The 62,088-nt window shown below is 44.2% G+C and overlaps 1 protein-coding gene and 2 pseudogenes across 2 annotated transcripts; 2 read left to right on the forward strand and 1 right to left on the reverse strand.

Annotated features, from left to right (window-relative positions):
• Positions 1-4,761: 4,761 nt before the first annotated feature.
• On the reverse strand, positions 4,762-8,245 carry LOC136471362 (calcium-dependent mitochondrial ATP-magnesium/phosphate carrier protein 2-like; annotated as a pseudogene).
• A 21,374-nt stretch (positions 8,246-29,619) lies between these two features.
• LOC136475987 (SWR1-complex protein 4) lies at positions 29,620-38,387 on the forward strand. 2 transcript variants are annotated; one of them, XM_066473643.1, is made up of 17 exons: positions 29,620-29,744; positions 29,836-30,012; positions 30,081-30,176; positions 30,761-30,826; positions 30,926-30,985; positions 31,082-31,138; positions 32,242-32,371; positions 33,136-33,203; positions 33,298-33,390; positions 33,475-33,522; positions 35,410-35,553; positions 36,516-36,626; positions 36,703-36,798; positions 37,031-37,102; positions 37,527-37,581; positions 37,681-37,715; positions 37,953-38,387. In XM_066473643.1, exons 2-17 carry the CDS (start codon positions 29,899-29,901, stop codon positions 38,028-38,030), a joined length of 1,323 nt encoding a protein of 440 aa, XP_066329740.1. In that variant the 5' UTR covers positions 29,620-29,744; positions 29,836-29,898; the 3' UTR covers positions 38,031-38,387. The 2 variants fall into 2 exon arrangements, with proteins under 2 accessions (XP_066329740.1, XP_066329741.1); XM_066473644.1 differs by having other exon boundaries at positions 29,632-29,763.
• Positions 38,388-41,936: 3,549 nt separating this feature from the next.
• Positions 41,937-43,026, forward strand: LOC136468707 (inactive leucine-rich repeat receptor-like serine/threonine-protein kinase At5g24100; annotated as a pseudogene).
• The last annotated feature ends 19,062 nt before the right edge of the window (positions 43,027-62,088 follow it).

Genomic DNA, 62,088 nt, shown 5'->3' on the forward strand with positions numbered 1-62,088 from the left:
AGTACTTTAAAATTATCTCTGTTGCCTTCAAATGACTCTCTCTTAGCAAGGCTTGAAATCTTACACACATACATACACTAAACATCACATCCGGCCTTGATGTGGTCACGTAGAGTAGGCTTCCAATCATAGACCGATATATCTTTTGATCCACCATGTTGCCACTAGCATCACTATCCAAGCTTTCATTTATCCCCATTGATGTACTAATAGTTTTAGCATCATCCATTCCAAACTTCTTGAGCATGTCTTTGATGTACTTGCCTTGACTCATAAATATGCCATTCTTCATTTGCTTTATTTGAAGACCAAAGAAGTAACTAAGCTCTCCAATCATAGACATCTCAAACTCACTTGCCATCATCTTTCCAAACTTCTCACAAAGATCTTGATTGATTGATCCAAATATGATATCATCAACATAGATTTGTAATACAAACAAGTCATTGCCTAGCTTCTTGGTGAAGAGAGTGGTATCAACCTTTCCCATCTTAAATCCCTTAGAGAGTAGGAAATTCCTCAATCTCTCATGCCATGCCCTTGGTGCTTGTTTTAATCCATACAAAGTCTTTCTCAACTTGTAGATATGGTTGAGTTTCTTCTCATCTTTCAAAACCGAAAGGTTGCGCAACATACACAAGCTCATTGATGTACCCATTGAGAAATGTATTTTTCACATTCATTTGGTACAACTTGATGTTGTGGGCACAAGCATTGGCCTAATTGCTTCCAACCTTGCAATCAGGGCATATATTTCTTCAAAGTCAAGACCTTCAACTTGAGTGTAACCTTGAGCTACTAATGTTGCTTTGTTCCTTACACTATCCCATCTTGATCTTACTTGTTCTGAAAGACCCATTTGGTTCCAATCATATTATGGTCCTTAGGCCTCTCAACTAACTCCTATACTTGATTTCTTATGAAGTTGTTTAGCTTTTCATGCATAGCATTTACCCAATCAACATTCTTCAAAGCTTTATCTATCTTCTTTGGTTCAAGGGATGACATAAATAATAAGTGTTCATAAAATGATGTCAATCTTGATCTTGTTTGTACACCTCTTGAGATATCATCAATAATAGAATTTAATGGATGATCTCTTACAACATTGGTTCGTTGGAGGACTTGAACTTGATTGCTTGCACTTGGTTGGTCATTTGGTTGAGATGATGTACTAGCCACTTGTTGATCTTGCACTTGAGATGATGAACTAGCCTGATTTTGATCATGAGAATCACTAGCTTGCATATTTGAGTTAGAGAGCACTTGATTCTTGTCATCTTCAACTTTAATCACTTCTCTAGACCTTATGTCATCAACATCCATCTTCTTCATTGCACTGGCCAATTGTGTGCCTCTTACATCATCTAGATTCTCATCTTTCTCTTGGGAACCATTGATTTCATTAAATTTCACATCATAAATCTCCTCAAGAGTACCACTAGCCAAATTCCAAGCTCTATAAACCTTGCTAGTAGTGGAGTAACCAAGCAAGAAATATTCATCGTATTTCTTCTCAAACTTGCTCAATCTAATGTCTTTCTTCAATATGTAGCATTTGCAACAAAAAATCTGAAAGTATGCAATCAACCTATTCGCTTGTTGGTTTCAACTAGGGCTTATCAGTTAGCCAACAGTATTTTCCTCTCACAACAAACCAACCAGCGAACAGACCGAATATTAGGCTTTCTTTCATTCAAGAGCTCATATGGTTTCTTCTCCATTATGAGATGACAATAGTGGCGGTTACTATAGTAGCAAGCCATGTTGATTGCTTCGGCCTAAAACGTATGACTCACATTGTACTCACTCAACATTGATCTTGTCATGTCAATCAAGGTTCTATTCTTCCTCTCAACTAGGCCATTTGATTGTGTAGTGTAGTTGGCCGAAATTTGATGCATAACTCCAAACTCATCACACAAATCATCAACTTTTGTGTTTTTGAATTCACTTATATTGTTCACTTCTCACTTTCTTGATGGTTGTTTCAAACTCATTGTGAATTCTCTGGATGAATGTCTTGAAGGTTGCAAACACATCACCCATGTATATCTAGTGAAATCATCCACAATCACAAATTCATACTTGTTGCCACCAATACTTGTATATGTAGTTGGCCTAAACAAATTCATATGCAATAACTCAAATGCTTTAGACGTGTTCATCGCACTCTTCTTAGAATGTGCGTTACCAATTTGTTTTCCAGCTTGACATGTACTACATAGCTTATCATTCTCAAATATGATATCTTTCAAGTACCTAACTAGATCATGCTCAATTAATTTGTTCAATTGTTTCATTCCAATATGACCAAGTCTTTTATGACATAACCCACCCATATTAGACTTTATGAGAAACATATTGACAATTGAGGTTCACTGTCTCTAAAACGAACCAAGATTCTCATATCTAAATCGTCGCCGGAGTCTAAGGCGTGCCGCCCGTCCTGCAGGGGAGACCAACAAAGGCACGTGTGCACTGTGTACAAATGACGGTGCATGTACCGGGCCCTTCTTGTTAGGGTGGGTGCCACTGCCAAAGCACCATCGTGGGCAAGGCATGCCCACATCGGTCTGCTCCCTTTCAGGCGTTCTGGTTTCAGCTCCTTCCTAGAAGACTAGAACATTACATGGAAAAAAAAAAAGGCATCCACGAAGTTTGTCAGTTGCCTCCTGCTTTCCTCGCACTATCTCTGGATCTCTCCAGTTCGGTCTTTTGAACTAACGAAACTTCGTGTGAACCCTAAAGCAGAGCATAGCAGAACAGACCGGAACCTATCTGAACACTTTTGCTTTACATAAACGGCGCAATTACACATATTAACAAACCTCGTGGATCTCCTGTGTACTAGTACTGTAGATCACAGACTACGTTCCCTGACTCCCTGAGCATACGAGAATTTCATAGTCGTACACGCTCTCACAATTTCAGGACCAATCTGGAATCTGCCGTATGCTCGGCTGTGCTGCGCTGCGGCTGCAAAAATGTCGTCTCACAATTTACTGTAGCAAAAGGCCAAAAAAGCTGCAGCTGTAGTTGCAGCGATTTCCAGGCATACACGACCCTTTTTTTTTTTTCCTCTCATCAGGTCTGTCCAGCAATGCACCATCACTCCAGTCGCGCTCCACGAAATCTGTAGCTGGGGATTGCGTTGGCTTACGAAGCAGGCATCAGTCTGTCTCTTGGGCTTTTGTTTAAATCCAGCTGGTAAAGTTTTGAAATGTTATATTGGATGTTATATGGGATGTACAAATTTATTAAACCTAATTAATTCCATCATTAGCATTGTGTTACTGTATTATTTTATTGTCAAATTATGGACTGATTATGCTTAAAAGATACGTCTCGTAAATTAGTCGTAAATTATGCAATTAGTTATTTTTTTAATCTATATTTAATACTCCATGCATGTGTCAACACATTCGATGTGACGGGGATATAAAAATTTATGGTTGAAACTAAACAAGGGCTTAATACATCTCTCGAACAAGTTAGGTACCATATTTGTGAGCTGCGCACTTATGCAATACAGGTCGATCATGACGACACTTGGTATATATGGTACACAAATACATACGTATATATATGGTAGCAGGCGGGCAGCACACTTTTATGCAGGGCAAGAGCGAGCTCAATATAAAGACAAAATCTCAGAAGCACAAGCAGTTAGAGTATGTCGAACAACACACAACTGTAACGGTTGCAAGTTGTGTCAACGAAATCGTCTCAAACACCTTACTAGGTGCAGGGTGCAGGAGATGCCCTGTACACTGAAATATGGAAATCAGGGTCAAAACAGAAAGATAAAACCAACTTGAATCCATATTATGCTGCAATGTCTTGGGTGGTACATACCCAATTATCCCTTGTATGTTTTTATGTTAATGTTCTGTCATTTATAGCATATAATGAGTTACATTTTTCCAATACATTAAAATAAACAATTTTAAACTAGAAAACATATCCCTAGCATCTTATTCCACCTTGAAATCCATGATGAGAGAAGGGAAAATTCAGTGCACATAGAAAAAAAATGGAATCATGAAAGACAAATATTGAAATGGTTGAATCAGTACGATACATACGTGTATGTCAATTTTCAACTGAAAAAAAAATCTAGGAATCAGGTGCCTCTCACAGCCAAAGAAAGGGAGCAAGGAAAAAAAATGGTTACACATGAATACGATGGCAGTTCCTTCTGAAAGAAAAGTGAATTCAAGCTGAAGAGTTTGGTGATTTTATGAAATCGGCTTCCTGCTACATTCCTAGCAAGAACTAGCCTTACCTAGCCAAATAATGAACAGGCAGCCTATTTGACATTATCTCCATCATAATACACGGTGCTAATCAAGTAATGCTGACATGAACATTAATTACCAAGGCACAAGAAACAGGCAAGTTTCAGAACAAACACCTAGCAGATAGCGCAAACCATATGGCACTGAGGTCAGTTAATTAGATCAAATTAAGCTGCTAGGAGAATCTCAAACTTTCACTGTTTAATATGCTTCAAAACACGAACAGTTTCTAGCAGTCCCAATGAAGATACCATATTACCATGCAACTTGCCAAGAACTTATCTTTGACGAAATATTCTTGGTTCGTTATGAGATCTGTCAATCAGAAGAATTCAACAACTTCCCTGATGGATTAACTAGTCACAGCTAAGGTATGATGCAATCTAGTTGTAGTGCATCCTTCCATCTATATGATTGGATCATAATCATCATAGCTTAAATCAACATTGAATAAATTCCAAAAATCCTAGTGCGATCCCCTAATCCGAACTCCTGCGGTTGATAAGGAGTTCTTAAGTGCAAACTGAAAACACAGAATATTGCCAAAATCTGCAAAAGAAGTATATATAGAAATAGCAGTAGTAGAGGCTTACAAAGAAGGCCAACTACCTGCATTCCAATATGGGCCCTTGATGGTTTGACAGGTATCACATTTTTATTTCTGCCAATAAGAATGAGAATGCCCTGCATTAACTGTATCCTGAGGCCAAAATACTATCTCACACTCCAGGGTCATTAAGTTAGCACCTACTCAACGAGGAAGATCATGCCTCAACACTATCTATACAGTCAGCCGCTGATATGCAGAATCTACAAAGTCACTTAATCTAGGGAGAGACTTTTCTTCATTGTCTCATAAACAAGATAGGTAATACTTGCAGCTGGCACCACTTCAAGAAGATTTGGTACAAGCCCTTTGTAAAATCCAGAAACTCCCTCATGCCGCAGAGTTCTCCGAAAACAATCAGTCATCCCTCTATATGGATCCTCTGAATTGGCTGGCTGAGCTTGCATTCTGCAAATAACATTAATGAAAAGGAGCATATGGGCATGTGTGAGGGACAGACCTTCATGGTTGTACAAGCCTACATTGCTATCAATGAAATCTACCGCTTACCTTGTTCTGATGACTTGTAAAGGATATACACATGTCGCTCCTAGCGCTCCAGAGACTGTTCCACAGCCCAACTGTACTAAAGGGCCAGGATCTACATCAGAAAATCATAACTTAGTAACACCAGATGAGAAGGGTGGAAGTACAAACAGATCCTGGTAGAAGTGTACCATTGTCCTTGAGGACATATGTCTTGGACATTTCTTTCAGTGTTTCATAAACAGTAAGATCAATACCAGCATACGGGACCATGCCAAGCAATGATGGAACAAGGCCTCTGTAGAACGCTCGGGGACCTTCATGTATCCATATATCCCTTGATAGTGCGCCAAGGCTAGGAATTCTGCCTCCCTCATAAGTCTGCAGACGAGTCTTCACTAAATCAATGGGATAAATCGCTGTCTGTGCGATAGCACCAGCCAAACCCCCAGCCATGAGACGCCCAGAAGTACCAATGTCACTCTTATTTTCTCCTTTACTTTTCATTATGTATTCTTTAAGCATTTCATAGGTGTAGAATCTTATAGCACTTTCTGGAGCAACTTTTACCACATTCAGTCCATTCCCTCTAAAAAATCCCAGTAGACCACCTTCTCTCCATATACCCTTAACCGCATCTAGAACTGTAGTACAGTTCGTTTGCACTTGCATATTTACTTTGAGGCGATCAAGAGGTGCAGTTGCAGTACGAGATGCTGCACCAGCAATGCCTCCTGCAATCAGATATTTGCTTGCACTTACATGTTTACTTATTCCTTCCGGTATAGCGGCCTGCTCACCAATATCTACAAGGCAGACTCTTTCCCAGTGATGATATATGTTTTCAATGGTTGCTTCATGAGGATAAAGCAAAAGAAAATCTCTCCATTCCTCAAAAGTAATAATACCATCGTTGTCCTTATCCACATGCTCAACAAATCTTGCAAGCTCTTCATCATCAATTTCTATACCTGCAAACAGTAAACTGGTATACTTGTAAGACATATCACAAAGACTAGATTTATCAGCCAGCTCTTCGGAACATAGCTATTTACAATTACTACCAGTTTCGACAAATACACCGCACTGCGTTATTCAAAGCTAAAAAAAACTTCACATACAAGGAACTACTTCCTATTTTCAGAATGGTGACTTAGACAGTTATTAAGATATCGAAACTGATTAAAATTTTGAAATGGTGAAGCACATTGCAATGCTAAAATGGAAGCATCGCATGTTATGATGGGCATTCCAAGTACTAGTCCATAAACTGCTGGCATTGGCTTAGGGCTGTCCTGGAACTGATTTGAATGGCACACAGCACATGAACATTCAGATACCTTCCAATCAACCATATTGTATGCCCTCAACCTCCCCCTCAAGGTTTCAGACTTTCAGCTACATTTACCAGGTCACTCAACGGGACTAATCTTCTCACAGCTGTCAGCAACAACTAGTCGTAGAATTTCCACATGGGGACTGCCTAAACTTATCCAAGCCATAAACCTCCCTGGTGAAAAAAAAAATCTGAGCTTCATAACCACCACCATCAATACTTACTCCAACTCTCTAACTCAACTCATGAAGTATTCATTGCCTTGTAGTTTCAATTTCCAAGGGAAACAATATAGCTCAAGTAGTAACAAATAGAACTGAACTCAATTTATCATAGTTGTCATCTACAATTCTCATGTCAAAAAAAGGACTTTCTCAAAGCTGACATTAGGAAACGTGGTAAAGAATTTCAATGTCAGGAAACCCCAAACTTTGCCACTCTGATACTTACAGCCAGAGTTGAGGATTGTCACGAATGGATGACTTATTTTACCACAAAAAGAAACTATCCCATGCAGTATGTCTCCATCAATACTTTGTGTTGCATCCTAATCACCAAATTTGGGAAAAAAAAAGGATACCCAAATTATGAAAGGGCCTCTATCTTAGTTCCCTATTTTAAGGAGCACATGTCCCTACGGCATCACTAGAAGTCTAGAACCATCACAAGGAACACTTAAATTTGTAGCTCAGGAAAACACTATTTTATTCACAGAGTCTCACACTCTCTCACTCAACCTCATTCGAGTATTCGACACCATCACAGAATCGAGCTATGGTGGTGGAATAGAGGAATCACTAAAAGGAAGGAATAAGGTACTCCAAAAAAAAATTTGAAGGAATAAGGCGAGGAGCGTTGGCATTGCAGTTACCAGCCTTGACGAGCGCGTGCCAGAGCTCCTCGGGCAGGATACATCCGTTGTGCTCGACGTCGATGGCCTGGAAGATGCGGTAGAGCTCGAGCTCCTTGTCGTCCATGTACCTCCGGAAGTCGTCGTAGCCGACGCGGCCGTCGCGGTCGCGGTCGCAGGCCCGGAGCAGCGCGCGCGCGTAGTCCTCGGCGCCCGCGCCGCCGGTCATCCCCTCGGGGACGTGCAGCGCGACGAGGCCGGCCACGATCTGCGCATGGTCGAGGTGGCCCCGCCCCGCCGCGTCGAAGAAGCCGAAGACGCCGCGGATCCGCGCCTCCCGCTCCGCCTCCGTCTCCCGCAGCGCCAGCAGCACGTGCTCCATCGTCGCCGCCGCGTGCGCTGGGCCGCCGCACCCTATCGCTCCCCTCGCCTGCCGCCGCCGCGGGCTGAGCCGTCGTGGCGGCCGGAGACGCCGCCGCGGTGGTCGTCGCGGCTGCCGCTGGGCGGGGCTCCACCGCCTGGACCGCCGCGCCGGACATGGCTCCGGCGGCGGCGACGGCGGGGAAAGGGGGCAGGCGCAAGGGCAAAGCAAGCGAAGCGAGCAAGGAGGTGGCGAGGCGCTGTGCTGTGCTGCGGTGACGGACTGACGGCGGTGTTGAATTGAAACTTGAGAAGGGGTGGTTTGCAGCCGTTTGCGTCTGTCTGGTCTCCCGAGGGAAAGCGAATATGCCTCGCAACCCTGACAATTCGGACCAGACATCGAACCAGCTAATTAGTAGTGACCAGCAAATTTGCTGTGCATTGCAACGGAAGAAAAACCTAACATATGTCAATAAAAAATAATGACAAAAATAATACATATCTATTTATGATTTATCAATTTTTTTATAAATTTCAAGTCCATAATTTATTTTATAATGACCAACATCTATAATATAAGTTAATGTTTGCAATAATATAATAATGTTATATTAAGCCTGTGTCAATTTAAAATACCACCTTTACAACTTTTTTGTCCCGGTCGCAAACCATAAAAGTAACAATATTTAAACTTAAATATAGAACAACTTTAATTTTAATACTATCTAGTGTTGCTATAGTTAAATATTGAGAGCTCTGTGGCTTTTTTGAGAACTCATAAAATATGTAATTCTAATATCTAATTAAAGTCGATAAGAAGTTAGTTGTTGATGACTCAAGGATTTGTTTGTTCACCGATGATTATGACGAGAGACCCCTCTCAATTTTTTACATAGCAGACTTCGTCGGGAATTATAGAGATAGATTTATTTAGACTGGATTAGTGAACAAACTGCTTAAGATTTTAATTGACGGTTCGATTAGTTCGACATGTGCCTGATTTTAATGAGAATAAATTTTGTTTGTAATCAAAATTATATCAATAAATTGATGGTGGAAATCATTATTTCTTAGATCCATGGATCAAAGATCCATAATACCGTATTTATATTTGTATTTTATGTTTACAAAAAGGAAATTAAGAAACTACCGATCAAAAGAAGAGGGTAGAAAAAAAAATCTCTACACCTAAAACGATTCCAGAGGAATTGTGACCCGGCAGACCCATGCAAGCCTAGAGGACCTATGTGAGGAGGACGCGCCTGAGGTTCGGATCGATCGGAGACATGACGCTTGATTGTCAAACCTCAGAGTCCGATAGGAAGTTCGAGGAAGTACGTGAGTTCGAAGGCGGAGGATCGATCGGCGACGACCCGCCGATCCCGATCGAGATGCTGCGGGCGCAGCTGGGCGAGTCGCGAGAGAATTGCCCGCGCACTGACGCGGATGGCTAAGACGACGGTGGTGGACGACAAGGTGCTGGTCGACTGCCTGAAGGACGTCTCGCGCGCCGGCGCGCTTCTACAGGCCGACGTCCCAGCGGGGTCCGGGCCCGGCACGTCCACGTGCATGCTGCGCCGCATCGGCCTCCTTGGCTTCAAGATCGCGCCAATGCTCGACCTCCGCGTCGCTCCGACGAGCACCGACTGCGCCATCGAGATGCTGTCGTTCAAGGTGTACGCGGCCGCCTCCTCATCTAATGTATGTTCCGATCCTCGTTTGTTTTGATCCGAAGCTTCACTTGTTTAGACGCCTGTTCAACAGTTCTTCTTCGCAGGTGTATCTAATCTGGTAGTGCTTAATTACTTTCCACATTTTTTTTTCTTGTGTCGTCCACTTCCCACTTTTTCTGTCATCTTGGGTCTCTAAGGTCTTGTTTAGTTCTAGGGCGTAAAGTTTTGGGGTGTTACATGGAGATGTCGTATGGGGTGTTCGGAATATTAATAAAAAAATAAATTACATAATCCGTCAGTAAACCGTGAGACGGATTTATTAAGCCTAATTAATTCGTCATTAGCACATGTGTTATTGTAGCACTTTACTGTCAAATTATGAACTAATTAGGCTTTAAACGATTCGTCTTGCAAAGTAGTCGTAATCTGTGTAATTAGTTATTTTTTAGTCTATATTTAATACTCCATGTATATGTCCAAACATTCGATGAGATAGAATATAAATTTTTAGGGAAGGAACTAAACAAGCCTGATCAGAGGCACATTTTTTTTACCGGAGAAACTCATACTTTGCTGCCATGGAGGGATGGGGACTCCCGAAGTGAACTTCCACATTTAGGTCCATGTTTAGTTTCCAAAAATTTTCACCCTAAAGTATCACATCGAATTTTACGGCACATGCATAGAGTACTAAATATAGACGAAAAAAAATAATTGCACAGTTCTCGGCAAAATCACGAGACGAATCTTTTAAACCTAATTAGTCCATGAAAAGCCTTAAGTGCTACAGTAACCCACATGTGCTAATGACCAATTAATTAGTATCATTAGATTCGTCTCACAGTTTTCTGATGGGTTCTGTAATTTATTTTTTTTATTAATATAAGAAAACTCATCCCAATATTTTTCCAACACATCGATGTGACTTTCAAAAATTTTCATTTCACGAACTAAACACACACTTACTGAACGCCTCAGACCGCATAATATACACGGTACACGAGCAACATCAGGCCGATGAGACCGAGAGGCGGCGGACGCACTGGCAAGGCCAAAGCTGGTGAGTACGTTCACCAACAGGTACGCCGACAACGAAGAGGATAAGATGATGAGCCACAAGATGAAAGATTGCAGCCGGCCACAGGTACCGCGAACAAAAACGTGATTAGATCTAGGACCGAGCAAAAAAAAAAAAAAACTCCGCCGACGCAAGGGACCTGGAGTTCCTGCTGCAGGAACAGCAATGTGTCTATCAAGGACGCCTACTCATATTTTTATGGATGTTTGGCTAGGGAGAGTCACAGGACGGCAGGAGGTTCTGTTCGCTTGGGATCGGGATCGAGAGAAATACACGCAGCGAGGAGGTGGAGTTTGACTCCGACAAGAGATAGTTTGACTCCGGCGGAAAATAACTTTTCAGTTTTGATAGAGCAAATCAAGTGTTTTGGAATTTGCGGGCATCAATATGGTGAACGGTATTATGTTAGGGAAAATTGGTTTCATAGCATTGAAAGATCGTCGTATCCGAAAAATACCATCAAAACTTTGCTGCTCCATAAAATACCATCCAAAGAATGGGACGTCACCTCGATATAGCATTCCGTCACGTTTGGTGCAAACGTCGCCGCCTCCGTCAAGCTCCTCTCCTTCTCTCCTTCCTAAGCTAGGGTGCAGCCGCTGCCTCTTCTCAGGTGGGACCTGCTCCAACGGCTGCCGCTCCAAAGGGATAGAGCAGACCGGTGACGACGGCAACGGCAACGGCAACGGCAAGGCTCTGCGGAGGGTGTCGTCGAGGATGCAGCACCTCGTTGACTTCGCTGAGAGGAAGTCAGCGCACAACCTCATCCTCCGCGACATGCTCATGCTCGAGAACCAAGTCCCGCTCTTCCTCCTCCGCAGGATCCCCGAGCCCCAGTGCGCGTACCCCGGCGAGGCCGGCGAGCTGCTCCCGCGGATGGTCACCGGGCTCATGAAGGAGCTCTGCCCCGTTCAAGATGGTGGACACGTTCCCCGCGATTGAAGTCAGCAAGAACGCACACCTGCTCGAGGTGCTCTACTATCTGCTTGTGCCCAAGCCATGACGGCGCGGAGGAGGCCGTCGCCCACGGCAGTAGCCATGAAGACGGCTACGACAACAAGGAGCAGCCGGTGGACAGCGCTGGCGATGAAGAGCAAAAACATGCCGCCGGCTACGAGTATGTGAAGCAGCTGCTGCTCGACCGTGTCCAGCATGGCGTCGAGGCTCAACAGCGGCCCTGATGCGCTACGTGACGAGGCCGATCGCGTTCGCTGTCAAGGCACCGTGGAAGATGCTCACCGTCGTGCCGGGGGTCTCGGCGATGAAGCAGCCCGTCGAGGCCTTCTTCATGTCCAGCATCGACGCGAGCACGCACGCCCCACGACCCAAACGGTGCGGAGTCTTAGGGGGCTCGGAGCTCAAGACCGGCGCCTGTGCTTGCCTCGCATGCTGCCGCCGAGCACTCCAGCGCCGCCGCGCTCGCCCTGGCTCGCCAAAGATGCCTCCGTCCGGAGCTGCGCCGCACCAGCCCGTGATTCCACCCACAGCAGTCAGACTGCTGAAGCTCACCGCCACGGGCACCTAGGGCCTACCCGCCGCCACTCTGTTGCCTGGAGCTCCCCGCACCGGAGCCGAGTGCGGCCAGCACGGAGGACCACTCGGCTCTCTTCCTCTAGAGCGGCAGCAGTTGGAGCGGGTCCCACCTGGAGGAGAGGCAGCGGGCCACACTCACCTCAGGAAGAACGGGAGGAGCTTGACGGAGGCGACGGCGTTTGCTCTGAACGTGACGGAATGCTATATCCAGGTAACGTCGCATTCTTTCAATGGTATTTTGCTAGAGCGATAAAATTTTGATGGTATTTTCCGGATACGGTGATCTTTCGATGCTATGAAACCAATTTTCCCATTATGTTATGGGAAGTAAAAAAGCTCAGTTGGAAGAGACGCTTTGTTATATAAAAAGTAAAATAAGATTTTGTCTAATTTATTTTTTATTTAAATTAGGATTTCCATTCCTATTTAGGCTCAGGAGAGATCTATTTGTCTTAACTATCTATAATCATATAAGTCTAGACAAAAGAAACTCTTGAATACCGGTAGTTAGGGGTGGTGGACGAAAAAAAATGAATGGACGAAAAAAGATGTCTGAAAATTTTGTCTCTTTATTAGTAGGTATAGATTTTTATATTTATTATCAAGATATCATGATATATACTGTAACTGACAAAACATTACTGGAAAGAGTAATATAAAACCGGCCCTGAAGATGGCCTTAATAAGCTAAGCACAACTCATCTCTTTTGCTTTGTTTCGTGGCTCCATCGGAGACACCGATGGTTAACACGTGCGTGTGCTTTTGCAAGTGGCCGTTGTAACTACCTCCAAGCAACACAAAATCAGCGTGTGCTTTTGCAAGTGGCCGTTGTAACTACCTCCAAGCAACACAAAATCCAGTGTAACTACCTCCAAGCAACACAAAATCCAGTGGAAGCTCACTTTGCTCCAAGTGTTTGCTCCGGTCAGCAAACTGGACGGTGCAAGGGTCAAAACACCAAGAAGAATTTGTGGGTCGTGGCTTGACAAGTCGCTTCGCTCCCGCCGTCCCACGGCGTCTAGAACGTGGTAAGTGGCGCCCGGGACCATCGGTGGCAAATTGGTGATTGCGGCGGTATGGCCTCCGGTATCCACAACATAAGATATGGACCGCAGCATCAGATGCGGTCCAGCCCACAAGATCAAGGCGTGCACGGCGCTGCTCGGCGTGCACCGCAAGCTATTGTATAATACCAAATATGATAATTTTCTTGTAACACTGCCTCTCTAGAGTATATAAGGAGAGGCAGGGGTCCCCTAGTAAACAGATCGATACATCTCATACTCAATACAATACATCAAAGACACAGGACGTAGGGTATTACGTCGATCAGACGGTCCGAACCTGTCTAAATCGTTGTCTCTGCGCCTTGTGTCATCATCCGGTTCCTGATCACGCGCACATCCACCGATCAATACCCCTCGGTGGACTGCCATCTTTTATCGACAGTTGGCGCACCAGGTATGGGTGTGCGCTTGATCCATGACGAGCCAGATGGACCTCAAATCAACAGCGCGTTCTCATCATCAATCTCGTGGAGATCTATGTCGGTCCACGATGACGATTCATCGCTGGCTACATCAGCCCCCGCGACTAGCAGATCCGATCTCAGAACCACCTCCTGAGGTCGCCTTCACCAACAATTCACCGCCTGCCAGGTGCTTGCTGTCAACGCCGACCAGATAACGCCATACACCGTCGACCAGACATTCTGTTTAAAGCTAAGTCACGCTTTAATATTTTTCTAAATATTCTCCGAATCGTCGTATATCGTCCATGATGTTTCTCCGAACTGTTTTCTCCATATTTGCTCTCCAAACGATTTTCGAACCTCCGAACAGTGGCGTTGATGCTCGGACGCCTTCAGAGACGGTCCCTATCTCCGGCTCCTCCCTACACGTGCTACGGGCTCCGCAGCTCTACGTTATGGGTGGTCGACAGTGGCTCCTTGATTCACGCTTGTTCCTCCTACACGTGCACGGGCTCCAGCGCTCGACGTTATAGACTATGGGCTAGCTAGGGCTGGAGACTCAGCTACATACTAACTGGTCGGGCGGTTTATATTAAATATAATTACATCTTCATACCAACTGATCGCCGAGCTACATATGCTATTTCATCGCCATTGCTGATTTTTCTCCGGGGTTCATATATTTTTACATTATGTACTACCTGCTCTACATATTTGTATTGCAGGATCATCGTCCAGGTGATCGGATCACCTGGTGCTCGAACTTTACCACCGATCAACTGGTCGGACCGCTAGGATCATCGACTTCGTCGCCGACCAGTTGATCGGACTGTTCGCCGGTCACTTCTGCTCAATGCTCACTTCACTGCCGATCAGTTGACTAGATTATTCGTCGCTCGTGCTTCGTCGCCAGATACTTCGGTTACTCCTCGACGCTCGGATTCTTCGTGCTCGAGGACTAAGTGGGCACACTTCACCGCACAGACGTCGCCAGCTACGCCGGATATCGCCAGCTACGCTGGGGACTCCTCGGTGCTCGGACATCGCCAGCTACGCCGGGGACTCCTCGGTGTTCGGACATCGCTAGCTATGCTAGGACTCCTCGATGCTCGGACCTCGCCAGCTTCGTTGGGAACTCCTCGATGCTCAAACCTCGCCAGCGACGTCTGGGGACTCCTCTCTTCTAGGTGCTCGGACATGCACCAGCTATGCGGGGGACTTCTTGGTGCTCGAACCTCGTCAGCTTCACCGGGAACTCCTCGGTGCTCGGACCTCGCCAGCGACGCCGGAGACTCCTCGCTCCTCGGTGCTCGGACATCGCCAGCTACGTCCGGGGACTCCACGGCTGCTCGGACATCGCTAGCTACATCGAGGACTCATCGGTGCTCGGTCATCACCAGCGACGCTGGGGACTCCTCGGTGCTCGGACATCGCCAAGCTACGCTAGGGACTCCTCTGTGCTCGGTCATCGCCAACTGACGTGGGGGACTCCTCGGTGCTCGAACATCACCAGCGACGCCGAGGACTCCTCGCTTTTTGGTGCTCGGACATCGCCAGTGACATCGGGGACTCCTCACTCCTCGGTGCTCAGGTCATCGCCAGCGACATCGGGGACTCCTCGCTCTTCGGCGCTCGGACATCGCCAGCGACGTCGGGGACTCCTCGGTGCTCCTTTGGTGGTTGGATCTTGCTACGTCTTATCGGTGTGCTATCAAGCTACTCCATGCTGTTCGGATCAGGGTGCTGATCTTGGGCAGCACGTCTAGGGTCTTGATGCGCATATGTCGGATGACGTCAGTAGAGCTTTTAGACTTCTTTTTCTTTGATCCTGCTACAAGATTCATTCTTCATCTTCCAGTAGGCTCAGGGACTAAGTGGACACACTTCACCTTGCGGTGAATATGCGCTTTTCTCATCTCGTGGCTACGCCCGGGGACTGACTGCCTACTGAAAGGTCCTAATATGGCTAGAGGGGGGGTGAATAGCCTATTTAAAAATCTATAAATCAACTAGAGCAATTTGATTAGTATGACAAATAGCGAAAAGTAAACTTGCTCTAGCTCTACAAGAGTTGCAAGCCACCTATCCAATAATTCTAGTTGCAATGATTCCTAGGCACACAACTTGCAAAGTTACTACTCATTAAGAGCTCTTAATCTTGCTACTCTAAAGAGCTCTACTAGATAAACTTAAAATAACAAAGCAAGCTCTCAATTCTAATTACACTAAAGAGCTTGCCACAACTAATTTGCAAGAATATAAATGAGTGAGTAGGGTGATTATATCGCCGTGTAGAGGAGTGAACCAATCACAAGGTGAATATTAAATCAATCACTAGGAGAATACTAAATGGCAAGAGACAATCGATTTTTCTCCCGAGGTTCACGTGCTTACCAACACGCTACGTCCCCATTGTGTCGACCAACATTTGGTGGTTCGGCGGCTAAGAGGTGTTGCACAAACCTCATCCACACGATTGGACACCACAAAAACCTACCCATAAGTGAGGTAACTCAATGACACGAGCAATCCACTAGAGTTACCTTTCAGTGCTCCACCAGGGGAAGGTACAAATCCCCTCACAATCACAGGAGGTGGCCATGAACAATCACCAACTCATGCCAATCCTCCACCGCTGCACCAAGCCAGTCTAGGTGGTGCAACCACCAAGAGCAACAAGCGAAATCCACAGCAAAACACTAAATACCAAGTGCCTCTAGATGCAATCACTCAAGCAATGCACTTAGATCCTCTCCCAATCTCACAAAGATGATGAATCAACGATGAAGATGTGTGGGAGGGTTTTGGCTAAGCTCACAAGATTGTTATGTCAATGCAAATGGCTAAGAGGGTGAGCTTAAGCCGGCCATGGGGCTTAAATAGAAGCCCCCATAAAATAGAGTCATTGGGCTCCTCACTGCACTGAACATAGGGCCGATCGGATGCTCCGGTCATATTGACCGGACGCTGGACCTCAGCGTCCGGTCGTGCGATGTGCACCACATGTCATCGGCTTCAAACGCCGATCACCTGATTTCAACGGTCAAGTGATGACCGGACGCGTCAGTTAGAAAGTGACCGGACGCTGGACCTCAGCGTCCGATCGTTTCTAATAAGGTTCCAAACATGAATTTTGCCGACCGAACTCATCCGGTCATGCTTAACCGGACCCTGCCAGCATCCGGTCAGACAACGTCTCCTCTATGCGCCTCACGTCAGCGTACGTTAGCACTGACCGGACATACCCTACCAGCGTCCGGTCGTAGAGCGACTCAATGTCCGGTCGTTTGACCAACGCTAGCATCTTTGCTGATACATCTGACCAGACATGCCGGTCCAACTATGGCTAGCGTCTGGTCACTCCTAGTGACCTCTGTCTTTTCTGTCTAGGGCGCCGGTGGAGTTTCCTGCCCTTGCTCCCAAACTTCACCACCCTTGATCAAATGTGCCAACCACCAAGTGTATCACCTTGTGCACATGTGTTAGCATATTTTCACAAATATTTTCAAGGGTGTTAGCACTCTACTAGATCCTAAATGCATATGCAATGAGTTAGAGCATCTAGTGGCACTTTGATAACCGCATTCCGATACGAGTTTCACCCCTCTTAATAGTATGGCTATCAATCCTAAATATGATCACACTCTCTAAGTATCTTGATCACCAAAACAAAATAGCTCCTCTAGTTTATACCTTTGCCTTGAGCTTTTTGTTTTTCTCTTTCTTCTTTTCCAAGTTTAAGTATTTGATCATCACCATGCCTATCACCATCTTCTTGATCTTTGCCATTACTTCATTACTTAGAGTGGTGCTACCTGTCTCATAATCACTTTGATAAACTAGGTTAACACTTAGGGTTTCATCAATTAACTAAAACCAAACTAGAGCTTTCACCTACTCGGTTGGTCTTCTACTTTCTGACCCTGAACACCATGTGACCACGTCACCTACTATTAGGCTCATGGACTAGCTATGGAGGTATGGCCCCTGGTATCCATAAGACAAGACATGGGCCGCACCATCTAAAAGCTCTAGTTTGGTTTTGGTGAATTGATGAAACCCTAAGTGCTAACCTAGTTTATCGAGTGATCATGAGATAGGTAGCACACTCCAAGTGATGAAGCAAGTGAAGATCATAGCATGATGATGATGATACCATGATGATGATCAAGTGCTTGGACTTAGAAAGAAGAAAGAGAAAAACAAAAAGCTCAAGGCAAAGGTATAAACCATAGGAGCCATTTTGTTTTGGTGATCAAGACACTTAGAGAGTGTGATCACATTTAGGATTGATAGCCGTACTATTAAGAGGGGTGAAACTCATATAAAAATGCAGTTATCAATGTGCCACTAGATGCTCTAACTCATTGCATATGCATTTAGGATCTAGTGGAGTGCTAACACCCTTGAAAATGTTTATGAAAATATGCTAACACATGTGCACAAGGTGATACACTTGGTGGTTGGCACATTTAAGCAAGGGTGGAGAAGTTAGATGTGAAATGGAGTTGGTCGCAATGATGCTGGCGTCGGTCAACTGACCAGACGCTAGGTCGCTCTGCGATGGGACGCTGCTGGGCTACATTCGATCGTGTTGTCGGTCGGCACAGTGATTAGGGTTAAGCACCGGATGCTGGGCTGTGTTCGGTCAAGCATGACCGGACATGTCTGGTCGGCAAAAAACATGTTTTGGACCCTTACTGTAAATGACCGGACACTGAGGGTCCAGCGTCCGGTCAGCTCTGTCGGAGCGTCCAATCAACATGTCGACCGTTAAGATCAAACATTCACAGTTGAACGCAGAAGACACGTGGCCGCCATCGGGTGACCGGACGCTGAGGAGCAGCGTCTGGTCAGTTGGACCGGAGCGTCCGATCAACCTATGTTATGCCCAGTGAAGGGGTATAACGGCTCTATTTCGTAGGGGCTTCTATATAAGCCCCATGGCCGGCTGTAGCTCACAACTTTTGGCCATTTCATTGACATAGCAACCTTGTGAGCTTAGCCAAAGTCCTTCCACTCATCTCCATCATTGATTCATCATCATAGTGAGATTGAGAGTGAATCCAAGTGCATTGCTTGAGTGTTTGCATCTAGAGACACTTGGTGTTCGTGTTTTGCTATGGATTTCGCTTGTTACTCTTGGTGGTTGCCGTCACCTAGATGGCTTGGAGCAGCAAGGATCATTGAGCGGAGGGTGGTGATTTGCTCCGGCTCCGATCATGGTGATTGTGAGGGGTTCTTGACCTTTCCCTGGTGGAGCGCCAAAAGGTACTCTAGTTGATTGCTCATGGCTTGTGTGATCCTCATCTTGTGTTGGTTGTGCGATACCCTATTGAGGGTTTGGCGTGTGAAACCAATTAGCGCGTGAACCTCCAAGTGAGTGAATCACCACAACGAGGAGTAGCTTACCGGCAAGCAAGTGAACCTCGGTAAAATTCATTGTGTTTATCATTGATTCCGAGGTGATTGGTCTTTATTGTTATTCATCCTTGTGATTGATTGGTTTCTTTATCTATATGGCGATATAACCTTCTTGATCACTCTCTTTACTTTACCGCAAACTAGTTGACAAGCTCTTTAGTGTAGCTAGTTGTGAGAGCTTGCTTGCTTGGTTGGTGTGGCTCTTTAGTTAGCCTTTGAGAGTACACTAACATAGGGTAGTGTCATAGCTATTATGTGAATAGACACTATCTAAACTAGAATTGTGGTAGGTGGCTTGCATTTTGAGTAGGCTAGCGCAACACTTGCTTCGCCTCATAATTGTCTAACCATTTTGTTAAGTGTTGTTGTAGAAATTTTATTAGGCTATTCACCCCCCCTCTAGCCATTAGGACCTTTCAAGTGGTATCAGAGCCGAGGTCACCGTAATTTGAGGCTTAACAATCCTTCGGTGTAAAAATGGCTCAAATCAACAACATCCAAGAAGCCACCCCAATTTGATGGTACAAATTATCCTTATTAGAAGTCAAAGATGACCACACACATCAAGTCAATCAATAGAAAGGTGTGGAAGGTGGTAGAAACCAAAATTGAGATTGGATGATCCGGAGAATCCCACCACGGCCGAAGAAGTGCTTCTCCAAAACAATGACATAGCTCTAAGTGCTATTCATGATGCAATTGATGAGAGAACATTTGAGCACATCAAGAATATTGAGATGGCTCATGAGGCATGGAAGAAGTTGGAAGAATCATTTGAGGGCACTCAAGCCATGAAAGGTGCAAAGGCTTATATTCTCAAGGAGAAGTTCACAAGCTTCAAGATGAAGGAGGATGAGAGTGTGTCGGAAATGTTTCATAGGCTTCAAGTGCTTATCAATGATCTCAAAGCACTTGGAGAAGAGGTGAAGGACAAGGACTTCTCTCACAAGTTCTTGAGATGCTTACCTTCAAGATTTGACACATTGGTCATAATTCTAGTGAGGAGTGGTTTGGACACCATGACACCAAACCAAGTGTTGAGAGACATCATGACCGATGATACATATAGAAATGAAGATGAGAAGGAAGAAAAGAAGGAGAAGAAAGATGAGAAGAAGAAGAGTGTGGCATTCAAGGCCACATTATCCAAGAGCAAAGCTAAACAAGAAATATCAAGTGAAGAAGATGAATCATAGGATGATGATGATGATGAGAAGATGGCTCTATTTGTCAAGAGATTTGGCAAGTTCATGGTGAAGAAGGGCTACCGTGTAAGAAGAAAGAAATCTTCATTCAAGAACAAAGAAGAGTCAAGAAGGTGCTTCAAGTGTGGAAGCAAAGATTCATCTTGTTGCTCAATGCCCATACAATAGCGACAATGATGATGACAACAAGAAGAACAAGAAGAAGGACAAGAAGGAAAAGAAAGAGAAGAAGGACAAGATGGCATTCAAGAAGAAGAAGGGTGGTTCATATGTAGTCACTTGGGATAGTGATGCTTCCTCAAGTGATGATGATGATGATAGTGATGATAACAAGACCATCAAGAAGAAGGTTCTTGCAAGCATTGCTATCAATGAGAAGCCTTCTCTCTTTGAATCTTCATCATGCTTCATGGCTAAGGCCACTAAGGTATAATCTTGTGATGATGAAAGCGATGAAGAATATGATGATGATGAACATAAAATAAAAATGATAGTGATAGTGATAATGATGAACCTACTAAGAATGAATTATTTGACATGCTAAAGATGCTAAAGAACACTTTGACATTAAGAGAAGGGAATGCAAGAGCTTGAATAAGGAGGTAAAAGCCCTTAAGCAAGCCCTTTATGAGCTCAAAGCAACTCATGAGAAGCTAGAGGAAGCCCATGAGAAGCTTGGCAAGGCTCACAAAAAGATTGAAAAAGATCATTCCACTTTGCTTAATGAACAAGATAAAAAGAAGCATATTAAAACTTGTGATGTAGGTGTAACTTGTGATTTAATTGATACATCACTATCTATGCCTATCATTGTTGCTACTACTAACCCTTCTTGTAGCACTTCCACTTCTACCTCATCTAGTAGTGATGGTCTCATTTGTGATGCCTCACTAGTGGCTGAGAATGAGAACCTCAAGAAGGAGGTCACTAAGTTCACTCACACATTAGCTAAGGCTTATGATGGTGAGGACCGCTTGCTTATGTGCTTGGGTAGCTAAAGAGCTTCTCTCCATAAAGAGGGATTGAGCTATACCCCCAAGAAAGGCAAGACAGCCTTTACTCCTCACAAGACTAGTTTTGTGAAGAACAATGGTCGATTTTGCAATAGTTGCAAGCAAGTTGGTCATATAGAGTAAAAATGCAAAAACAAAAGCAAAAATGCTAATGTATCCTCCATTAAGCTTGATTCATGCTATATGCTTACTAAGGGTACAAATGGTGTGAAGGCTAAGTTCATTGGTAAACCATGGATGGGCTCAAAGAAGAAAGCCATTTGGGTACCAAAGAGCTTAGTGACTAACCTTCAAGGACCTAAGCAAGTTTGGGTACCTAAAAGGAATTGATCTTCTTTTGTAGGTAATTACAAAGCTGAAGGAAGGCATTGGGTTCTTGATAGTGGGATGCACTCAACACATGACCAGTGATGCAAGAATGTTCAACTTAATCAACACCAATGGCAATGATGGTTATGATAGTATCACATTTGGTGACAATGGCAAAGGCAAGGTCAAAGGGCTTGGTAAGATTGCAATATCCAATGACATGAGCATATCCAATGTATTGCTAGTAGAGAGCTTGAACTTCAATTTGCTATCCATGGCTCAATTATGTGATCTTGGATTCAAATGTATATTTGGGGTAGATGATGTAGAAATCATAAGTGTAGATGACTCTAATTTGATCTTCAAAGGTTTTAGATATGAGAATCTATACTTGGTTGATTTCAATACTAGTGAAGCTAAATTATCTACATGCTTATTCACTAAGTCTAGCATGGGTTGGTTATGGCATAGAAGGCTTGGTCATGTTAGAATGAAATAATTGAATAGATTGGTTAAGCAGTGACTTAGTTAAATGCTTGAAAGATGTTGTGTTTGAAAAGGATAAGCTTTGTAGCTCTTGTCAAGCCGACAAACAAGTTAGAAAACACCCATCCTAAGAAAAGCATGATGAGCACTAGTAAAGCATTTGAGTTATTGCATATAGATTTGTTTGGGCCAACACAATACACTAGTATCGGTGGAAATAAATATGGCTTTATGATAGTGGATGACTACACTAGATACACATGGATATTCTTTCTAGTGGACAAAAGTGATGTGTTTGCAACATTCAAATCATTTGTCAAAGGCATTCACAATGAGTTTGAAACAACCATCAAGAGAGTTAGAAGTGATAATGGTAGTGAGTTCAAGAACACTAGAATTGATGAGTTATGTGATGAATTTGGAATTAGACATCAATTCTCGGCCAAATACACTCCACAATCAAATGGCCTTGTTGAGAGGAAGAATAGAACACTTATTGATATGGCAAGGTCTATGCTTAGTGAGTACAATGTGAGTCAATCTTTTTGGGCCGAAGCTATCAACACGGCTTGCTATTGTAGCAACCAGCCTCTATTGTCATCGATTGAAAGAGAAGACACCATATGAACTCTTGAATGGTAGAAAGCCCAACATTGCATATTTTCGGGTCTTTGGTTGCAAATGCTATATCTTGAAGAAAGGCACTAGATTAGGGCAAGTTTGATAAGAAATATGATGAAGGATTCCTACTTGGTTATTCCACTACAAGCAAAGCATATAGAGTTTAGAATTTGGATAGTGGTACTCTTGAGGAAGTTCATGATGTTGAATTTGATGAAACCAAGGGTTCACAAGTAGAGAATGAGAACTTGGAAGATGTTAGAGGCATTCAACTTTCAAATACCATGAAGAACATGGATATTGGTGAATTGAGGCCTAGGCAAATGAATAATGATGATGAAGATGATCAAGTGCAAGTGCTCTCTAACTCAAATGTGCAAGATGATACAAATCAAGTTAGTGCAAGTGGCTCTCATGACAATGAACAAGATCAAGTGGCTAGTACATCATCTCAACCAAATGATCAATCAAGTGCAAGCAATCAAGTTCCAATCCTCCAACCAACCAATATTGCAAGAAATCATCCATTGGACACTATCATTGGTGATATTTCAAGAGGTGTACAAACTAAGATCAAGATTGGCATCATTTTGTGAGCATTTCTCATTTGTGTCATCCATTGAACTAAAGAAGATAGATGAAGCTTTGAAGGATGTTGATTAGGTGAATGCTATGCATGAAGAATTGAATAACTTCACAAGAAATCAAGTATGAGAATTAGTAGAGAGACCAAAGGAATACAATGTGATTGGAACCAAATGGGTCTTTAGAAACAAGCAAGATCAAGATGGGATAGTTGTAAGGAACAAAGCAAGATTAGTGGCACAAGGCTATACTCAAGTTGAAGGTCTTGACTTTGGAGAAATATATGCCCCGGTTGCTAGATTAGAAGCAATTAGAATCTTGCTAGCCTATGCTTATGCCCACAATATCAAGCTCTATCAAATGGATGTTAAGAGTGCATTTCTCAATGGCTACATCAATGAAGAAGTATATGTAGAGCAACCTCCCGGTTTTGAAGATGATAAGAAGCCCAACCATGTATACAAGTTGAAGAAGGCATTGTATGGCTTGAAAGCAAGCACCTAGAGCATGGTATGAGAGATTGAGGAACTTCCTACTCTCTAAAGGGTTCACAATGGGCAAGATTGACACCACTCTTTTCATCAAGAAGATTGAAAAAGATCTATTTGTATTACAAATCTATGTAGATGACATCATATTTAGGATCAACCAATCAAGACTTTTGTGATCAGTTTGGAAAGATGATGGCTAATGAGTTTGAGATGTCCATGATTGGAGAGTTAAGTTACTTCCTTGGTCTTCAAATCAAGCAATTGAAGAATGGTACATTTAGTAAGTCAAGACAAGTACATCAAGGACATGATCAAGAAGTTTGGCATATGTGATAGCAAAGTTATTAGCACACCAATGAGGAACCAATGGCTAACTTGGATAGTGATGCAAGTGGAAATATGGTGGATCAAAAATTGTATCGGTCTATGATTGGAAAGCCTACTCTATGTGACCGCATCAAGGCCGGATGTCATGTTTAGTGTATGCATGTGTATAAGATTTCAAGCCTCACCAAGAGAAAGTCATTTGAAGGCTACAAAGAGAATATTGAGGTACTTGAAGCATACACCAAATGTTGGTTTGTGGTATCCCAAAGGAGCAAAGTTTGAGCTAGTTGGTTACTTCGACTCGGATTATGCGGGATGCAAGGTTGAAAGGAAGAGCACCTCAGGGCACATGTCAATTAGTTGGGAAGATCACTTGTTTCATGGTCATCAAAGAAGCAAAATAGTATTGCATTATCATCTGCCGAAGCCGAATACATATCCACCGGTAGTTGTTGTGCACTAAATACTTTGGATGAAGGCCACTTTGAGTGATTTTGGAATCAAGTTCAAGAGAGTGCCATTGCTATGTGATAATGAGAGTGCAATCAAGTTAACCAACTAATCCGGTTCAACAGTGCAAGAACAAAGCACATTGATGTCAGCCATCATTTTATAGGAGATCACCAACAAAAAGAGGGACATTTACATTGAGAGTATAGGCACCGAAGATCAACTTACCAATATATTCACCAAGCCATTGGATGAGAAAATGTTTTGCAAGCTAAGGAATGAGTTGAACATATTGGATTTCTCAAATATGTGTTGATGCACCCCTCCACTTATATGACATGCATCTCCTTCGAGCAATTCAAGGTAAAAGTTGATTGACATGACAATACATCTTTGCTAAGGACATGATTAGTGCATCTAGTCATATTTTCAATTTTATTAGGACCTTTCAAGTGGTTCTATTTTATTAGGCTCATTCATGAAAATCAAATGATTTTGATGTCTATATGATATCACTATTGCTTCTATGCTTGACTTGATCTAGTGGTAGCATATGACATGTTTATGGGCTTGTAAACCTAGTGTTTAATCTAGAAAATGAGCTCTAAGTGTTTAACTCAACATGGTACAAGATAACCCTTATTTAGAGGTGTGAAGAAGCTTATCCTTGGATCAAACCGAGTTAAATATCTTTGATAAATGATCTAGATTGGACCAAATTTAGGAAAATAATCCTCACCCCATTGATTGACATTGATAATCTCGATCCTACAAGTAATACTATCTATATTTAGAACCTTTATGGTCATTGATGACAATGAGGGAGAGAAAACAAAGATAGTAGTAAAAATAGTGAAAAGGGGGGAGAAATATCATAAAGGGAGAGAAACATAAAGATATACTTGATATATGACATAGGGGGAGAAAAGTGAAAAAGGAAAGGGATAAATTAAAATTTTGAGCACACAAGTAGGGGGAGCAAGCTCATGAACTTGTATGGTGCATTTGAATGTGCATTTTATATGTTTGCTTGCATGGTACAAGTTTTAAAATTCAATATCTATGCTTGTATGGTGTATGCTAGTTGTCGGTTTGAATGATGAAATGAAAACTAGCATGCATAGGATATCTAGTGATTTCATTTCCAAATATTTCCAAGTGGTATTGAGCTAACCATAGTGCTAAGGATAGGTATAATGGTGCACTCCTGATTGGTATCATGCTTCAAAGGTCCATCTTTTATACCTTAGCATCATATGGTAGACATTGACTCCTATATTTCCTATCTAAGCATATGTGCAAGCTACAATCCAAACTCTTAGCACGTATGTAGGGGGAGCAATTGCTACCATTTGAGGTCTATGAAACTTAGTCCATATTCTTTTACACATGGTAAATATGCTTGGGCAAGCAACATGAATTCAATTGAATTTTATTTCATATCTTTGTATAAGGGTTGTCATCAATTACCAAAAAGTGGGAGATTGAAAGCTCTAGTTTGGTTTTGGTGAATTGATGAAACCCTAAGTGCTATCCTAGTTTATCAAGTGATCATGAGATAGGTAGCACACTCCTAAGTGATGAAGCAAGTGAAGATCATAGCATGATGATGATGATACCATGATGATGATCAAGTGCTTGGACTTGGAAAGAAGAAAGAGAAAAACAAAAAGCTCAAGGCAAAGGTATAAACCATAGAAGCCATTTTGTTTTGGTGATCAAGACACTTAGAGAGTGTGATCACATTTAGGATTGATAGCCGTACTATTCAGAGGGGTGAAACTCAAATCGGAATGCAGTTATCAATGTGCCACTAGATGCTCTAACTCATTGCATATGCATTTAGGATCTAGTGGAGTGCTAACACCCTTGAAAATATTTGTGAAAATATGCTAACACATGTGCACAAGGTGATATACTTGGTGGTTGGCACATTTGAGCAAGGGTGGAGAATTTAGATGTGAAATGAAGTTGGTTGCAATGATGCTGGCGTCGGTCAACTGACCGGACGCTGGGTCGCTCTGCAATCGGACACTGCTAGGCTACGTTCGGTCGTGTTGTCGGTCGGCACAGTGATTAGGGTTAAGCACCGGACGCTGGGCTGTGTCTGGTCAAGCAAGACCGGACTGCGCCCGGTCGGCAAAAACATATTTTGGACCCTTACTGTAAACGACCGAACGCTGAGGGTCTAGCGTCCTGGTCAGCTCTGTTGGAGCGTCCGATCAACATGTCAACCGTTGAGATCAAACGTTCATAGTTGAACGCAGAAGACACGTGGTCCGCCATCGGGCGACCGAATGCTGAGGAGCAGCGTCCGGTCAGTTGGATCGGAGCAGTCCGATCAACCTGTGTTATGCCCAGTGAAGGGGTATAACGGCTCTATTTCGTGGGGGCTTCTATATAAGCCTCATGGCCAGCTGTAGCTCACAACTTTTGGCCATTTCATTGACATAGAAACCTTGTGAGCTAGCCAAAGTTCCTTCCACTCATCTCTATCATTGATTCATCATCATAGTGAGATTGGGAGTGAATCCAAGTGCATTGCTTGAGTATTTGCATCTAGAGGCACTTGATGTTCGTGTTTCGCTGCGGATTTTGCTTGTTACTCTTGGTGGTTGCCGCCACCTAGATGGCTTGGAGCAGCAAGGATCGTTGAGCGGAGGGTGGTGATTGTCTCCGGCTCCGATCATGGTGATTGTGAGGGGTTCTTGACCTTTCCTCGGCGGAGCGCCAAAAGATACTCTAGTGGATTATTCGTGGCTTGTGTGATCCTCATCTTGTGTTGGTTGTGCGGCACCCTATTGAGGGTTTGGCGTGTGAAGCCAATTAGCGCGTGAACCTCCAAGTGAGTGAATCGCCACAACGAGGAGTAGCTTGCCAGCAAGCAAGTGAACCTCGATAAAATTCATTGTGTTTATCATCGATTCCGAGGTGATTGGTCTTCATTGTTATTCATCCTTGTGATTGATTGGTTTCTTCATCTATACGACGGTATAACCTTCTTGATCACTCTCTTTACTTTACCGCAAACTAGTTGACAAGCTCTTTAGTGTAGCTAGTTGTGAGAGCTTAGTTGGTTGGTTGGTGTGGCTCTGTAGTTAGCCTTTGAGAGCACACTAACATAGGGTAGTGTCATAGCTATTGTGTGAATAGACACTATCTAAACTAGAATTATGATAGGTGGCTTGTATTTTGAGTAGGCTAGCGCAACACTTGCTTCGCCTCATAATTGTCTAACCATTTTGTTAAGTGTTGTTGTAGAAATTTTATTAGGCTATTCACCCCCCCTCTAGCCATTAGGACCTTTCACCATTAGAGGTGCCCCAGCCCACAAGATCAAGGCGTGCACGACGCTGCTCGGCGTGCACCGCAAGCTATTGTATAATACCAAATAGGATATTTTCCTTGTAACCCTGCCCCTCCAAAGTATATAAGGAGAGGCTGGGGTCCCCTAGTGGACAGATTGATATATCCCATACTCAATACAATACACCAAAGACACAGGACGTAGGGTATTACATCGATCAGACGGCCCGAACCTGTCTAAATCGTTGTCTCTGCGCCTTGTGTCATCATCCGGTTCCTGATCACGCGCACCTCCACCGATCAATCTACTATCACGAAATACCCCTCGATGGACTGCCGAGCATCTTTTGTCGACAGCGATGCTATCGCGCTCAGGCCAAACTAAGATATCATTAGCCACTAGTTAATTTGTACTGAAATGGGGAGATAGATAATGGACAAATATGATGGATGGATGGTGTGGACAAGAAGATGGGGGGACCGGAGCACGTCTGAAACAGATTCTATCATATTTATGGGCTGTTTGGAAGAGCTCTGGCTCCAGCTTCTCTAAAGAGAATCACTTTCGACGAGCCAAACGCTCAAAATGCCAACCGATTTAGGTGAAAATTAGGAGAGAGTCATTTCTCTATTTACACTAGAAGCTGTGAACTTAAAAAAATTTGCTTCACCTTGCCTCCTGTTATATTTTTGTGGAGATTAGTAGAGAATTAATTTCCATCAGCTTCCTACCCTGCTCCCTTTAAAGAATCTAATAGAATTATTTCGTCAGAGAATCAAAAAGCAGAGCTCTCCCAAACGAAACCAGTCCACTTACGAATATATAGATATGGTAGTATTTTATTTCTCCACGGACGGACTCATGAACCTAATCCATCTATAGGTCACACCACTCACTTGTAGTTCACCATGGAATAGCACCGCGTCCTAATCCTCTTTCTACTCTTCCCCTTCCTGCCTTCTCTGTCCTCTCTAACGGCACGTTCTCCTTGCTTCTCGTGATCTCACAAATCCAAGCAAGGTCAAGCATAGCGCAATAGATCGAGAAGCAACAACTAACAAGGGTGTGGGTGCCGCTCCTAGCCTGCTAGTCGGGGCACAATCCTTTGCGCAATGAAGCAAAAGACTTTTTTTTCCTCTCTCGACCACGCAAGTTTAATACAACACGTCTTTGTGACGCCCTATGTAGTCATATAAGTGCAGTACATGGACGTTCGGACCCTCCCTGGTGTACTAAAGACGTGTTTTAGGGTTTTGGTCGATAACGTTATTAGGGCTCGTTTGGAAGAACTCCAACTTTAGTTTGTCCGAAGAGAATCACTCACAACTAACCAAACACTTAAAATGGCAAGAAAATCACTTCTCTATTTATACTAGGAGCTAGAAGCTAAACTTGCTTCACCCTACTCCCTGAGTCCCTGTTATACGGTGAGGATTAGCAGAAAATCAATTCTCATCGGCTTCTCAACATGGTTCGTCCTAAATCACTCCATCCGTTGGAGTTGGATGTTTTCTTTCCAGTGTTTTTAGGAAGGAGACCGACTCTTTCCTTTGCAATGCCGCAGCCACTTCCTTGTTCGTGTGAGAATGCTCTATTCCAAACGGGCCCTTAACTGAAAACTCCCAGCAAACAAAATGAGTCACAGACACAGAGCATACAGCCACCCCCGCTTCTGGGCTCCTGGCTCAACCTCGCGTCTTCGCCGTGGCCCAATTAGTTGGCATCGGTGTCCGGCGCCCCCAGCGGCCCAGCCCCCCACCACTCGGCAACTCCCACTCACACAGACTCGACCGGAGCGTGGCGGCGGCGGCGGCGGCGTGCGTCCCTGCTGTGAGCTTCATCGCCCCGTGTCTGTGCCTCTCGTTGGTTGCCTCGTATCCCTACATATTCTTCTCTTAGCGCGCCTCTTCCCATGTCGCAGTAGGACGGAACCAAACCCTAACCCTAGCTTCCTCCACCGCGCCTTCCTCGTGAGGCCGTATACATGGACGCGAAGGACATACTAGGGCTTCCGAAGACCCCCTTCTCGTCCTCCCAGGAGAAGAAGTCGCGGCCGCCCAAGGAGCCGCAGCGCAAGCCTGATGGCGTCTCGCGCGAGGTATTTCTTAACCCGGCTCCTAGTCGCTGCTGCAGGCCTGCGATGCTGATAAAATCATGGAGATGTAGGTCTATGCCCTCACTGGAGGGGTGGGAATGGCCCCGCTCATGCCGACCATCGAGGCATCGCACCTGAAGCGACGGCCTGCTGCGGAGAAAGAGAAGGTGAGGGAGTACAATTCTTCTCACACCTATTGGAAATTGGATAGCTTCTGAGCTGCGCTGAGAAAGCTACTCATAAACTACACTCTTGGAAATTTGGTGAAGCACATTGCTTATGTAATTTGAACCTGGAAAACTAAAATGCTGACCACTTCATATACACATACTGTTTGGATTGCCAATAAAAATAGCTTTATGTTACCAGATTAAGTTTCTCATGTGCGTTGGGTCCACATGAACTTGTTAACCTGTAACATGTTTTTATATATATGAAACCCCTTAGACTACAAATAAATATCCTAGTTCGTAATCAGCAGAAGTGCAGTTAGAGTCAAGCTTATATAGAACTACTAACTTTGTATTCACCGTTCATTCACTCTGTCCGGTGAAGATTTGTGCATTGGATTTGTGGCATATTTGTGAAATGTTATATTTGTTACCCATAGAAAAGCAATTCAGCATTGATGTGAACTTCTCATAGAATGCAGAAGATGACTACACTTATCTAGTTATCTGGCTGTTTGGTGGTATTGGAGCCAGGGGCCACTTTAGTCGATTTGACAAAACCATTTTAATATCTTATGCAGGTAGCATGGCAGTGGTTACCTTTCATGTCATCTGCACGAACTGATAACCTTCAACTCTATCACTGGGTCTGTATCTTGCTCTACTAATGTGCTGTATGTTGAAAAATAGTATGATTTACTTACACAGTCACACAATAACTAGTTCTCACCAATTCGATTTTTCAGGTTAGAGTTGTTAATGGTATTCAGCCAACTGGTGATTATCAGTTTGCAAAATATAACAAGGTAAGAACTATATTATGTTAGGTACATAATTGAGCAATAAGCCTTTCCTTGCAAAACCCTGTGTCCCTGTCTTTATTTATCCTTCTGATTTTGCAGAAGGCGGATGTTGTCAAATATACGAATGAGGAGTATGAGAAGTATTTAGTTGACCCTGTAGGTACTACTTAGTACTTAAAATAATTTTTTGGAAACTTAGTGTCTGATTTGTTTCTGAGCTTACGTTTTTGTGCTACCTACACTTCATATCCTGGAAAGAGCGAATCTGGCATGTCACAAATGTTCATTTTCATATGGTTTTCTAGTTATAGTATATTAGAAACGGAATTATAGTTTAGCTCCCTTTCCCATCTTAACAAGGTATTCTAACTTCTAAACATCCGTTTGATATTGCATTTGTCTTTGTTAGCATGGCATGCTTGTTACTCCCTCTGTTCCGTTTTATAAGGCGCCAGTTGGAATGACTCGGTCTCCTAAATTACACTTTGACCATTCATTTACTTTATATTATAATATGTATGCTTATAAACTTGTGATTATTGGATAGTACAATTGCTTACAAATCTAACCCCTCCAAGTTTGTATTATAATAGTTAAAAATTATTAGTCAAATTATTGGTCAAAGTTTTTAAAGTTTGAATCTTGATATGCGTGTGCACCTTATAAAAGGGAACGGAGGTAGTAACATATAGGCGGTCACCCCTACTGCTGCAGATCTTGTAGGGGTAGTACCCATCCATGTGAAAGTTCTTTGGAGTATTTAAATTCATAAACGAAAGCTTTCATATTCTGCTATTGGAACATGTGTTGTCAGACAATAAATATACCTATTATTTATACCCAAACTTAAAAACAGAATTTCTTTTTGCAGTGGTATGACCTTTTTGCTGAAGGTTTATTGGTTTAATAAATAAACTTATGTTAGAAATTTTGAAATCTTCAGTCACGTTTTTACCTTACTGTATGTATACACTATGTTCAGTAATTTGTCTACTTTAACAGAAGCATTTCTAGAATAGAACAAATAGACATATGTCAATTTTTTTTACCTTACTGTATGTATACAATATTGTTCAGTAATTTGTCTACTTTAACAGAAGCATTTCTATAATAGAACCAATGAACATATGTCTAATTTTGGTCTGCGGTCATTTTGGATATTCATGAACTTATTGATTTTTGGGGGTTTAAATTTTTAGGATTTTTTCCCCACATTCTTTCCGAAGTTCTAAAAGAAATATGTGGTGTACCTATTTCAGGATTGGAGCAAGGAAGAAACAGATCGGCTATTTGAGTTATGTGAAAGATTTGACCTTCGCTTCATAGTAATAGCAGATAGGTTTCCAACTGCTCGCAGTGTGGAAGATCTGAAGAGTCGTTACTATTCTGGTAATTCAATCATGATATCTTTGGGGTCAGAATGTCAAATAGAACATGCTTTGTGAATTTTCTTGCATTTTTAATCTTTGTTTATATATGCATTAGACTAAAGGCTATTGGCCCTGCTTTTATATTGAGCAATTAAATATGCATTTTTTTTTGCTCAGGAGCAAACATTGGTGATGTATTTTTGGTTGTTCTGTTTATATTCAATGAAGGGCGGGCCTGGTGCAAGCGGTAGTCTTACCGCCTGTGACCGGAAGGTTCCGGGTTCTAGTCGCGGTCTCCTCGCATTGCACAGGCGAGGGTAAGGCTTCCACTGACACCCTTCCCCAGACCCCGCACAGAGCGGGAGCTCTCTGCACTGGGTACACCCTTTTTCTGTTTATATTCAACGTACAAGTAATTATTCATCAGTGGACAGTAACCTTTCAATCACAACGAGTAAGATATTTGCATGCGCTCTTGTATCATAGATGTTCTAAAATCTAAACTGCCCTCTTGCAACTTCTTTTTTACTTCTTTTAAATTGATGAAGAAAGTCTTGAAAATTGCCATTGCATTTGGTCTGCTATACAATGTACTTTATTTGTACACACCTTTCTTTGTACTACGTTATGTTACCAGAAGTTAGGTGGCATCATGACTTGCTATTCACCTATTCAATCAATTATTATTGATAAGCATGTATGCACAATTTGTGTGTATTTCCACCATCTCAATCTATATGGTATACCTTACCTCTATAGTCATCATCTTTTTTATTTTTGCAGCTTCTCGGACTCTTCTAATTCATAGAGCTAGGTCATTCGAAGATGTTTCTGGGAATCCCCTTGTGAAGGTAGTGCTTAATTCTCTTCCCTAATTAAAAGTAATTACTTCAAAGTCATAAATTTTGTCCTGTACTTACATATGTCCACTGTGTTTGTTCTCAGGATGCCTACGATGCTGCTCATGAGACTGCGAGGAAGCGTGCATTGTCAGCACTTCTCTCCCAAACAAAGCAGCAAGAACGAAAGGATGCCGAGGTGAGAAATTTGCTGATTTTTGCAGTTTTGCTATTTGCTAGATTCTGTTGTTGTGTACCTGACTACCAAGTGTTGCATTTTCAGACTTTAGCAGAAGCAAAGCGTATTATGGAATCTCGTGCTGCTAGCAAAGTGAGTAACCAATCCATGTTATTACATGTCCTATAGCACAAATAATCTAATGCAATAAGTTTTTAATGATAATGATAATTTGTATGGTATTTGTGGGATGAATTTCTTTTGTGAAGCAACTGATGGTACAACAACAACAACAACAACAAAGCCTTTAAGTCCCAAACAAGTTGGGGTAGGCTAGAGTTGAAACCCAACAGAAGCAATCAAGGTTCAGGCACGTGAATAGCTATCTTCCAAGCACTCCTATCTAAGGCTAAGTCTTTGGGTATATTCCATCCTTTCAAGTCTCCTTTTATTGCCTCTACCCAAGTCAACTTCGGTCTTCCTCTGCCTCTCTTCACGTTACTATCCTGACTTAGGATTCCACTACGCACCGGTGCATCTGGAGGTCTCCGTTGCACATGTCCAAACCATCTCAACCGGTGTTGGATAAGCTTTTCTTCAATTGGCGCTACCCATAATCTCTCACGTATATCATCGTTCCGAACTCGATCCCTTCTTGTATGACCGCAAATCCAACGCAACATACGCATTTCCGCGACACTTAGCTGTTGAATATGTCGTCTTTTCGTAGGCCAACATTCTGCACCATACAACATAGCAGGTCTAATCGCCGTCCTATAAAACTTGCCTTTTAGCTTCTGTGGTACCCTTTTGTCACATAGGACACCAGACGCTTGCCGCCACTTCATCCACCCTGCTTTGATTCTATAGCTAACATCTTCATCAATATCCCCGTCCCTCTGTAGCATTGATCCTAAATATCGAAAGGTATCCTTCCTAGGCACTACTTGACCTTCCAAACTAACTTCTTCCTCCTCCCGAGTAGTAGTGCCGAAGTCACATCTCATATACTCAGTTTTAGTTCTACTAAGTCTAAAACCTTTGGACTCCAAAGTCTCCCACCATAACTCCAGTTTCTGATTCACTCCTGTCCGGCTTTCATCAACTAGCACTACATCGTCCGCGAAAAGCATACACCAAGGGATGTCCCCTTGTATGTCCCTTGTGACCTCATCCATCACTAAAGCAAACAAATAAGGGCTCAAAGCTGACCCTTGATGTAGTCCTATCCTAATCGGGAAGTCATCCGTGTCTCCATCACTTGTTCGAACTCTAGTCACAACATTGCTGTACATGTCCTTAATGAGCCCGACGTACTTCGTTGGGACTTTATGTTTGTCCAAAGCCCACCACATAACATTCCTTGGTATTTTATCATAAGCCTTCTCCAAGTCAATAAAAACCATGTGTAGGTCCTTCTTCTTCTTCCTATACCGCTCCATAACTTGTCTTATTAAGAAAATGGCTTCCATGGTTGACCTTCCGGGCATGAAACCAAATTGGTTCATAGAGACCCGCGTTATTGCTCTCAAGCGATGCTCGATAACTCTCTCCCATAGCTTCATAGTATGGCTCATCAACTTAATTCCCCGGTAATTTGTACAACTTTGAATATCCCCTTTATTCTTGTAGATCGGTACCAATATACTTCTCCTCCACTCATCAGGCATCTTGTTCGATCGAAAAATATGGTTGAAACATGAGAAAATTGGATATTTGGGGCTCAAAAAATTGACTCCTTGATTATGTTGCCACTCAGGTGGATGACAAATGTGTCCATCTGTGTCTATGAATGTGGGTCCAATGGCAAATCTGCAAAAGGCCAATGTCTTGAGTCCTAAGTATCCAAATCTAGATGTTTGTTATTTTTTTAAAAATTAAATAGCACCTTTAATTTGTAGTTTTGGACATTTCAGGTGCATGCCAATGTTGTTCATCAATTCCCTTTTCTATTTCAATTGGTACTTTCAAGAGTAAATGGACACTGTTTGATGCTAATGCTATGGATTGGTAAATGTCTAATTGTTTGATACTTTGTAGAATGTTGATGAAGCTGTAATGCCTCCGAGCTCTGATAATGCTATGGTTCCTGTTGATGGTGTATCTCCTTCAAGCAGCACTCATCCATCTTTAGCACATCCAAATACAACAGCTAACACCTTGATACCTAATTCACTACGAACGGTAATCCTGAAACTATTTCTGGTTAAGTCTTATGGTGATTAATTTACATTTTAAGTTACGTTGACAGATGTTCTTTTTACCCTGAAGAAGCTACAGTGATAATTTTATTATGCAACAAGATCAGCCGTAATTCAGCTTATCACTCTCAAATTTTACTATGCATGTGTGTCAGCACTCACCACTGCTCAGTGACATCTAAATGAGAATAAATCACATACATTCAGATCCAATTATATATATTATTTCAGTGTTGATTCCTGCACTAGATCTGATATCACCTTAATTTTTATTATAAAGGTTTTGTCAGGACATTGAGGTTACATGAATACATTGTCCCACTAAGTGAAACTTGGATAAATGCCATATTGCCATGTGGTGTCGGGAATCATATATCAACCTCACAGCGAGTGGCACTTTTGAAAATGCATACCTCATAGTGGAATTTATTCAAGCTTTCCATTAGAAGTACTGAACTACTGATGTTGTGTTCAAGAAAAATGTTGTGTTGGAAGGCACAAAATAGGTGCCACATTTGCAAATCCGTTTTTGCCACTATCTGTAGATATATGGCGCATCAGGTTCATAATCAGGTGCAAAAATGAATCCATTTGCATGTCTGAACTGTATTCTTGTTCTAATAGTGATGCATTGAGTAGTGCAGTTCATCTTTCTACTTTCATTTGGGCTTAAGTAGACCCGTCTCTCCTTTCAAATGTATAAATCATTAAATACAAATAGATCCTATTTATTTTTGAAAGATGATTGTAATAGCGTGTTTCGCCGATTCTATGAAATATAGCTGCCTCTTAGTGGTAAACACAGAACAAATAGACCTACTATTAATATGCCACTGGTGACTGGTGACCACATCTCACCTTATCTGGTTAACTGCAGTGTAAACATTGTTCATCTATCTGCATTTTTCTTATATATGCATATGACCTGTATACTTTCTCTTTCAGCTTCGAGTGTATTTGAGAACCCATGCGCTTGACCAAATGGTCCAAGCAGTAGGTGCTTCAGCTGGCCTTAGAGTTATCAAAAGGGTTGATCAGACACTGCAAGAGCTAGGGGTCCGTTCTGTACTTGATGCACACAAAATTAATTTGTGAAATAGCATAAATATATTTCAGCAACCATATTTTTTAGGTGAATTTGAAGCCTAAGGTTCCAACGAAAGCAGTTTGCGTAGAACATATTGAACTTCGGAATGAGCTACTCACATTGCTTAACCTACAAAAGCAGGTACACTTTTTAATGCTGAGCATCCATGTTCTTTAGCTTTTTGCTACTTGCATATACTTTTAACCTTATAAATTTGCATTAGGTTGCAGAAGTTTTGATTCCCATTTTGATCTTTTTTCCGAAGCACCTGTTGAATAAGATGGGAAGGAAAAAAAGGGGAAACTAAGCATATCTTCAAATATTTGTTCTTTCCCTTCAGCTAACAGTTCCCTTTTGTCTTTTATGTTAATAGCTGCAAACTAAAGAGGCTGAAGTTTCAGCTAACCGGGAAAGTTCCTTCACAGAGGCACCAAGCACACCTATGGTATATAATATAATATATGAATTACCTGCCTTTTTCCTCTTTTTATCATTGTGGACCTGTTGTAAGATAATGTGAAGTCATAAACCTTGGGGAGTAGGCTTCCTCTTGTTGTCTGTTGCAGAGCTATATGGCTGTCACAAGTAGTTCCTTGATAGAAGATATGAAGAGCTTAGTGGGGTATTAACAGGGTCGTGCAAAACAATGACAATATATGTTAATTCACAGCACTTCAAGATCCAAATATCCTGTTAACTGAAATGTCTAGTGGAACCATCTAAAAAGGTCTATTGGAAAATTATTGCTGAGACAGTGAATTATGTTTCCCCCTTTTGCGGTAAAAGTTATGCTCGCTGGCTAGTGCTTTATTAGGTTCCAACAATTAGTTGCTTTCTATTTAACAACATTATTGTGTATTTATTTGCAGCGTTCTAATAGGGACATTGATCGGCCCTTCATCCCTGATACAATTGGGTTTACAGGTATTTAAAAGCGGACACTTCAGTTTTTTACGCCTTTCGTCTTCAATATGAGGGGTTGCCTATTAATATTTTGCATCATCGTGCTTCATGTGACTTCAGGTGAAAGAGCAGGCAAACGGGACCACAAGCGGAAGGTTTGTTGTTTTTTTTCCTTTAACTCTGCTTGTAAACTCTGCTTGGTTTCTTTTATGGTACATGCACGTCTTTGAATTGAAGCATCCATGCTGTTTCTACAATGTCTGTTAGATTACAGACGATTTAATGGATGCCTAGTATTTCCTACTACTATGGACCTATACGAGTTCAATTCATCTTTTCATCTGCTTTTAACTATGTTATGGTTTCATTTCATCTCAAATCATTTTTGCCAGTCCACGGGAAGATTTATAGATGCGCCTCCATCACCACCCCAGTCCAAGCGGCCTAGAAAATTGAAGGGATCTGACTGATAATGCTGTTCAAATAGCAGGGGCGAAAACTCTCTAGTCAAACAACCAGGTATGCCATATATAAGGGCATACCCAGTGCAAAGAGCTCCCGCTCTGTGCGGGGTCTGGGGGGTCTGGGGAAGGGTGTCAGTGGCAAACCTTACCCTGTGCAACGCGAGACCGCGACTCGAGCCCGGGACCTTCCGGTCAAAGGCGGTAAGACTCTACCGCTTGCATCAGGCCGCCCTTCCAGGTATGCCATATACTTCAGGGTGGACCTAGAATCATGTCGGTTTTGGATTTGTAATTTGTAATGTATCTATTATTGTCATGTATGTACAGAGATAACTGTGAGATCGAAATCGTTACTCTTCAGCAGATTTCTGAATTCTGAGTTTGGCGAAGCCCGACAATTCCGTTTTTTTCTCCTGTCCAACCAGCGCGATCAATCAGCTCACCCTATAGACGTGATGTTCAACAAACAGATTTAAGAGCCCGCCTGTGCCTGTTTGCTCACTCATACCTTGCCACGAGCTCATCTGGTAGCTACTTTAGGGCTTGTTTGGTTTGATGGTGATTGGAGTGGGATTGAAGGAGACCAAATCTCCTACAAATCAAACTTGAAGTTATTTGAAACTTCTTTATACTATTTAAAAAACTCTGCACATGTTTGCTTCAGTCTGGACTAGAGGGCGAAACTTCTCTTGAAATCTATTTGTTTCTCATTTTCAAAACGGAAATGCTACATGCAGGGTGTACTTCTGTCCGAACGCTCTTCGTGGGCCTGCATGCCAGCCCAATTGACCTGTGCTTGCTCATCTTTTCAGGAGAGAATTACTTGTATGGCCTTAAAAAAACTATGTCTTCTTTTTAAGGTTTTTTTTAATTTACCTATAAGACCCGAAAATAAATATCTCCTATCTATATGGCCTTCTGTCTAATTCTGTGAGCCTTCACCGTTAGATCTGCCATGTCAGATACACGAAATGTCCAAGTAAACTTTCTTTTGACTCTAGCAGACTGCTTCGTCGACTCCATTCAAAAAGAAAAAAAAAAGGCGGTGGACGACCGGGCCATGGGATGCCCGTCGCCGGCGGCGGGCGGTGCGGCGCCGCAGCACCCCGTTCCTGCCTCTCCTCGATAAAGGCAGCAGTCGAGCCCCTCGGCTCCTCAGCGCAAGTCACCACCCGTCCCTACCACTCCCTTGTGCGCAGGGCAAACCCAGCACCACGCCCTGCGTACTCTCCCACCGCAGCCGCCATTGACGGCCGTGAAGCTCGCTCCAGGAAGCAAATTCCCCGCTGCTCCGCTAGCATCCCACTCCCCTGCGCTCCCTCCCTACGCACGCGCGTGCGCGCGAGTAGCTGCCGCGTCGAGCGCCGTGCCGTGTGCTTTGCTTTACTCTGTGAGTTGAACGAGCAAGGCCACAGATGTTACCTTGCCGTTTTCCTTTAGAAAAATAATTCCAGAAATACACATACGTATCCCTTAAACAACAACAAAACACAGCCGTTCATCACATGATCTATGGCCAAGATTACATCCATCCAAATCTAAAACAAACAAACTAAACTGTGCATTTTTGTCACTAAGGGTAAAATAGTCATTTACCCCTCACTTAACACTGTTAAGTGCTTGAAATGGACGGAAGACCGTACATGTAATAGATTTTCGATTTCAAGCCTCAGGTAAGTTCAAGAAAAAAGGGTCATAGAAGGAAGACATAGTTTTTTTAGGCCATAGACCCTGTTCGTTTCTCTTATAATCCATACTTTTTAGCTTGTTTTTTAGCCGGAATAGTGCTTTTCTCTCACAACAAATCAGTCGGAACAATATTTCGGCTTATTTTTTCAGCGAAGCGAACGGGGCCATACATGTAATTCTCTCTTTTTTTATTACGACCGCTTCTCCTACCACGAGTGGCGACCGCTCACTCGGCCGCCAGCTAGCCACTGAGGCTGCTGCGCAAGGAGAAGCATTGGGCCCTAGCATGGAAGTCCTCCGGCCTCGCCTCGTGCTATGGCTACGGCGCCCCGATGCAGACAACGGAGGAGGCCGGACCGAGATACGATGCATGTTGCAAGCATACATTTTAAATATTTCATATGTTTTAGAGGTATGTTGCAAGTGTTTTATAAGGATGTTGCAAAAGTAGATTGGGATGTTGCATATGTTGGCATGTTGTAATGGGCTATACACGTATGTTTCAAGTGTATGTTCCAAATGTTTTATCTGTTTCAGACGTACGTTGCAAGTGTTTCATTGGGATGTTGCAAAAACTAGATTGGGATGTTGCATATATATGCAAGTGTTTCAAGTGTTTTATACGTATGTTGCAAATGTTTTATCTTGATGTTTGCAATGGCTACACACGTGTTTTCAATTTTTTTAATGTTTTGTAAGTACTTCAGACGTATGTTGCAAGTGTTTCAGTTGTTTCGAACATATGTTGCAAGTGTTTCATCTAAATGCTGGACAAGTAGATCAGGTGTTGCACATGATGCAATGCACGTGAGAAGGGGAGAGGGCATGAGCGGTCTCTGTGCGCAGTCTGGCGGCACGGGCCCCACATGGCCACGTGAAATGTAGGCTCGAGTCGGGGCATGCTGGTTTGAGCGTGGAAAATGGAGTGCAGCGCGTCCGTCCGTCCAAACGCTAGCACCGTCGTTTTCAAAATAATACAACTAATTAGCTTCATTTATAAACAATATATATCGGAGGGATCACTGAACTAATCACAATCTCCTTTTCCATTTTAAATATCGGAGGGATCACTAGGTGCGATTGGTTCAGGAGCCGATGGGGAACAGAGTGGTTCTAGGAGGGAATATTCTAACAAGATTCGAGATGGGCTCGCTCTCACAAATCGACTGAACGCGCTTGTTCCACCGTCGTCCTCCATCTCTTTGTCTCTGCTCCATCTCTTTGTTTCTCGTCAGATCAGGCAGACATGGCTGGGGACGACGTGAGTAGGCGGCGACGTGAGCAGGCGGCGTCGCTAGACATTAGCACGAGATGCGGCGGTGCGAGATGTGTCCGCATGTGCTGATCTACGAGCGAGGCGCGATGTCCGACGGCCGCACGGACCTTGCGTCGAGCAGGTGGAGGCGGCCAGCGACGTGTGCTAGAGAGGAGGGTGGGGGCCTCTGTAGCAAGCCGGGCAGGGTGCGAGCAGGCTGGGTAGGCCACGAGCTGGGTGGCGACGCCTTTAGGATGGGCCGATTGAGCGGCGATGCGGTTCTTGCAGAGAAGAAAGCAGGACGGGAAGAAAAGAGGCCCTATTTAGCTTGCTGAATCTTGGCTAAAAAAACATTGTTCTGGTTGAAATATTGTGAGAGAAAAATACTATTTCGGCTATAAAAAAAAGCCGAACAAGCCAGATATGGGATAAGCCAAACGAGGCCAGAGAGGTGACTTTGTATGACAGTTGGGCCCCAGAGTTAATGGGGTTAGTCAATTTGTTATCCTATGCTTCTCACCCTCTAACCAAGTAAAATGGAACGGCTCTTTTCTTCCAACCAAACATTTGAAAGGTCCTTGTTTGGTTTTGGTAATTGAGTGACAACCTAGGTGGACTAATTATATTTAGGGGAAATTGGCTGGCGGACACCCATAGTGGTGGTCGTTTGCTGGCGGACACCTAAAGTGGAGCTGTATGCTAGAAGACACTCTGGTTTGTTGTAATTATGCTAGAGGACACCGCGGGCCAGTTTCCACCGATTGAGGAGAGAGAAAAATTTAGTTTGAATATCTAGTGCCCCTAAGCCACGTTTGGGTCTGGTTGAAGCAGCTAGCAGAGAGCCAAACCAGCCACCTTTGGCGCACCCCTCTCTCTCTCTCGGCCTCCTTCCCTCCATTCAGCAGCGTTCGTTTCATTGCCCACTCAGATCCAAGCGAGGACAACGAGCTGGGGTGTAAGCTATGCCCATGCCGCCGCCGCCGCTCTGCGTGGCGGCGCTGCTGCTCTGCTACCTCTCCCTCTCCCTTGGCCCTCGCCTGGCCTCCTCGGAGCTAGACCCCGACAAGGCGGCGCTACTGGCGTTCCTCTCAAGCGTGGGCCGGGGCGCCACTGCACGCGCGCATCAACGGGCCCACCACCCCGCTCGCCTGCTTCGCCCCCAGCGGCTAGACGAGGGTCACCTGTAGCACGGACGGGGCACGCATCGTGGCGCTGCACCTCCCGGGTCTCGACCTCTCGGGTGCGGTCCCGCCAGGCATGCTGGGCCGCCTCACCATGCTATAGCTGCTCAGCCTACGCTCCAACCACCTCTCTGGCCTGTTCCCCACCAACCTCCTCCGCCTCCCCGTGCTCGCGGGGCTCCATCTCCACCGCAACGCCTTCTCTGGCGCACTCCCGCGGGACCTCACGGGGCTCGCGGCCCTCCAGGTGCTCGACCTCTCCTTCAATGGCTTCGACGGCGGCATCCCGCCCGAGCTCACTAACCTCACCAACCTCGTCACGCTCAACCTCTCCAACAACTTGCTCTCTGGCCACGTACCGGAACTCGACCTCCCCACGCTTCGGTTCCTCAACCTCTCCAACAACCGCCTCGACGAGCCTGTGCCAGCGTCACTCTGATTCGTGGACGCCTCTTTCATCGGTAACAACCTGATGTGCCCGGCCCAGGCACTGCCGGTTGTTCTCCCTCCTCCAACTTCTGGCCTTGCCCCCTCGCTACCCGCCACCGCGGGGAGGCGGGTCAGGCTCAGCGAGGCCGCCATCCTCGCCATTGCCATTAGCGACTGCGTCCTTGGGTTCGCCATCGCCGTGGTGCTGCTCCTGGGCTTCTGCAATAGGGATGGCCGTGATGACGAGACAGGGAGCGACGGCATGGTTATCGTGAAGGGCAGGGAGAAGAAGGGGAGGGAGTCACCAGAGTCCAAGGCCATCATTGGCAAGGCCAGGGATGGCAACTGGATGGTCTTCTTTGAGGGCCCATCGCTGGCGTTCGACCTGCAGGACCTGCTCCGCACCTCCGCTGAGGTCCTTGGCAAGGGCACCTTCAGGATGAGCTAGTTAACCAGACTAGGCTAGGGTTGGTTATTAGCTGGTCCAACCAGACCCAAACATGGCTTAGGGGTATCGGATGTCCAAACTGAATTTTTCTCTCTTCTCAACCGGTGGAAACCGGCCCGCGGTGTCCTCTGGCATAATTACAACAAACTAGAGCGTCTTCTAACATATAGCTCCACTTTAGGTGTCCGTCAGCAAACGACCACCACTGTGGGTGTTCGCCAACCAATTTCCCCTTATGTTTAATGTGAGATACACAGGTGATTAGTGAAAAGGTACATCATGTGTGAGCAACCTATGCCATGATGGTGAAATGACTTGGATATGTTGCAAAGCTCACACATGTGATGAAGGAGCTCATTACATATGAGACATGACATGGAGTTATGTGATCAAGGTGGAGAAGATCAAGACAAGACTTGACTCGATGGACCAGTTGCAAGTGTAAAGGGCAAGTTGAGTGATGACTTGGTGTTGATGGACCGAGGCAATGGTGAAGAGCAAGTGAAGTTAGGATCGATGAACCAATACGGTCACATGATGATATGAAGTGGATCATATCATTTGGTGATTGATTGGTGCATGTGTTGCATCAACTATGGAGGAGATGGAATGGAATGCGCAAGACAAAGGTATAACCTAGGGCATTTCATTTTATCGATCACAGGTGTCAGGGACCTAATACCGAGGTACCCAACGAGGTGGAACTAATAACCATCAAATGTTGACACTTCTGGTCAGACGAGAACACTACTGCGCTTCTTGCCCAAATGATGGAAGATTGGTTCCACCTCGTCCGACCCCCGAGGGCTAGGCTCTGTCTCGCCCGATGGCTAGAGGCGAGCTCCGCCTCGCCCGATGTCCGAGGACAGGCTCCGCCTTGCCCGACGTCCAAGGGTAGGCTTTGCCTCGCTCAACGTACAAGGTCGGACTTCGCCTCACCCGACACCCGAGGGCTAGACTTTGCCTCGCCCGACGCCTAAGGGCGAGCTCTGCCTCGCCTGACAACTGCACCCTGATCCTTCATAAAGACAAGCATAGGGTACGATAGGACATTCGAGTCAACCATAGTATCGAGGGCTATGCCCTATACACCTACAGGAAGGCACCGCCAGGACATGATGGGACGGGCGCTTTAAGCCCTTTCCGACCTCACAATGCTCGAACAGTGTTGTAGGCGCCGAATTTTATCCCACAGTATTGTAGGCACCGCCATCAGCCCTCGAACGCGGATACTAACACAAACATACGTCAACCACTATGATCCAAGATAGAATTCACATCACCTATAGTGATGGATGTAGGGTCACTTCCTCGTCTTCTCCCCAAAGGGTCGCAGCTTGGCCCTCTAACATGCCACACCCTCCATCGATGTAGGATGGGACACACCCACTTGCTAACAGAAGCTAGGGCACGACCCTATAAGGATCAGCAAACACGCCATCCCTAAGATGGTCTACCATGTTAGCAGGGTAGGCACATGGGAAAAGGAAGACCCGGCTCCCCCGAAGGACCTTCTCCACCTTTGGTTTTTTCCTCTTCTCCCATCTGTAACCCCTGCTCCCCCTTGGTCTATAAAAGAGAGGGCAGGGCACCCCACTAAAGGGACCAACTTTTGATGGATCAATTCAACATAACACACAGCCAAACAGCAACCGAGCTCTTAGCGTCCTTTCGACCATTCCATCAAAGACTTAGGACCTGTCCCTCTCTCAACCGTTTGTACCCCGTACTACGAACCTTTTTTGGTACTAATAACACAAGTAGCAGCAGACTGGACATAGGGATATTTAGTCCGAACCAGTATAAACCTTTGTGTTCTTTAGTGCACCATCCGGGCCTAATGCGCAATAATTATAAATTTACTAGCCAGTGTTTGTTCGAAACACCGACAATAGGCGTGTAGAGAAGTTGATGACCGGGTTTAGGATAGATGGCCATACTATTAAGAGGGGCAAACTTGTTTGCATATCAGTCATCTGGTGCCAATCTAACTTTGCATACGTGTTAGGATCGAGTGGCGTGGTGAATTGAGTGACTAATCTTTTGAAAAATATTTGTGAAAAGCTAACACACATGCACAAATTGGTGAACACTTGGGGTGGTGTTAGCACATTTGCAAAGATGAAGAAGTTGGTGAAGAAAACGAGGCAAAACCGAGCTTGGGGTGCTGCCTGGGTGGCACCACCACCCCCTATCCGGTGGCACCACCACCCCTAGGGTGGTGCCCTTCTGGACTTGGAAGAGAGCAGCAGCGCTAGGGTGGTCACCACCATGACTGGTGTTCACCGCCACTGGTGAGGTGGTGGACGGCCTGGTCACCGCCACTGGTGAGGCGGTGTCACCGCCGCTTTTTAGCCGAGAGCGAGAGAGCTAGGCTTGGTGACGCCGCGGGCACCGCCGTGCCTAGGGTGGTGCACCGCCCTATTTTTCTCGAGGGTAAGGGTTTTGTGGGGTTGGCCTGGGTGGTCACCGCCACCCTAGTCCGATGACTAGCCATTGGAATTTAACCATTGGGGAGGGCACCGTCGTGTCCGGTGCCAGGCACCGCCGTGTCCGGTGCCCTTGTAGAAACCAGCAGCTTTGCTCCAACGGTTCTATTTGGCTTAGGGGCTATAAATAGAGATGGAGCTTGGGCTTGGGCTGGTTGCTGAGCACCCTTAAGCCTTGGTGGTTTGTGTAGGTGTGCTTGGGAGCCCTCTAACTCACTTGTGCTTGATAGTGATCATCCAATCGAGTGAGTGAGTGATTCTAGTTCGATTGCATCATGAGGTTGTATCGAGTGGCACTAGGTGATAGTGTTGCAAGCCGGTGGTGCTTGTTACTCTTAGAGGTTTCCACCTCCTAGATGGATTGGTGGCTTGTGACTCCGTTGAAGCACACGAGAAGATTGTGCGGTGCTCCGGAGGAGGATTTGTGAGGGGGATTGTGCTCACCCCACGGGGATCGTGAGGACCAACTCTAGTTGAGCGTGTCATTGAGCTACTCTCACTTTTGGAGTAGGTTCTTGTAGTGCCCGATGTGCAGGGTTAGTGGGTGATGCCAATTAGCCACCGAACCACCAAGTGAGCGGTCGACACAATGGGGACGTAGCTTGGTGGCAATCAAGTGAACCTCAGGAGAAAATCACCGTGTCAACATTGTCTTCGTCATCTTCTCGGTGGTTTGCATTCCGCACAACACAAGCTTGTATTTACATTTCATACTTTGTGCTTGTGTAGTTGCTCTTGTGACTAGTTTAGCTTTAGTAGCTTGCTAGTTGCCTTCTTGCTTGTGTAGCATAGAAGTAGCTCCTTTACGTGGCTAATTTGGTTTTAGTAACCTTGTTAGTCACATTGCTTAGTTTGTGTAACTAAGTAATTTGTGCTCTAATTTGGCATTAGTTGCCTTGTTATTGAGTATTGCTAGTGAGCTTAGGGGCTTTGTGCTTTTGCTTACTAGTTTGTGTAGGAGCTCCCCCAGTTGCTTGAAGTACTAGCGGCATAGGTTTGTGTGACCTTGCACCTAGAATTGGTTAGGTGAGCTCTAGCTAGCCTAACACCTTTGTTGCCTAATTAGGATCTATTTAAGGTACTTGTGAACTTAGATAGAGGGGTGTAGTCTTGGCTAGACCAAAGTTTTAATTCCACATTTGTTTCGGTTAGCCGACGTGTTTAATTTTTAGAATGAACTGTTCACCCCCCTCTAGTCCGCCATCTCGACCCTACAACACTGAGATAGAATCACCCTATCCCATCCCTATAACTAAGGATGGAGCCATTCCATTCGACCTCACTCTCTAATCAAACACATAATAAACTAGACGCAATCTCCTTTCTCTTTAAATTGTAAGTTGTTTTGCTTTTCTGAGATGCGAAACTTTTGCAATGTATCTAGATGTAATAGAGGGATTACTTATAAAGCACCAACATATCTAATGTAGGAAATAAGAGACTTGGAATAAAGTAACCTTTGAAAATTTCTTGCTCTTGGAGGAGCAGCTTGCTAGGTGCTCACATTGCGTAGGAATCAGGGGAGAATGATTACGGCTCATTCCATTTAGCTTCTCGTTAGATTGTTTAGCTTCTCATTGGATTTTTTATGAAGGGAATGGAATTATATTAAAACTCAACACAGTACATCCCAAATTACGTATGAAAAACAATTTGAAATGAAAATACATAATATTGTATCCAGATTCTTCCATCGTCATCTTTTCCAATGGCTTACCTCAAACGCTGGAGCTAAAGTGTAGTCCTTATGCCGAATCCAAAGATCAACCCAAAATATTGGACATGCCACAAGATCCACGCTTCAAAACCAGTCCAAAATGCATCTAAATCGATGAGAGAAGATCGGTATGTAGTTGCATCGTCGGGCGCAATATAGGATGTAGATTCGTCACCTATAAACCTTGATCTCTCCGTAACCATTGATGATGAGATCGATGACTTGGAGTAGCCGTCTTCATTGGGAGCGTCCAGAAGCACCCTGCCTTTGCAGATAAAGACCACCAATTGGCTACCTACCGATGAATCGACTCCTACAATAGCAATCTCGTCGTGGCAATCACCGAAGTCATCGCAGGAATCACAATCCGGACCGAAAATCATCTGATCTTGCCGGAAGATTTATCTTGACTAAATTCTAAGCAACTAGATACAAAACTATAGAAAAAGGATTGCCCCCCTCATCTTCTTGTACCTGGCAGATGCACCAAAGAGGAAAAAGGAGAGGGGTCCTAGGCGCCGCTGAAAGGTCCTAATATGGCTAGAGGGGGGTGAATAGCCTATTTAAAAACTCTACAAGGCACTAGAGCAATTGATTAGTACAATAAACGACGTAATGCAATTTTGCTCTAGCTCTACAAGGGATGCAAGCCACTTATCCGAATAATTCTAGTTGCTATGATCACTAGGCACACACAAGAGCTAAATCACTACTCACTAAGCTAGTGTGCTCTCAAAGACTAACTAAAGAGCCACACTAACCAAACTAACAAGCTCTCAAAGACTAACTACACTAAAGAGCTTGACAACTAGTTTGCAAGAAATATAAAGAAGTCAATAGGGTGATTATACCGTGGTGTCGAGGAATGAACCAATCATAATATGAAGACAATAAATCACCGGGAGAAATCCAATCACAAGAATGACACACCATTTTTCTCCCGAGGTTCACGTGCTTGTCGGCACACTAGTCCCCATTGTGTCGACCAACACTTGGTGGTTCGATGGCTAAGAGGTGTTGCATGAACCTCATCCAACAAATGGACACTGCAAGAACCTATCCACAAGTGAGGTAACTCAATGACATGAGCAATCCAATAGAGTACCTTTTGGCTCTTCGCCAGGAAAAGGTCAAGAACCCACACAAGTAACCGATTGAGGCTGGAGACAATCACCAACTCCGCTCAACGATCCTCCAATCACCAGGCCACCTAGGTGCCGGCAAACACCAAGAGTAATAAGCTCATAACTAGCCCAAATCACCCAACTAGTGCCATAAGATGATGCAACTCAATGCAATGCACTAGAAGCTCACCAATCTCACTCAAGTAATGAAATCAAGTGTGCAAGTGAGTGGATTGTGTTTGCTTAGCTCTCAAAGAGTGCTGCTGTCTATGAGGTCACCGGATAGGGTAGTGCCTAGCACCGGACATGGTGGTGACCTCTCCAATGGTTGAATTCTAGTGGCTACAAACTAGCCATTGAGGCACCGGACACGATGGTGGTGGTGACCACCTAGCCAAGCCCCCAAGAGACCAAGTCTCTAGAACATTGGTTGGTTGAAGCACTTGAACTTGATTGCTTGCACTTGATTGCTCATTTGGTTGAGATGATGAACTAGCCACTTGTTGTTGATATTGCACTTTATCATCACTTGTACTAGCTTGACCTTGATCATGAGAACCACTAGCTCGCACATTTGAGTTAGAGAGCACTTTATTCTTATCATCTTCAACATCAATCACCTCTCTAGGCCTTATGTCATTAGTATCAATGTTCTTCATTGCATTGACCAATTGAGTGCCTCTCACATCATCTAGATTCTTATCTTCCTCTTGGGAACCCTTGGTTTCATCAAATTTCACATCATGAGCCTCCTCAAGAGTACCACCAGCCAAATTCCAAACTCTATAAGCCTTGCTAGTAGTAGAGTAACCAAGTAAGAAACCTTCATCACATTTCTTCTCAAACTTGCTCAATCTAGTGCCTTTCTTCAAGATATAGCATTTACAATCAAACACCCAAAAGTATGCAATATTAGGCTTTCTACCATTCAAGAGCTCATGGTGTCTTCTTCATCATGGGTTGACAATAGAGACGATTGCTATAGTAGCAAGCCATGTTGATAGCTTCAGCCCAAAATGAATGACTCACATTGTACTCACTCAACATTAATCTTGCCATGTCAATCACAGTTCTATTCTTCCTCTCAACTAGGCCATTTGATTATGGAGTGTACTTAGCCGAGAATTAATGCCTAATTCTAAACTCATCACAAAGCTTATCAACTCTTGTGTTCTTGAACTCACTACCATTATCACTTCTCACTTTCTTGATGGTTGTTTCAAACTCATTATGAATTCTCTTGATGAATGTCTTGAAGGTTGTAAACACATCACTCTTATCAACAAGAAAGAACACCCAAGTGTATCTAGTAAGATCATCCACTATCACAAATCCATATCTGTTTCCACCAATACAAGTGTATGTGGTTGGTTCAAACAAGTCCATATGCAACAACTAAAATGCTTTAGATGTACTCATCATGCTCTTCTTAGGATGTGTGTTACCAATTTGCTTTCCGGCTTAACATGAACCATATAGCTTATCCTTCTCAAATATGACATCTTTCAAGCCTCTAACTAGATCATGCTTAATCAACTTATTCAATTGTTTCATTCAAATATAACCAAGTCTTCTATGTCATAACCAACCCATGCTAGACTTAGTGAGCAAATATGTTGACAATTGAACTTCTCTAGTATTGAAATCAACCAAGTATAGATTCTCATATCTAAATCCTTTGAATATCAAATTAGAGCCATCTACACTTATGATCTCTACATCATCCACACCAAATATGCACTTGAAACCAAGATCACACAATTGAGCTATTGACAATAGGTTGAAGTTCAAGCTCTCTACTAGTAGTACATTAGAAATGCTCAAGTCATTGGATATTGCAATCTTACCAAGCCCTTTGACCTTGCCTTTGCCATTATCACCAAATATGATACTATCAACCCTATTGCTCTCATTTGTATTGATTGAATTGAACATTCTTGAATCACCAATCATGTGTTGTGTGCACCCACTATCAAGCATCCAATGCCTTTCTTCGGCTTTATAATTGACCTATAAAAGAAGATCAATTCTTTTTAGGTACCTAAACTTGCTTGGGTCCTTGAAGGTTAGTCACTAAGGTCTTTAGTATCCAAATGGCTTTCTTCTTTGAGCCCACAATTGGTGTACCAATGAACTTAGCCTTCACACCATTGGCACCCTTAACAAGCATATAACAAGAATCAAATCTAATGGAGGATACATTAGTTTGCTTGTTCTTGTTAGTCTTGCAATATTGCTCTATATGCCCAACTTACTGGCATCTATTGCAAAACCGGCCATTGTCCTTCACAAAGCTAGTTTTGGGAGTGACAAAGGCCACATTGCCTTTCTTAGGGCTATATCCTAATCCCTCTTTGTTGAGAGAAAACATTTGGCTACCCAAGCACTTAAGCAAGCGGGCATCTCCACCATAGACATTGCCTAAGGCACGAGTGAGCTCATTCACCTCCTTCCTGAGGGTCTCATTTTCCACCATTAGTGAGGCATCACAAGTGAAACCATCACTCAAAGGTGAAATAGAAGTGGTAGTACTACAAAAAGGGTTAGTGGGAGCAACAACAATGGGTTTATAAAAAGATTCATCAAGAATATCACATGTTAGTCCCACATCACAAGACACAATCACTTGCTCCTTCTTGGCTTCCTCCTTCTTGACTTGCTCAAGGAGAGAGGAGTGAGCTTTTTCAAGTTTAGTGTGAGCCTTGCCAAGCTTCTTATGGTCTCCCCTTAGACTCTCATGAGAAGCATTGAGCTCATCAAAGGATTGCTCAAGAGATTTGATCTTCTTGTGTAATTCTTTACACTCCTTTCTCTTCATATCAAAGCAAGTATGTACTTGCTCACACATGTCCAAGAGCTCCTCCTTGGTGTAATCCTCCTCATCATCACTCCTACAATCATCACTTTCACAATCATCATCACTCACATCATATTTTACCTTGGTGGGCATTGGCATAAGGCAAGTCGATGGAGTGTCGAAGATGAAGGGCTTGTTGTTGATGGCAATGCTTGCTAGTGCCTTCTTGATGGATTTGTTATCATCATCACTAGAGCCATCATCATCATTGGAGGTGTCATCACTATCCCATGTGACTACATAGCCACTTCCCTTCTTTGTGAAGGTCATTTTCTTCTCCTTCTCCTTCTTTTCCTTCTTATGCTTCTTCTTTTCATCCTCATCATTATCACTAATGTAGAGACAATTCGCTACAACATGATCTAGGCTCTTGCACTTGTAGCATCTTCTCATGTAGTCCTTGCTCTCTTAAAGTTGTTGTCGGTGTTTCGTACAAGCACCGGCAAGTAGATTTATAGTAATGCGCGTTAGGCTCGGATGGTGCGCTAAAGGACATAAGATTTATACTGGTTCGAGCTGAATGTCCCTACGTCCAGTTTGTTGCTGCTCATGTTATTAGCACCTAAAATGGTTCATAGTAGGGGGTATAAATGATCGAGAGAGAGATTGGTCCCAAGTCTCTGATGGAAGGGTCAAAAGGGGGCCAAGAGCTTGGTAGCAGCTTGACTGTGTGTGTTGTGTGTTGTGCCATCAAAAGTCGGTCCCTCTATTGGAGGAAGCGCATCCCCTTTTATAGATGAAGGGGACGGCTTTACAAACGCCAGGGCTAGGATGCGTACTCTACCTAGCCTTGTGGCTCACGTCTACCCAACCTGGTTACCCATTCTGATGGGTGCAAAAGGATGATAAGCGTCGATAATACTATTGATACCTCTATAGAATATCAGGATGGTTACAGAATGCTGCCCTATGTAGGGTATGGGCTGTGGTATAGTGGTTTTGACTTATGAGCCTCACCCAGCCTTGCTCTACATGCCTTCTGGTTCCTATGAGTCTCTATCGAAGGGACATGGGGTTGGGGTCCGGAGTAGCGCCACGGGCAAGGTCTTCCGATTTGGTGGACCTGAGGGGTCGGGAAGCAGGCATCGCTCCCTTGGTGTCGATGTTTTACCACCGATAGCCTACCACAGCGGTACCCGGGGCAGTATGTTCGGGCTTCGGCGTATGCTGAACTTGATGGTTAACGCAAGAGACAGTCGATTTATCCTGGTTCAGGCCCTCGATCGTGGATCGAGTAATAACCTTACGTCCAGTCGGCGTTAGCCTTTGCGTTGGATTGATTGTGATATGTTGTGTTGTACAATTGTCATCCTCTCGTCCAGGAGCCCTGCCCTCCTTTATATAGTCAGAAGATCAGAGTCCTAGTCGGTTTATAATGAGAGTTACTAGTAGGATTACTAAATAGTACTACTACTAGGATTACAAGGGAAGAATCCTAGTTAGACTAGATCTTCTCTTTCCTTTGTGGGGTATCCTATGGGTCCCATATCGACAAGCCCCCGAGCACTTCATGGTTGAGCTCTGAAAGTCTTGTTTTGCTTTTTTAGGTCTTGATGAGTAGTAACAAACGTCATCAGAGTGCTTTCTGGAGTGAAACCTTGTAGCGCTTCTTGGGACCTTCGAGTGGTGAGTGCTTTTTTGAAGAAAAAGTATGTCCATCTGGTTGTAGCCCCTGAGCCTCTTGCTATTTGGAATAAGTAGCTGGAGGATCTTGTCTTGAAGTTGCTCTGTTTGTTCGTTGAAGTTTTATCAAAAAGAACTCGAATATGGCTCGTTCTGGGTTCTTTTTGTCGTAATGTCTTGAAGTGGTCCGCGTTGAAGAAGTCTTTTGGTGACGTGCACTTTTTTGAAGAAAAAGTGCACTCACTAAGTGTAGCCCCCGAGCCTCTTACTATTTGGAACAAAAAGTTGGAGGGTCTTGAATCTTTATGTTGTTTGAAAATTTATGTTCTGAAGTAGTTCCTGAGAGTTGGGTTATGTCATCATTTGAGTAGTTTTGCGGCATCTTTTTGAAGCAACCCTTTAGTCTTGGATTAAACCATCATCCGAGTAGTTTCGTAGCATGCAGCCTCCGAGCTTATTTCCTTGCTGTTTTGTTCCGGAAGAACTCGGATGCGAGGTCTTGGCGTATTCTTTGATAGTCTGCTGTTGTCAGAGGTAGTTGTATGGTGGTGGTTGAGTGTAAATGCCTTTTGTTCACGGGTTGTACTGTGCTGGTATATTCTTCCGAATATGCCTGTCTTCGAGTACTGTTCCCTCTCGCCTAAGTCATCTATTATTGAGTCCTGTTTTTTTTCACTGTGCCCTTTGTTAGGCTTATTTCGTTGGTACTCGTAGTCCATGTGCGCCGCTCCTTTGATCTATAAATACTATCTCGGAGTGCTTGTTTTCATCCATCGGACATTCTGTTTAAACCCTCGTGGTCATGAACATGGTAGTTTGTGAAGTAGAGCAGCCCCTAGGCATATTTTATAGTTCCTTTGTGTCTTGTCGTAGTTGGAGGAAGTCTTGTGATAGGGATTAGAGGTAGGCTAATCCCACGACAGCATTGTGCCAGGATGTATGTGGCGGTAGTTGGAGGAAGTCTTGTGATGTGGGCTTTGTTCCTTCATCTGGCAGTTCTGAGTTGATCCTCGTCGCCTGTCTTGAGACTGTCCGGTGCAGATCAACACCATATCTAGCATCACATCGGTCTTGGGTAGACAGATGCCCACCGGCCTTCTTTGCTCCATGTTGCCCTGTCGTGCTACCGATTTCCGCCTTGGATGCACTGCATCCGTCCTTTGAAGAAAATAGTGTAGCTGATGGCAGTTTATCCTTCTGAGTAGCAATTTGGGACACATAGTCGTTCTAGAGCCTAGCCGTGTCCGCGTTCCTCTTTGCTACTTTGCTTTTTGTGGTACCGAGTTCGTTGGGTCTTGTAAGATTTGTAATCTTCTATTTTTGAAGCCACTTGTAATGGAACGAATCTTGTCTTCTGAGTTGTCTTTTACTTTTTTGCTGTGATCCCTGTTCGTTCATAAGATTACCGAGTTCTTTCTTAAATAACCGGGTTCCTTTGTTCCTTGTGAGGTAGCCCTTTCTTTCTTCTTGGTTCGACGAGTTGTTCTTGTAGCGATCTGATAGCCCTGCCGTGGTGTTGGACGGATAAGTCTGAAATCTGCCCGTTGGTTTGTACCGTTGTGTGGATTTGTGCCCTCCGTCGTTTTAGCTGCGTCGGTAAATGGACCGTTGTGTTCTCACACTGTGTTTTAACGGGCCTTGTGGGCCGTTTTTATTACTAAAAATCTATTTAAAGACCTTTTATCTTCCTTTCCCTTGCTGCCTAGCTCTTGCCTTTAAACCCTAGCTTTCAGAAATCCACCGCCATCATCATCGCTGTACCTAAGCACCATCATCCTAGCTTCATCTTCCCTAGTGCCTTTTTTGCTTTCGCCAGTTCATGGGAAAGAAGAAAACCACAAGCAAGTCCCAGGCAACCTTCATAGATGAGGAGTCATCCCTTTCTTTGATCGAAAACCAGGAGTTCGTGGCCATGAGGGCTGCTAAGAAGGTTTGGCCGACTCCAACAACAAGCGAAGACCAGCTGCGCGAGCTCGTTAGCGATGGCTTGATCCAAAGCAAAGTCATCGCTGAATGGAGAGTTCCAGGCGAGCATCGGGTTCCAGCTCCGGGTCCTGGTGAGATTGTCCTCTTTGTTTCCTTTGTCCGCGCTAGACTTTGCCTTCCTGCTTCTGCCTTCCTTCATCAGTTTCTTGGTTATTTCGGGGTTAGTCTGAACCATCTAACCCCCAATGCCGTTCTCCATCTTTCTGTTTTCATTCATCTTTGTGAAGCTTTCCTTGGAATCCCTCCTTCTCTATCTCTTTTTCGCTTTTTCTTTCGTCTGAAACCTTAACCCCGCCGTGAAGAAACCAGCGTTCTTGGCAGTTGCGGGATTTAGTTTCGCCAGGGTCTCAAGATTAAGTTTTTTGACTATGACCTGGTCGATTCTGTAAAAGATTGGCGTGCCGAGTGGTTTTACGCTGCCAATTTGATCCCTTCCCTCATCGTCCACTCTGGATCTGGTCCTGTGGTGAATGACCGATGGGACAAGAAGCTTGAGTCACCTGCTGAGATTCAAGTGATCCAGCCACTCCTTGATAGGATTAGCATGCTGAAACAGCAGGGTTTGACCGGCTTCAGTATTGTTTCTAGCTTTCTTCGTCGCCGGGTTCAGCCTTTGAAAGAGTGGGAGCATCTTGGCTTTGAGTATTCTAGGGCCAAGGATCCTTCACGCATGGTCCTAGCTCTTGAGCTGTCCGGTGAGGAGGTACTCGAGCATCTTCAGAAGATGCTAAAAGGAGTGAGCATCATTCCTCCTGCTGTCTTCGAGTTCTCAGCCAACAACCCGCCCCAGCTGTGAGTTGTCTATCTTTTTGTTTGAGTACTTTATGTACTCTTGCTGCATCCGTTTTTGCTTAGATTTTCTTTGTCTCGGTGTTTTATCCTTTTTCATAGGAGCTTGGGTGGAACTTTGTCGACCCGATCCCTCTTGATGTTCTCCCCGCCATGGCGGAGACTGGGGATAAACTTGCTGGAACTTCTGCAACTAGTAAGTCCCAAACCTCTACCACCCTTCCTAGGGTTTCTTCCGGATTTGTTGATGTATATAAAGAATATGTTGCTCGTCTAGTCCCTCGTGGTCCTCGCAGTGTCCCGAAGAGGGGGCAAATAGATGGGTCTTCATCTGGCCTGCCTGTCTCCAAGAAGCCTCGCAAACCAAGTACTCCCTCAGGTACTCCAGTTGTTGCTAGCATGCTCTTAGGTGAGCACATTTAATACTCTTTGTTCCTTTGTTTTCCTGTTTCCCTCTTGAACCAAGTACTTTTTATCCTTTTTTCAGTAGGTGCTCTGGTTTCCTTGGCTGAGGGAGAAGAGGATGATGAAGTACCCCTCATCATGTGGCGGTGAGTTGTTTTTCATATTCCTGCTGCATTGAATTTCTCTTTTTTATCTTGACTTTTAGTCTTGAACTTTTTGAAGTAATCGGAGGTCGGGTGTGAGTTCTTTCGAGGCTCCCGTGCTGACTTCTTTTGAAGCTCTGGTGTCGAGTTCTTTGGTAGCCTTGGTCCCGAGCTCTACCGCTCCTCCGGTGCGGAGTTCTTCCACGGCTCTAGCCCCGACTTCTTCCGTGGCTCCGTTGTCGGCTATCCCGCTCCCGTCGCCGGGTGGCGGGGACGTTTTTGCCATCGTGGTTCCCCCTGCGAGGCCTTCTTTTGGCTTTGCAAAGAAGAAAGTGGTCGGGTGAGTAAATTCTGGCTTTTATCTTTTTGGCTTCTATCTTCCTTCTTCTGGTTCTTATCGGTGCTTCCTTTTATCACCTTTCGGTGTTTCGTCTTCTCTCATTTCTTCATCGACTTCTTCTCTGCCTCCCGCCGTGCCAACGAGTTCCGAGCCTCAGGACTCACAACATTCTATTGATGAAGTTGCTGCGGGGGCTTGGGAGCTACCTGGCGAAGTTGCGGACTTGGCTGCTCCGGAGGTGACTATGGCCGTCGTGCTGGGTCCTTCTGAGGGTTTGGCTCTGGCTTCCTTAGAGGTTGCTTTGGTCGCTCCTTCTTCGCCCCAGCCGGCCTCTCCTTCCCCTTCTCTTGCTTCTGGCGGTCCTTCTTTTTCCGGTGACGTGGTGCAACAGTTCGATGCCACCCATCGGTTGTCGGAGCTGACCACAGCCTAGGGGAGCTTGTCGACCCTCGTGACTTCTTTTGGTGAAAAGCTCTAGGTAGGTTTTACTGCCACTCCTTTTTTGCGTGCTTGTTTTTCTTCTGTCCTTACGCCTTGTTTCTCTTTGCCTCTTTTTGCTGAGTCTTTCTCTCATGATCATTCTGGCTTCTTTTTCTCATCTAAAAATGAGAGAAAGTTGTCTTCTGAGGTGGACACTCTGAAAGCCGATCTCGACCTTCTCCAGGCTAAGTTGGAGATAGAGCGTCAAATGCACCAAAAGGAGGAGAAGACCCTTCGTGCTCGGGTAGTGGAGACGGAGAAGCAGAGAGATGCCGCGGTGGATTCTGCGAAGAATGAATGCAAAGGTGCCGCGGGTTCTACCTGTTTCTTCTTGTATTTTGACTTCTTTTTTCGTTGACTTGTTCTTGGGTGTCTTGTCTAGTTCTCCGAGTTGAGAAGCAGAAGCTCTCGGAGAGTATCGATGAAGTGAAGGCTCTTATCTGCTCTAGTCATAATAAGGCTGAGGAGGTAATTACTCAAGCTGAGGAAGAACTCGCCCTTGCTAAGCTGATTAGGCGCGGAGCTGACAGAGATCTTGTGCAGGCCCAAAAAACTATTGAAGGCTTGTCCGGGAAGCCGGCGACGGCTACTGAAAATTGGAACGTTTTGTGGAAATCTTTTCGTTCAGTAGCCAATGTTCTCCGGACTCCAGCGGATGACGGGCAATCTTGGGCACAGTTCATTCCCTGGATTCTGACTCGTTTCCAAGAGTTCGCGAAGAAGTGTGCTCAAGTATGTACCAAGAATGTGTTGGCCCAGGTCTGGGTCCTTGCTCCAGAGGCGCCTCTGTCCAAGATAGCAGAGGAAGCTGAAAGCCAAGAATACCTTGACACCGTTGAGAGGATGGAGCCTGAGGTCGAAGGTTTAGCCAGTAGGGTTGTAGACAGTCTAAATATTGACATTTCCCTTCCTGATGACAATGCCTGATCCGATTGACCAGCCCCTTGTAATATTACACTCCTCTTTAAATGAAGATTCTTTATTTTCGTTGATATATTCTTTGCCTAGGTGTGGTCGAAGTTACTTGACTTGCTGAGTACTTTGTCCCATTTTCGTCTCTGCTCCGCAAAACAACTCTGTGCGTTATCCTGATGAGACCCCTCGATTTGTCGAGTACTTTTCTTTTCTTCCTCTTTTATGATCCATCGAGTGCTTTGTCCACGCTATGACTTGTTAGATGTAAATCTTTGTGTTGACAACCTTTTGTCCGCGCTATGTAAAAACGACTCGGCATAGAATGTTGCCTTGACGAACTTCAGCATCCGAATGCTTTTTTGAGTGGCGCTTGTGCTTTTCTGAGGAAAAAGTATTCCTATCTAGATGTAGCCCCCGAGCCTCTTGCTTTTTGGAACGAAGAGCTGGAGGGTCTTTTAAAGTTCAATTTCGGTCAACTAGTTTTAGCTTTTAGCTACCCTCATCGGTGTGCTCAAGCGTCTTTTCAGCTATTTTGCTCTTGGCCGGGATGCTCAGGCATGTTTTCAGCCATTTTGCTTTTTGTTTCGGGTGTTAGCTTTTAGCTACCCTCATCGGCGGGCTCAAGCGTGTTTTCAGCTATTTTGCTCTCGACCAGGATGCTCAGGCATGTTTTCAGCCATTTTGCTTTTTGTTTCGGGTGTTAGCTTTTAGCTACCCTCATCGGTGGGCTCAAGCGTCTTTTCAGCTATTTTGCTCTCGGCCGGGATGCTCAGGCATGTTTTCAGCCATTTTGCTTTTTGTTTCGGGTGTTAGCTTTTAGCTACCCTCATCGGCGGGCTCAAGCGTGTTTTCAGCTATTTTGCTCTCGGCCGGGATGCTCAGGCATGTTTTTAGCCATTTTGCTTTTTGTTTCGGGTGTTAGCTTTTAGCTACCCTCATCGGTGGGCTCAAGCGTGTTTTTAGCTATTTTGCTCTTGGCCGGGATGCTCAGGCATGTTTTTAGCCATTTTGCTTTTTGTTTCGTGAAAACAACTCGTTGGAAGTCATGACAAGACATGCTGTGGATGAATATCATCTTTATAGATCATGAATATAAACTAATACATATGTTGTTGAAGAATATTGTCCTTCGTCGATTGTGAACGTTGGTCCCTTGTGGCTTGCATATCTATTTTTTTGAGTTGTTTTTACGCATAGAATCTTCTTAGCTGGCTGATGTGCCATGTATTGCTGACTTCTTTTCCATCTTCGGTTATTAACTTGTATGTGCCTGGTCCGGTGACTTTTGTGACAATGAACGGACCTTCCCATGGACTGAGTAGCTTATGTCGTTCGTCAATCTTTTGTATCCTTCTTAGCACTAAGTCTCCGACTTGTAGTGATCGAGGATGGGTACTCTTGTTGTAGTGTTGTCTTAAACCTTATAGGTATCTAGCTGATTGGAGGGTAGCGTTTACTCTGACTTCTTCTGAGCTGTCGAGTTTTAATCTTCTTGTGTGTTCTGCTTCTCCTTCATCATATTGTTCTATCTTTGGTGATGTCCAGATCAAGTCGGTAGGCAGTACGGCCTCTGACCCGTAAACTAGGAAGAAGGGTGAGTAGCCTGTTGCTCTGCTTATTTGAGTTCATAGCCCCCATACTACTTTCGGTAATTCTTCAATCCATTTAGACCCATAGTCCACTAGTTCTTCGTATAACCTTGGTTTTAATCCGGCTAGTATGAGTCCATTAGCCCTTTCTACTTGTCTGTTGGCTTCTGGATGTGCAACAGACGCATAGTCTATACTGAAACCACAATCTTGTGCCCAGCTCTTGAATTCTGTAGCTGTGAAGGGGGAGCCTAGATCTGTGATGATTCAATTAGGCATGCCAAAGTGGTGCGTAATGTCTTGGATGAACTCGACTGCTTTGGTTGCGCTGTATTTCACGAGTGGTTTGTATTCAATCCACTTGGTGAACTTGTCGATTGCTACAAAGATGTACTCGAAGCCGCCTTTTGCTTTCTTCAGGGGTCCTACTTGATCCAGCCCCCAGCAGGAAATAGGCCAAGCAGGTGGGATGCAGATAAGATTGTGAGCTGGTACATGGGTTTGTCTTGCAAACATTTGGCAACCTTTGTATTTTCTGACAAGTTCTTCTGCGTCTTTCAAAGCGGTTGGCTAGTAGAATCCGGTGCGAAATGCTTTGCCAACCAGTGTCCTTGAGGCAACATGATTTCCACAGCAACCTGAGTGTATTTCATCTAGGATCTCTTTGCCTTCTTCAAATGAGACACATTTTAGGAGTACTCCTAATGATGCTGCTCTTCTGTAAAGTCTATCTCCTACTAGAACGTAGTTTTTGCTTCTGCGAACAACTTGGGTGGCTTTTGCTTTATCTGCTAGCAATTTATTTTCTTTGATATAGTCGATGAAAACTTGGCTCCATGAAGTGTTGATTACCAAGATCTGAACGCTTTTAGCCTGAATTTCATGTGTTGTTTCACCGGGTTGTTTGATAGAGGGAACTGATAGCTCTTCTATGAATACGCTGGGTGGAACCTTCGCTCTGTCTGATCCGAGCTTGGCAAGGACATCTGCTACAATGTTGGAATCGCGTAGGACGTGTAAAATTTCTAATCCTTAGAAATGTTTTTCAAGTTTCCGTATTTTAGCACAGTAAGCACCCATGTTTTCTTTGGTGCAATCCCAATCTTTGTTGACTTGGTTGATGACTACTGCTGAATCGCCGTATATGAGTAATCTTTTTATTCCGAGGGTAATTGCCACTCGTAGCCCGTGGATGAGGGCTTCATATTCTGCTTCGTTATTTGTAGCTTGCCATAATATCTGAAGGACGTACTTGAGTTGTTTTCCTTCTGGAGAAATGAGGAGGACGCCTGCACTGGCTCCGCCTAGTTTGAGTGACCCATCAAAGTACATCTTCTAGTGGTCAAGGATTGTATCTGATAAAGGCTGTTGAATGTCTGTCCACTCGGCCACAAAATCGGTAAGGGCTTGAGATTTGATTGCCTTCCACGGGGTGAAATTGATGTTAAGAGCTCCGAGTTCGACTGCCCACTTTGATATGCATCCCGTTGCATCTCTGTTGTGTAAGATATCTCCGAGCGGGAAGTCTGTCACTACTGTGATCTGGTGGCTTTCAAAATAGTGGCGAAGCTTGCGTGAAGTGATCAATAGGGTGTAGAGTAGTTTTTGTGCATGCGGGTACCGTATTTTTGATTCAGATAATACTTCACTGATGTAGTATATGGGTCGTTGCACTTTATACACGCGTTCTTCTTCTTCTCTTTCTACGACTACTACCGTGCTGACCACAGCAGTAGTCGCCGCAATGTATAACATCATGTCTTCGTCTTTCCTTGGGGGTGTGAGAATTGGTGAGGATGTGAGGTATGCCTTAAGTTTTTTGAAGGCTTCGTCGGCCTCCTTTGTCCATTCAAACTTGTCTGTCTTCTTTAGTAGTTTAAAGAAAGGTAACCCCTTTTCGCCGAGTCTTGATATGAAACAGTTGAGGGCCGCCATGCATCCTGTTAGTTTCTGCACATCTTTGATACTTCTAGGTGGACCCATTTCTGTTATAGCTCGAATTTGCTTGGTGCTGGCTTCAATCCCACGCTGACTGACCAAAAATCCGAGTAGTTGTCCTGAAGGAACTCCGAATACACATTTATTTGGGTTCAACTTCCATCTCCATCTCTTCAAGTTTTCGAATGTTTGCTCTAAATCTTTGATCATAGTGTCTGGGTTCTTTGTTTTCACCACTACATCATCCACGTATGCCTCCACATTTTCACTGATTTGATCCCCAAGGCAAGTTTGGATAGCTCTTTGGTATGTGGCACCGGTGTTCTTTAGTCCAAACGACATGGTCTTGTAACAGTAAGCACTGAACAGAGTAATAAAAGATGTCTTGCTCTGGTCTTGTTCTTTTAATGCGATCTGGTGATACCCTGAATAGCAATCGAGAAAGGATAATAGTGCAGACCCTACTGTTGAGTCAACTATCTAGTCAATGCGTGGTAGCCCGAACGGATCTTTTGGGCAATGTTTGTTGAGATCTGTGTAGTCGATGCACATACGCCACTCATTTGTGTTCTTTTTCTGCACAAGGACCAGGTTTGCTAGCCAGTCTGGATGAAGGATTTCTCTGATGAATCCGGCTGCCATCAGTTTTGTGATTTCCTTTTTAATC

This window comes from Miscanthus floridulus, chromosome 8, assembly GCF_019320115.1.
Source record: "Miscanthus floridulus cultivar M001 chromosome 8, ASM1932011v1, whole genome shotgun sequence".
Classification (NCBI taxonomy): Eukaryota; Viridiplantae; Streptophyta; class Magnoliopsida; order Poales; family Poaceae; genus Miscanthus; species Miscanthus floridulus.

Coding starts and splice junctions, on each gene's coding strand:
- LOC136475987 (XM_066473643.1), top strand. CDS start 29,899: ATGGACGCGAAGGACATACTAGGGCTTCCGAAGACCCCCTTCTCGTCC. Junction 30,177..30,760: donor CTGCTGCGGAGAAAGAGAAG/GTGAGGGAGTAC, acceptor TATCTTATGCAG/GTAGCATGGCAGTGGTTACC. Junction 30,986..31,081: donor AGTTTGCAAAATATAACAAG/GTAAGAACTATA, acceptor CTGATTTTGCAG/AAGGCGGATGTTGTCAAATA.